Genomic DNA, 70,375 nt, shown 5'->3' with positions numbered 1-70,375 from the left:
CCAGCAGCAATCTCCGGGGGTTGCTCACCTGTGGTAAGCTGGGTCGGTGTTGTTTGCAAACCAGCAGTGACAAGTTTACAGCTCCCGAGTGTAGAAGTGAGGAATTAATGCAGGATGCAGTCCGGTCCTGGTCCTGGCCTGAACAGCAGGGGACTCAAACTGGGAGGATCCCCCCGGAGTCTCTCGTCTGCTGTTCCCAGTGAGGGAACCATATGATAGAACTGTGGGGGAATGGCAACGGCTGAAAAGATAAGAAGTATGAAATATAAATGACCTTTATTTTGAGAAAGCAGGGAGAGACATCCCTGATCCCCTGGGGCGTGGCATCTCCCCCCAGGGTCCTCGATCTCTTCGTGGGACACGTGGAGTGGAGGCATATAAGTAGCCTAGGTTTGGGGTGGAACCTAAGGGGCATTAGTGATGCAGAGATAGCGCATTGGTATTCTTTTGGCGCCATAGGTAAATTCCTAGGGGTGGGGGAGATAGGAGCTCCTTGGTTCCACCTGAGGCTTTTCCAGCTACAGTGTCCAGCCTGGGCCAAAACTCTTTCAAGCATCATATTAAGTTTCTATAAAGATAATAAATGCTGAAAAATTGATAATCAGGAAAATAGACATCAATGTAAGTTAATCTCCCTGTAGGTAGTAATCACCATCCGCAGTCTGGAGGAGCTCTGAGTGTAGGCCCCAGAGAAAGGAGAGCATTTTGCCTGGAACTGAGGGACCCAGAGGTTGTGGGAAATGCCTGAAGATCAGTCCTGAGATCACGTGAGCATGGGGAAGGAGCCAGTGTGGCAAAACTCACTGATGCTGAGAATAGGCCTCCAAACCTGAAATAACTGGGACAAGTCTCTAACTTCTTAGAAGAGACTCTTGTCTTACTAAAAATGTTCCCAGCCTTCATCACTAGATTACCAGCCAGCACAGGACTTCAGTAAGGATCAGCCTGGCCTGCAGCAGAATCGAGTAATCAATACCAAAGAACCTCGCCAAGAGCACTGCGCATTTCCAGACAGTGGAGTGGATATTCCTGCACTGGAGTTTTAACTCCATGGATAGAGGAGTTTTGTGTTCTCTTAAAAGTGATGTTCAGGGGGAAATCAAGATATGTTTGTAATTTGTTTTACAGTACCTGCAATTACAGTAACTGCTACTTTGGGCAAAGTAGCAGGTGGGCAGTGAGTCACTGAAGAGTGGGCAAGCAGTTCCTCCCGCAGAGAGAATCCCAGTCAGCCTGTTACAGGCAGCTGACTTAGAAACATTACAGGCAGACAGGGCTGGGCCTTCAAAGCAGCCAGTGCGGAAGACTGGACACCTTCTGCTGTGGGCCATATCTCAAAAGATTAAGTCAAATGCAACCTAGGTATAAACATCACGGATTGATATTCTAAATAAGTATCAATCACTTTGAGAAAGCCAAAAGGAGCCACTAATGTACAACCACTTACCAGCAAAGGCCCTATGCCTATGAAACTCGCCTCCCCATGGGACCCCGATTTAATCAATTTTACCTGTAACTATGCTTGTAATCTTACTGGCTGCCCACAGCTCTGTCCCACCTTATGCCCACCTTGTCAGTCCCCATGTTTTCCCAACCTAGGCCTTCCTCGTTTTGTGGTCTTGCTCGGTAAAAGTTGTTGGCAACCCGTTCAGGACCCCTTCTGTCTGTCTCCGGACAGAGGCTCTTTCGCTCAATGAATATATTCTGCTCTGAACCTCCCTTGTTCCTAAATTTCATCCCCCGATTTTGGAGCACAGGAACTAGTAAGGGCTAGCTAGCAGGTCGGGTGCAAGGCAGGCTGGCGAGTCCTGAGCAGGGCTCCCCAGGAGCACCCCAGCCTCGCTCCCCAAGCCCAGCACCCCCGGTGTGCTGCAGTGTGGGAGAGGCGACCTGTCGGCTGAGGAGCGTCGCACCAGCCCAGCCCGGCCGGCCGGAAGCCGGGCCTCAGGTTTATCGGGCAGAGGCGAGGCTCCCTCCCGGGATGAGGGGTGCCCACATCGGGCTTCTGCCCGACCCCGTGCCCAGGAACGGATTAGCTCTATTCTATTTAATGCGGAGTCAGACTGGCTGTCAAAACGTTGATAAAACTGGAGGTTTTCTTAAATTTTCCTTATTCTTTTAGATAAGTTTAACTTTTAAATATATAGCAAAATAAAGGTGAGGGTTATTTAGAAAGGGACTTGGACTGGGCAGGCCGCGCACGCCTGAGGATCTCACAGTTCTGATGAGCTCAGGCCGGCCTGCGCTGCACAGTGAGACCCTGCCTCAAAAAATATAAAATAAAAATGCCAAGGGAGCAGCAATAATTTCCAATAAATTAGACTTCCTTCCAGGGAAGGTAGATTTCAGAATATCTATCATTGCTAGACGACGTCTTGAAGGAACAAAGAGCCCTCCACTAAGACACAAATCCACTGTTTCCTGACCGTCCTTTAACCCAACAGGTTCTTCCCTGACTCCTCAGGACAACGGAAAAACGGCCACTGAGGGCATTTGCCCTGCATAACACGCAGAAGCTGAATGTCATTCCTGCCTGTGCCACGCGCTGTCTGCAGGCCTGGTGGGTGGCACCGACCCCGGCCGGCTGTGTCCAGGGACCTCTGCACTCCTCCGCCTCGTCCAGCCCGCCACGCCCTGCCCAGTGCACCGTCCCTCTTGCTGCCTGTGCCCCTGGTTCCGGGCCGCGCTGTTCAAGTCCCCTTCTTGTCATCTAGCTTTTCTGGGGTGGCCAGAATGCTCTTTGGATATCTTTGCTATCTTCAAAGCTCCTCCCCTCTCTCCTCACAGCGTTCCCCAGTGCCACCATTCACCCGAGGGTGTCTATTTGGAGACAACTTTCCTAATCTCCTGGTCAAAGTTAATTCTCTCCTGTGGCTTCTGTCACGCCACCTTGTGTATTTTCCATGACCTTGATGAAATATGTGAGGGTTCCCTATGGTTTTTTTTCTTTCAGTGTTTCTCTTCCCCATTCGACACTGCACAAGCGCACAGCACAGAGCCTGGGGCAGAAAAAACGTTTTAAAAATACTGTGGAGAGGATGGATACACAGATGGTGTAAGGCATTTTTTAATTAAGCACAGATCGTTTCCTGGTAGGTTTGCTTCAATTACTTATCCTTCTGAAATCATGGAATATTTTAAATTGTCTGAAAGATGGTCCACGCTTGAACCATAAATCCTCCTGACCACACAAGGAGTTAGCTGTGCTTGTGTGGGAAAGGACAGGAAAACTGAAACAAGTGGAGAGAAGACCACGTGAACGGTGTCCACGCTGCAGATGCTGGGTGTGATGGCGACGAGGTGACGGGGAAGGGGCTGAAACATTGTTGGTGCAGGGCATCCTCAGGGGGGTTTGCATTCAAGGATCTTCTGGAAATCAAATATTCTTACTGTGCAAATGGAAAGTGTAACCCAGATCTGCACTGAGAAAACTGGACTTTCTACAGTCCTGATCCCTGGAGATTAATGGGTCAAGAAATGGTGCGTGCCTGTAATCCCAGCACTCTGGAGGCTGAAGCAGGAAGACGGCCATGAGTTTGAGGCCAGCCTAGACTGTGTAATGAGTTCAAGGCCTACCTGAACTACATAGCAACCTTGTCTCAAAAAGAAACAAACCAACAACAACAACAAAAAATGAGGTCAGGAAGTTTTGGTACGAAGAATATCCAAGTGTTTACTCGGTCATGGTGAGAGGCAAATACAATCCCTGCCATACGCAGATTAAAAACCTGCCCGCTCCCCCCACACACACACACTCTCTCTCTCTCTCCTGAAATTCTGTGTGGAATCTACCTGCTTCCAGGTAAGGTCTACCACTTTGAACCTTAAGATGGAACTGCAGAAATGGCTAAGTCAGCTGGTCACTTCTTAATTTCATTTCAACGAAGTATTTCACTCTGTTGACTATTTTAAATACTTTATTTGAATTCACTTTATTTTTAAATTTTTTCTAGTTAATACTCATGTGAAAAAAAATAAAATCTTGCAAAGACAGTTATAAAGCTCCATAGCCCTATGTTAGAGATGCCTGCTGTTACTAACAGGTATGTATCTGTTAGAGTATTTTTTATGTGTGTGTCAGTCTTCCAGGAATTGCAAAATTTCATGCCATCTTCATTACTAGTGTATAAAAATTAGGAGTGCCAAGTAAAATTTGAAAATATTGAGAGGCATTGAAAATCTTTAACTCGTAAAGATATACAGAATGGTTGTGCCTACTACATATGCAGATACCTCCACAATATTCCTGTGAAGCTAACATGAAACTCTGTTTAGTACCTTTATAAAATTGATGCTAAAGCTAACGACCCACCCTCATACTAAATCTCTAAACTCTCTAAATCTGTCATCTGAAACAAATTATATATACTGTTCTGCAACCTCTTACCTTTTTTACCTTGACAGTGGAAAAACTTGCAAATTAATAAATAGACATCAGTATTATTTGTTGGTCATACACTGACATTTTGCCTATATGATGAAGTAGTCCATCTTGGAGGAGTTGGAGAGGTTCTTTGTTGCACTGCATGATATTTCACACTAGTGTTGCTGAGGATCAGTCTGACACAGTACAAAGCAGACAATAATCAATATTAATAAATTGGAACAAAACTAAATGAGAGTCTGTCCTAGGCGTACAGGACTTGTGGGGAGACCCAAGGTGGCTTAAGGACAGATTAATCTTTAAACCAACAGCCAGAGCTGATACCAGCCAACAATCTGGGAAGCTTGGGCACCTCAAAGCTGAGGACTTGAGTCCTGCAGATTCCAGTCTCGGTCAGTAGTTGCAGTTAGCAAACAATCAGGTTACTACTTAACTGTGATCTATTCCTGTGTGTGTTTCCAAAAGCACATTGTTCCTCAGGTCTTGAACCTTGACTGCATGGACTTTGACCAGCTAGGTTCCTCTTATAACTAAACTTCAAATCTGGGTTTATTCTGTCTGGCACCCCTGAGAAGGGAATTACTGGTCCTGGGCCAGAGCCCTGATACAGTGCAGATGTTTCTCTAGCACAAAGCTTCATTCTGTTTTCCTTTCTAGTTTCCAGCAGTGATGGGCATTGAACCCAGGGCCTCAGGTATGCTAGGCAATTGCTCTACCACCAAGCTACATCTCCAGCATCAAGGCTTATAAGTTTTAATAGAGCTTATACAATTTTCCATCAACTAGGCGGGGCCTATTTACTTTCATGATTTCAGAACTCTATAGTGGGACTAGGAAGAGGCAGATGATATATTAATGTGTTAAATATTGTGATGCATGTTAGGAAGTAGTTTCAAATATGTTTGCCATTTGACTCTCACCTGGGAATTGAATGTACTCGTGGCGGGTTTTTTGTTGTTCTTTCCCCCCCTACTAGGTTTTGTTTTGTTGACTAGAACTGCAGATCATTATTTGCTGGTTTATTATTTATTGTATTAGTATGATCATAGAAACTACAGTAATGTCAAATGGCTTTCACAGTGCTTACTGTTTGCTACACACATTTTCTAAGCATTTTAGTGTTATTAACTTATTTAGTATTCATCACAACTTTATGGGGTTTTATTTAAACTGTAAAAGCACGTATTTAATCCAAGGGGCTTAGTTTACGGGAATATCTTTCACCTTGCTTCTGGTGTTTTAGACGTTCTATTCGATCTCGGATGCTTTATTAATTCCCCCGACGATTTTGGCGGCGTTGTAGCCGGTGACCAAGGCCTGGGCAGCAGCGGGAGCTCGCGCCTCCCCCGGAACCGGCCCTAAAATTTGGGGTCCGAAAGCGGAGGCCCGCTCGCCTCTTCTCTCAGCGCTGGGATGCAGCTGCCCGCGGCGGCCCGGGTCTCTAGCTTTGCTCTGCGGGGTCGGTCCGTTCAGCGCCCCGGGACGGGGGGGCTGCGAGGGAGCAGGCCAGGCGAGCGCCTTCCACGCCGCTCAGCCCCGCAGCAGAGCCGGCTGGAGCAGGCCCCGCGGGACGAGGTGGCCGAGTGGTGAAGGCGATGGACTGCTAATCCATTGTGCTCTGCACGCGTGGGTTCGAATCCCACCCTCGTCGGGGCTTGGCTCTTTTATCCTGTCGGACCAACCTTATCTCCACTGCAGTTCACATCTGTTCTGTTATGCTAACTGCTCAGCTGTTTGTTTCTCAGTCAGGCTCTCCCTGGGGGGGTTGCACCCCTGAGCTCAAGGGAGCCGGGCCCACTGGTGTCCAGTTCTACGCTAACTTTTAAACCAGCCATTTCTGAGACTGTGGATCCCCATATTTGACAGGGACAAGGATGTTTGTCTTAGAAATATGGCAGGACTGAAAAGAGCAACCCAGGTAACATTCCTTCTTAGAACTGAAGATTTCCTCCTGAGAAGGCCAAGCACACTGCCAGTACTGGGTGGTTTCTACTTGTGACTTGGCTGAGCGTTAGCGAGGAAATAAGTAACACATTCCATTCGTTTATTTTATTCACGCGTGTGTGCACACATGTGTGCGTGTGCATGGGGCGGTGGTATCCGGGGTTAAGCCCAGAGACTTCTCACGAGCTGTATCTCCAGGCCCCTCCATCTTTATTTCATTTTTATTGTGGGACAAAATCTTACTAAGCAGTTAAATTGTTCAGAATGGGCTTGAACTTGCAATTTTCCTGCCTAGGTGTCCCAGAGTGCTGGGATTATAGGTATGTGCCACCATATCTCATTATTTCTATTGCTGACAAACACTGCACTTACACAATTCAAAAAGCACAACAACTGTACAACAAAAGTTCTCTCACCAGTTACCCCTTACATCCGCCGGGTACCTCATGTTTCAGGTACAAGGCATTAGAAAATTAAGCTCCTAAAGATACAGTGAGTGAAGAGGAACATGGTACAAGGCAATGTGTATAGCTAGTATCTGTGAAAGAGGGCAGCGATCTCTGTCTCTGATCTGTCTGTCTGTGTCTCTATACATGCATGAGTTTGGTAAAATATTTTGCATCTGTGTGTCCACATCAGTGGTACAATGTCTAGGCACGAACGTCCACGTCCCAGGTGCACTGCTGCACGTCCTCCTTAGGAGCTGTGTAGATCCATTCCCAACAAATGGGGAAGGCGATGGGCCACGCTGACTCATATGGACTTTAGGGCTGGGGGATCACTGTTTCCCAGGTCATCTGAATGAAGCACAGGCACGCACGGTGAGAAGGGGATGACCCGGAATCCTGGGTTCTTACACAGTTGGTGCCATTGATGATACAGATTTTCTGGGTAAAAACCAACGGTTTATAAGTTGGGGCAGCTAAATATTCAGATTTGATGTTGAGGTTCTTTTGAGGGTAGGTATCGTTTGTCTTATGAGAATGAGAATTTAAAATGTCACATCCAAGGTCTAAAACTGGACATGAGAGTCAAGGCCCTCCTGAAGCAGAAGAGTCACCCAGCCCTGTGATTCTCCAAAGTGTGCTTGCAGCCACCTGGAAGCGCCAGAAACAGCAGCACCAGGGCCAAGGATCCGCACTTTGCGCTTTAGGGAGCCCTGGGTGACCCCGATTTGTGGTGGGTTTGTTTGCTCTGGTTGTTTTCTTTTCTGTTCTTTGGAAAATGACAGTCCAGATTCTGGCTGATGGTAAGTCTCCTTCCCTCAGAAGGCCACCATGCAGCACCAGCAGGGAAGCCCACGCTGAGCCTCCCTCCAGTCGTCACAGAGCAGGCTGCGAGAGCCCTGCGAGGGCTCCCGGAGGCCAGCAGGAAGCGACCCCAGGCCTGGGACGAGCCCTTTGCGAGGCTGGTCCTGGGCCGCTCCGGGCGGCGGTGGCAGCAGCGGTGACCAGGGGTTCGCCCTGCGGGGAGGCGGTGTCTGTCCGCCAGCCACGGCGGGGCGGGCCTCCGATCCCCGCTCTTCCCGGCCAGGGCCCAGACACGTCGGGCGCGGGGAAGGACGCGGTGGGTGCGGAAACGTGTTGGTGGGGCATCTGAGATGAACACGCACTTCTCAGGTGAAATAGGAACAGCAAATAAATACATGGAAAATGTTCAGCGTCGCTAGTCATTCAAGAGATGTAAACTGAAATAATGCTGAGATTCCACTTCACCCGGGAAAGAGTGACTATTACCAAGAAATCAACACTAACAAGGGTTTTCCACTGCTGGTGGGAATGTAGACTGGTGCAGCCACTGTGGAAATCAGGGTGGAGGTTCTTCGAAACGCTAGAGCTACAGTTCCCATTCTATCCAGCTGTTCTCCTGGGTATCTTCCCGAAAGAAAAACAGCATACTACAAGGGCATATGTGATTCATGTTTACAGGAACAGAATTTGTAATAGCCAGATCTTGGAAACAACCTAAATGCCTATTGACTGAGGAATGATTTTAAAAGATATGGTATTTTTATACGACGGAGTACTACTTAGCCATAAAGAAGAATAAATGGAAAACCTTTATAGGTAAATGGATACAACTTGAGACCACACTCAGTGAAATAAGTAAGACACACGTGTAAACACTGTGCTGTTTCATTAGTATGAGAAGCTGAAACAACATATGATTACGTGTATGTATATTTATATAAAACAGTTAACATGGTGGTACACTTCTGTAATCCCAGCACTAGGAAGGCTGAGGCAGGAGAAGTTTTGCAAGTTTGAGACCAGCCTGGGCTACACACTGAGCCCAAGTTCAGCCTGAACTGCATAACAAGACCCTGTCTCAAAAAGCCAAAAATAAATAAATAAGATGGTTACACTACTGATTTCTCTGCATTCAGTGAAGAGAAAGATTTGTGCTGGTATTGTTCAGGCAGTGGAATGCAGATGTCTTGTGCTGTGGGTGAATGATTTGGGGATGATAAGCACAATGTATGTACCACTGTTGCCCCTGATCAACGTGTTTTGAAATTTTAGGGATATTTTCTTTTTCTCCTTGAAATAAAATGGATTTGGAAACATTTTTAAATGTAATTATGGAAAATACAATACACCAAGACCTCTTGGAAGAAATACAAAATTGAAGATACCAACAATTAAAGACATAGACGTTATCAATGAATTACTTCCTCAAAGCATCAAAAAACAAAAGTTTCGTGGGCGAGTTTTCATTTTAATGGGTTAAAACTGTCCCAGAACATACAGAAGGGAATATGTTTGCGACAAAATCCTAAGATTGATCTGTAAACCCACAGTGATTACCCATAAGAAAATCATACTTCTTATTTTCACTTTTACTGAATCCTAAATGTCATGGGAGCAAATCACCCAGGAGCACATTAGAATACAGTCCTCACCGTGGTAAAATACAGATGAAGGTCAAATTGTTTAAAATCAAATCTTTATTCATATTAGCACACCTACACATGTAAGAATTTAGACATAGAAAAGACATCTGAGTGCATTAGCATCCACTTAACAGTATTTTGAATTTAAAAAATAGATAATTCTTTAACACAATGAAACCTGTCTAACTTGTGTCAACACTGACCTCAGAATATGTGCTTCCTTTTAAAATATTATAGTGCTCAAAGAGAATTGAAATTATAAGTTACAAAAAAGGAATTAAAATTGTCACTTTACTAGATGTAAAGAGATATCCTATGACTTGTTTATAAATTACGTTTCTTTATTCAAATAAAGGAGAGAGAACTGTGTTTTCCTAGTCCCTGGACACACATCCACACTGTAGACAAAGATCCCACTTACTATAGCAACAAAGAAATAAAACTTCTAGAAATAAGTTTGAGAAAATTCAAAGATCAGTGTTTCGATTTTTTTTTTTTTTTGGTACTGGGGATCAAACTATATTCATATACAAAGACAAGCAATTAACACTACAATAATGCTCCTTTTCTTAGAAACTTGTCAGATTACCCAAGATCAAAAGTTTGGTATGAGTAGGAGGAGATAACACTTTCAGACCTTGCCTAGAGAGCTATAACATTTTATAACCTCTCTGGAACACAATGTAGCAGTGTATGTCAGTTTTACAAATGTACATACTCTTTGACTCAGAAAGTCTCTAAGAATTTATCCTAGAGACATACTTGCCAGGTGCCGCGGCCAGCGCAGGGAAGGAGTCAGGCGAGAGACTGAAGACACAGAGAGACCAGTTGCTCAGGAGGCAAAAGGCGATTTATTGAAGGACTCCAGAGTTCTTATAATGTTTCAAAACAAAGAGCAGTACAAGTCACTTCAGGACACTTTCTTGTGCACACAACAAAGGTAAACATGTTCTTGGGCCCGTGAGAAACTTCTATGTTGTGCAGCCCAGGAGGTAAACATGTTCTTGGGCCCATGAGAAACTTTTATTGTTTATGTTATGAAGCTATTCCCAGGTTAATATCAGCGCGATGCTTTGTCTAGAAGGCTGAGGTTACTGCAGGATGAGGAACTGGTTGAGGTCCAGCTTCAGTGTGTGGTTTCCCACACCCGTTCACTGCCGGACCCCTGGCTCCCGCTCCCAACACATACTCCCACATATGTAAGGTGATATATATTTGAAACCAGTTTAGCATTATTTATAAACAGGAAATAGACAAATTTCCCATTAATAGAGGGGCAACTAAGTAAATATGCATAATGAAAGTGTCAAAAATAAAGAGGCAGCTCTATGTATATGATAGTGAGGAAAATTCCAAGATTTATTATTGAATAAAACCAGCGAAGCCAGGCATGGTGGTACACACCTGTAAACCCAGCACTTGGCAGGAGGATCAGTCTGAGCTTGAGAACAGCCTGGGCTACAAAGTGAGCTCAAGGCTAGTAGAACTGCATAGCAAGCCACTGTCTCAAAAAGACAGACAGAGAGAGAGAGAGAGAGAGAGAGAGAGAGAGAGAGAGAGAGAGAGAGAAAACAAAGAAAGAAAGATCTAGCAAAAATAGGGAACGCTATGCATAATTTGCTATTCATGTAAAATACCAGGGACAAAGTATATATAAATATCTATTTCTAAATCATAAAATATTTCTGGAATGCTACATAAACAATAGTTTTGGTTGTTTCTAAGGAGTGAAATGGCTGCAGGCAGGAATGGGAGATTTTTTTTAATTTTTATTTTGGAAATATTCTAGTATCTGAAAGAAATTACCGACTAGCAATGACTCAATATCCTTTATCCACAGTTTTAAATTCTAAAAACTCAATTATTATTTTCCAAAAAATTGGCCATGAAAATTCATCCAAGTGCAAATTTTATAGTGAACTAAACAGAGATTTTACGCTCCCTGTTAATCCACTTAAATTGACGTCCATACATTTCACACCTCAGTGCATAAAAGTGTTTGGTGTGTGCTCTGAAATCCTGCTGGATGTTGCAACATATAACCTTCATAAAATAAAAAACACAAGACTTGTTCTTGTGTAAATAAGTAAATAATAAAATCCTGCTAAAACATAACAGTGTGTCATGCCATCTCTCTGGTTGGCACAACACTGAATAACAGCATCCACGTTATTTGTACTTATAGTATTTATTATGGATTTAGTGTTAAATCCAGACTTTTATAGCAAACTAGGAAGGAAAAACATCAAAATAACACATACGAATTCCAAACTAATGGTGACTATCTCAGGGAACACGACTAAAAAGGAGGTGGCGTTACTTATTTACTTTTAATCATAATATATTACTTTTTCAAAATGTCTTTACGACATTTTCAAAGGCTAGTGGCCTATCCTTCATCAGTTCGTTTGTTAGTTTGTTTGCTTTGAGTTTATAACCTGTACGCGGCCCACTCAGGCCTAAAATTCTAACCCTAAACTCAGGACATCCAGAGCTCGAGGTTTCCAACGGGTGGATTTCAGGTGAGTCTGCGCTGGAGGCCAGCCACCGAGACCAGGAGCCTAGACCTACCGGAAGTGCTGCGGCCGGTCCGACGGGGGGACCCTCCGGCCCGCATCTTCGCCATCGGCCGCTGTTCCCGCTCCCAAGCGAAGCAGGAGCCTGAGGCCTGAGCTTAGCGCTCGTCCAGGTCTGGTAACTCGGCCCCGGGGACACGGGCGGGGAGCCTCGCGGGGCAGGTAGGGCCAGGAGGACGTAGGTGAGGCCTCCGGGGCGGGAGAGACGCAAGGGTCAGGGTGCTGAGGGGCGCGGGAGGGACATCGAGGTACAGAAGAAGGCGCCTGCCTAAGCTAACGCACAACGCATAACGTCACACACACACCGCACACGCGTCACACATCGCACACCACATACATCGCACACTACACATCACACACCATACACGCCACATTACACACACATCACACACCAATCACGTATGCACACCACATACCACACACATTACACACATATCACACACAGTACATACACCACGCCCACTATACACATATCACACTCCCCACACTTCACACACGTCATGCACACACGTGTCACATCACACACCCACAGGTTTCCCTGGTCTTAGGCACTGCTCAAGCTGTGCAGAAGGGTGCTCTCCTGGAGGGCTGTGCATTCTCAGGACTTCCTTACAAGGCACTTAACCTTAGGTGACCTACTGAACTGCTCTCGGACTAGTACTAGGTGAAACGATGATTACAATAAAATCTCAGTAGGTACCTGTCAGGATTAAGTGTTGCTTTGAAAATGTGAGACCGTGTTGAGATTTTTGTGTATATTCACAGTTACTCAGGTAGCAACCAGGCAATGGGGAAAGCTCACAGTACTTGAAATCTACCTAACCTTTGTTTCTATAAGGTTAGCGAAAATATTCTTAAATGGTTGTTTAAAGTTAAAAAAATTTAATAACTGTTGGTTTTTTCATTTAGTCAAGAACATTATTCCCATTGTTCATTTTTCTAGTTTGATTTTTATGCAGGGAGTTTAAACTTTCTGAATCATTTGTGTGTTCCCTAGTTCGTGGACTTCTTCTTCCATGAGTTCTTTTAGGTGAAGGGATTATTTTTTGTTTTCTGACAACATGGGATTGAACCTGGGATCTTATATGTGCTAGACAAGCTCTCTACTGCAGAGGTATACCCCAGCCCCTCCATGAATTCTGCAAGGTGTTTTTGCTATTTCTTTTTCATATAGAGAACCTAAGAATGAAAGAACATAAGCAACAGACACAAAATCACACAACTGGTGTTAGAACCAGAGTCAAACCCAGGTCAGAGTAACTTGGAAGTCTCTGCTCTTTGAACATTATAGCATATATTTCTGTTATATCCATCCTTTGCTCACCCATGTAACCACTTGCAGTGAAAAACTTTCTAGTGTATGATAATTGCTGATAATATCAATTTCCCATCAGTCATTGCTATTTTCCTCTAAACAATTATTTTTGCTGCTTAGGAGAAGCCTCCAACGGTGTGTTTTGAAGGGTGCCTTCTTAGCTGCTCAAGGTCAGGATGAATACACAAGTTGTATCCCTGGATTTTCAAGCCCCTGAAGTTTTGGAAGAGCTCATGATGGTGAAAGTTGAGACAGAAAGTCAGCTTCAAAAGCAGCAATCCAGACCGAAGCACAGTAATCCTCTAGCAAGGGAAATTTTCCGAAGGCACTTTCGGCAGCTCTGCTACCAAGAGACCCCAGGACCAAGGGAGGCTCTTACTCGACTGCAGCATCTTTGCTACCAGTGGCTGAGGCCACACGTGAGCACAAAGGAGCAGATCCTAGAGCTACTGGTGCTGGAGCAGTTCCTGGCCATCCTACCCAAGGAGCTGCAGGGCTGGGTGAGGGAGCACTGTCCAGAGAGTGGGGAGGAAGCTGTGATTTTGCTGGAGGAGCTGGAGAGAGAACTTGATGAACCACAACATGAGGTAGGAAGGGAGGTTTGGCAGGGAACAATATGTGTGTGGGACACCAACGCCCTTGTATCCTCTGCACTGTATTCCCCAGACTTTGGCAACAGGACCCAGCTTCTGAACCCTTCTTTCTGGAAAGTTTAAGATCAGATCTTGTCTCTTTGTCCCCAGATGGTAACTCACATACACAGACAGGACCTCTCCAGAGAGAAAGTGCCTCTAGGAGAGCAGTCATCACTGAGCCTTCAATGCCAGCCTGCGGAGCCCCAGCTCACGTGTGACCCTGCCCAGGAGTCCCATCCTAGTGGAGACACAGGTGAGGGCAGAAGCTATCTGCTGTTGCACATCTCTTTCCTGCTCAAGCAAAAGCGAACAGCGCAGTGCTGAGGAAGGGTGGGATTGAAAGCCTCCTCCTACGTGGCCATAGCGCCTTTCCCTGAGGACCACCTGGAAGCGCTCTGGACTCTGGCACGTGGTACATAAGGAAGCTTTCAGGAGTCACTGAGTGGGGCTTGAGAGAACTGGCTTCCAGGTTTGAAGATGTTACATTTCATGATTTTGCCTCATAGAAGTTGTATTACTGAATGGGTTATCTAACCAATACACCCTAGTTTTCTTAGCTACAAATTGGGATTGATAACTGTCTTATACTGTATCTTACTATATTCCTTTATATAGGCTTCTGTAACAATAGCACAGAGTGGGTGCCCTAGACGACAGAAATTTGTTTTGTTTTGATTCTAAAGGCCTGAAGCCCAAGATCTAGGTGCTGCTGGGTATAGTTTCGGTTGAGGCCTCTCTTCCTGGCTTGTGTGTGGCCATCTTCTTAATGTGTCCTCTCGTGGCCTCCTCTGTGCCGTGTAGAGAAGACAGCTCTGGTGTCTATTCCTCTTCTTATAATGGCTCTACCTTACAACCTCACTTAACCTAGATTATCTCCTTAATGGCCCTGTCTCCTTATAGTCACATCAAAAAGTAGGAAGCCAACGTATGAATTAGCAGGGTACACAGTGTGGTTGCTAATATGCATGTCCTTTAGCAGATTGTCATGAACATTAAATAGTTTATAAACATCCCTTGACATGCATTACTGTACATTCATGGTGGCTGTTCTCACTAGAAACTGCAGTGCCACCTTTGCCAGTTTGGTTCCACTCGGCGGCAGCAGAGATCCACACGCTGGTACTCAGGAGGCAGAGGCAGGACTGTGAGTTTGAGCTAGCCTGGGCTACCTACTGACTTAAAGCCAGCCTGGACGGCTCAAAACTAAGTAAGTAACCCAAATAAGGAAGTTTCTATGGCAGAGACTACACATGTGCTCAGCAGGCAGCAGCTGTGTGGGAGAGCCTTGTCTGTAACCTTGGTAGCGGTCATGGCCACCCTCATGCATACGCTGCTGGGCTCTCAGGCTTAGCTCACACCTTCCCTTCTAGTTCTTGCCTCAAGAACTGGCTGCAGCTTCTGTCTGTTGTGCACAGTGATGACCGCCCGCTGACTTCCTGCTACCCTTCTGACAGTCCACAGCCAGCCCCCGCTGTTTTCATTTACCCCCAGAGGTCTCAGAGTCACACCTTCCTTCTCTGTGCTCTAGCCTCTATTAATTTCATCTACCCTACAAATCATACAGTTACTGTGGATTTCAGTTTCACAGAAACATGGCTGTGACTTAAAGTGTATTTGTTGATTAAATTCTGTACACACTATGGCCTTCTTTTGGCTTCCATGACTTATTAGATTAGAATCACTTCTGGTTTTATTTTTTTTATGAACATCTTTCCCGTCTGTTTGTTTGTTTCTTTCTTCCTTTTCCCATGAACTGGGACTTGCCATTTTCTAGCTCACTTTTCCTATTTCCTACGTTCTGAACTGCATTTAGAACTCTGTGAGAACCTCTTTTCCAGGAAACACATCTGGGTAAATTCATCAACTCATCCATTTATCTTTGAAGGCATTCATGTCTTCCACAGATATTTATATAAGTACCTATTAAGTCTACAGTAGAGTATCCCAAGTCATCTACAATTTGGACTGTGCTGCAGGGTATCAATGCTAGTGTTGTGTTACAAATTCTGGAAAAGCCAATATAGCAAGACCCTGTTTCAAATATAAATACCTAAATAAATAAGTAAATAATCCAAATACACAAGCTTATATAACAACCAAAGTTCTACAAATACTATTACCTAGGAATAACCTGTCTTGTCAGTGTATTGTATATTTTTTATGTTTTTTCCTCTTTCTATGTATAAAAGAATTTTTTTCTGTCTATCTTTTCTATCTGACCATATATGTGTTCTCTACCCTGCTGCCGCAGTTCTTTAAAGAGGTGGAAGGATGGTAAGCAGAGGTTTGATGGTCAGTCACTTCATAGTACAAATGAAGTCATTCCTGTCGTAAATGATTGTGTCAGTGGTAATTAGTGAAGGTGAGAAATGTCTTAGTTTTTATTTTCCCCCAGTTACCTTGAGTACCTCAGATGTGGTTATGATGATTGAGTAAAAGGGCCTACTGGGCAAAGACATGTTCCTGTGTCACAAATCTACTGTGACCTCCCTACGCCCACCCAGCCAAAAGGAGGAGGAAAATCCTTGGCAAATCGCAGAGGAGACCTAAGAAGGCCCTGTGCAGCTATGTGTAGGATAGGAGAGTCAGAGGTGGGGAGGGAGCCAGGTATCCTGGCCAGTGGAGGAGGTCGAAGGCTCTTTGCCTTGGGCTTCATGGGCTGCTAGATAGAATCACACCAGGCAGCTGAGGCAGCCTGGGGATTCTGCAGGGCCTGCTCTCCAGGGTTCAAACAATCTGGCAGATAGACTGGCAGGTTGGCCGGATGTCTAAGATGAGCCAGACCAGTTTCACAGCCTTTTCCACAGGTGCCAATGAGATGAGGCCTTAATAGTAGGATAGGTTTCAATTCTTTTACTTTAATTCTTTCATTTAATTCATTCAGCAAACATTTTTTGAGCCAGTATGTGCCAGGTGTGATTCTCAGAATATATATTAAGGTCTTGTTTTCAAGGAGATTAGATTTTAGGAAGAAAAAGATAATATTAACATAAAAAATATGGTGGCATTTTGTTAGAAGACAATACATGCTGTGGAGTAAAGAAAAAAGAGAAGATACGGGTACATAAGAGTACAGTGGGGCCAGGAACAGTGGCACATGCACATGCCTATAGTCCCAGGTACTCAAGAAGCTGAAGCAAGGAGGTCTTGCTTGCACCCAGGAGTTTGAGACCAACCCAGGCAACACTGGCCCTAACCAATAAGAACAACAGTGCAGTGGATGAGGCTCACAGATTGTAGTGTTACATAGAAGAATAAAGATGGACCTCATTGAGCAAAGACTTCAAGGGTGGGCAAGAGGGAGCTTTGCTCTTATCTGAGATGAGGGCTCCCTGGAAGGGAGAAGCCAGAGCACAGGGTTGGGGGATTTGGAAGTCCTGAAGTTCTGCCAGAAGCACCTGGAGCAGTAGAAGCTTAGCATGTGTTCTGCAAGTGAGTGAGCAGAGCACATTTCCTTGGAAGTCCCTTTGATGCTCCCTACCTTAGAAGGGTGGCATAGAAGGAAGCCACCTTAATCTTGATCTGTCCTTATCTATGAAGTATTTCTGGCTAAGCTCCATTTACCTAGGAGGGCAGATTGGGTAGGTGCTAACACCTTCCTGTGTCTGGGCTCCTCTTCATTCTGTGAAAAGTCATCCTGTCACGGGTTTGGAACCAAATACACTTACTTCGTTTTTTTGTTTGTTTGTTTGTTCCAGATAAAGTGACCGAGATTAAAAACAGGGAGTTGCTGCTAGAGAAAGACTGTCCACAGGTGGTCGAACAACATGGGAAAGTATTTCATGATCAGACCTGGGAGGTATCACAGCGGGACCCTGGACATGAAGTTGGAGAGTGTAAGGACAGGGCCGAGAGGCAGTGGAGAAGCCGCTCAGCAGATAGGCAGCACCGATGTGGGGAATGTGGGAAGAGCTTTGCTCAGAGCTCAGGGCTCACTCGACACCAGAGAACTCACACTGGAGAAAGACCCTACGAATGTAATGAGTGTGGGAAAGCCTTCAGTCGCAGTTCTGGGCTCTTTAATCACCAAGGAATCCACAATATACAGAAGCGGTACCACTGTAAAGAGTGTGGAAAGGCCTTCAGCCAGAGCGCAGGTCTGATCCAGCATCAGAGAATCCACAAAGGGGAAAAGCCCTATCGGTGCAGCCAGTGTGATAAAAGCTACAGTCGCCGTTCATTTCTCATTGAGCATCAGAGAAGCCACACAGGAGAGCGACCTCACCAGTGCCTAGAATGTGGGAAAAGCTTTAATCGCCACTGCAACCTCATCCGACATCAGAAGATCCACATGGTGGCTGACCCGAGCCAGGCATTTGCCGTGGATGAGTTTTCCAAGTCTCTGGCCAAGTTCTAGCGGTAGGGTAAGACCAGGAAATGCCTTTTTCTTCCTGTCTCCACTAAACATGTTCGAACAGGTACTGCCAGGGCCCAGGAACTTCCAGCAAAGGGATTTGGTATTTTTGAAGGTGCTGCTTTTCCTTTGTTTGCCACTTTCCTGTTCTCATGACTCTTGTCCTCTTATTCTCAACTGTTGATCCTTATTAATAGTAAGAAACGACACTGATAAAGTCAGTGTCCTTAAAAAACCTGGTCTCTGTGTTTAATTTCTAAAGACAGGGTTCCACTGGTGCTTTATAACTGGTCTTTGGTGTTCTCATGACCACTGCTTGCATCAGGGACACCTTTGGACACTACTGTTTCTCTTGGACACCTGCAAGATTCTCTTGTAATAGTGACCAATGCTGCTGTGTACCTCACTACAGAGTATGTCTTGTCCTCACTGCAACCACGCAGGTAAACAAGTGCTGTCACTGTCACACATTACAGACAAGTAACCTAAACCCCAGAGAATCCAAGCGTCAGGGCCAAAGCTTGAAACTTAAGATTTTCAGTAGCCTTTATATTTTGAAATAATTTTAGACTTATAAAAAAGATGCAAAGATAAGAGTTCTTGTACACCCTTCACCCAGTTTCTAATGTTCTTGTCTCATATGTCTTTTTAAACATTTGGCTTTTGACCCCAATCTCTTTTAAGGTGTCAGGCCTCATACTGGTATAAATCATCTTCCTCATTTAAGTTTAATCACCTGAAAATCTCTTAGTGTTTTTATATCACACCTTTAGTGTTACGTAAAATCAGCAGTATCCCAAATAATAGAATATCCAAGAATTGAATCACTGTTTCAGATTATTATGCCATATAAGCTGCTGTTAGAAATCTAAATCTTGGGGCTGGAGATTTAGCTCAGTGGCGTAAGTACCTGCCTTGTAAGCAGGCTGTCATGAGTTCGATCCCCAGTACCGATAAAAATGAAAAAGACAAAAAAAAAAAAAAAAAAGAAATCTAAATCTTAGGGCTGGGGATTTAGCTCAGCAGCATAAGCACCTGCCTTGCAAGCAGGCAGTCGGTCATGAGTTTGATCCCTGGTACCAATAAAAAAAAAAGAAAAGAAATCTAAATCTTTCTCTTTTTTCCTTGGTTTAGGTCTGGAGAAAAACATTTCCTCTCTGATCTTTAAGAAAATCAAAGAAGTGTTCTGTAGCCTTAGTCTTCTCAAACCTCTCAAAAGAGGCTCTTCTCCCTATATATGGGAAGAAGGAATCTCATCTCCTTAAGACTCAAATAACACTTGGGGCGTGAGGTTCCCACAGACTGTCTTTTGGGAGGAGGCATCTCACTATGTAGATCAGGCTCCCTTGAGCTCACTAGGTAGCCCAGGCTGGCCTCAAAATTTGCAGTGACCCTTCTGCCTCAGCCTCCTAAGTGCTGGGATACAGGCATGTGCCACCATGCCCAGCCCATGGGCTCTCTTTGCCTCCTGTACCTTAATCCCTTTTATGATTTCTCTACCAAAGCTGTAGTCCCATCTTTTTTCTTTATTTGACTATTTGGAAGGTTTCCAAGAGATGGGAGTGAAAAGGCATGGAACATCTCTGTGCATATCACTTGATTTTGCACTGTTTTCCGTAACTCCTGAGTGTATTGCACTGAGAACTCAACTCTTTTGGAACTGGGGATTATGTGTTTTGGATTTTTTTTTTTTTTTTTTAATCGGTACTGGGGATTGAACTCACGACCGCCTGCTTGCAAGGCAGGTGCTTATGCCGCTGAGCTAAACCCCCAGCCCCTGTTTTAAATCTTTTATTGAAAATGTAGACAAAAGTAGAATAGCATAGTAAACCCCCATGTACTCCTCACTCAGCTTGAACAGTTACTAATTTATGGCCCATTTAGTTTTAGTTATAAATCCTCTTCCTCTGAATAATTCTGAAACATACTTACAATACCAGTGTTGACTCAGGTTCAAAGTACTGAGCAGTCTTAGTAACTAAAGCTCATCTTAGATGCCATCAATAGGTTCCAAGGAACCTGGATTTATCTTTATAACACAAAAGAACAAGTTGATTCAGTCAACTTCCAATTAAACAATTTATCAGGAAGATCCTAAAGATACCACAGGGAGATAGGTGTACCTCTTACGTCAGCTTTGTATGTCCTGTCTGCATACAAGTGTGTCTAGACGGCCTGCAAACCCCATTACCAGGCTCTCAGAGCTACCCAACTCTCACTACTGAGTTCAATTGCGAGAAAAGAAAGGGAGAAAATGCTTAAAGGTTTTGATCTGGAAGTTAACACCTGAAACGAGTTATTTTGGAAATTGTGCAGTACATTAGCATTCACTCAGGAGAGGACAAACCATAATATTACTCATAAATAAGTTACATTTAGATTACTTTTCTAGATCCTGAAAAACCTTGATGTACCAATCTAGAAACTAAAGTAAAAACAGGGATTTGGAAGGTATATAGATTTTGATTAATGATTCCATGCCTAATAAAATATGTGGAGCAGGCAGGGCTATGTCAGTGTTCAACTATTGGGATAAGGGATGAGCATTGGCTATCTTCAGGTTCCAGGGTCTTAGATAAGTATTGCACTGGGAGAGATTGTTGTACCAGAAACCAAGTAAGAAATATGAGTAGATATAAACAAAATTGTTTTTCTATTATAAAGGACAGAGATACATTAACAGGCTCAAAGAAGTCATTTTGAAAATGTTCTGTACTAGGTGCTCCATTTGAAATGTATAATGCAGATAACACCTTGTTTGTATGCTTTTTTGAGGCAAGGTTTTGCTGTGTCCTTCAGGCAGGCCTCAAACTTGTAGTTATCTTCCTACCTCAGGCTCCCAAGTGTTGGGATAACAGGTATGACCATACCCAGCCCGAAAACATATAACACTTAAAGCTGAGTGAAAAAAAAGTTTCCTCATTTGAATCTGTTACTTAGTTTTTAACTTTGATGAGGGAAAAATAAAGATGGACTAAAAAGGGAGTTTATTCAGTTGTTAAAAGATCATATCCTGGGTAAGTGAGCAGATGGTACCACTGAAATGGGGCATCACTGCATCTGTCCTGTCATGGAGCTCCTGGGTACTTTTTAAGATATAGTCTTTATTATTAAACAATTGTAATTTCAATATATGAGAGTTCAGTTAGCATGGTGTTTAATATCCGTTTAAGAAGTATCAACATTTCCACAGTATTAATGTAGCATTTGTATATGCAAGAATTCCAACCTTATGACTTGTTGCTATTTTTTTTTTTTTTTTGTCCACTAAAGGAAGAGAGAAAAAGTAATTTGCAGGAAACATATATATCAAAATTAAGAACAAGTCTAAGCAACATATTCATCAAAAGCTTTTTTCATTATAAGCATTTCACTCATGTAGGAAAAATATGCTACAAGCAGTTACTTATTCAAACAAAGTGAGGAAAAAGAAAGTGGGAAGCTTCTCACTTCAGTTGGGGAAATGCTGCTCTCTTGGTCATGTTGCAGTGCTAAGAATCAAAATTAGGGCCTAGGCAAGCACTGTACCACAGAGCTATATTTTCATGTCGGGAGAAATTGTACTAAAATGCCTAGAAACTTAAGAAAGCACAAAAAGTGGCACTATTTATTATTTAATTAAGCAGTATACTGGGTCTAATTTTACTTGAAATGTTTTTGACTATCCCTTTAAATAGGTTAGAAATAAATCCATTTTATAGGTCACTTAAAAGATTATATTTTTTTATATAAAAGGTATCTAAAGATTTCAGAAAAATAATTTTTATTTGAAATTATACAATACCGCCAAATAGTTTGCTAGGTAATGTTTTGATCATAAAATGTCAGTGACTTTTCAGTATACAATAGTTTGATGTCCTTGCTCAGTCACTGAAAGCCCCTGTGATGTTCCTGTTTCTTCAAATTGGCCTTACTGAATGTGACAAAGTCTTTGTGATCATTTCAGTTCTCTAACACGTCATCCTGTCCATGCAGTGATAGCTCATGTAGCTGGAAGTCATGTTTTCTTCTTCTGAAGTTATATATCCCAAAGTGTTAGTTTACAACTCCCAAGGCATTTATGACACTGTTCTCTGTGAAAGTCTCACCAAGCTTGTACTAAAAGCCTAAGTCCAAATATGTAGGAATGTATGCCTACACATATACCACAGGGGTGCTTGGAGACGTTGTGTCTTGCACCATCTGGCAGAATAGGAAGACAGGCACTGAAAATACTTCTTTATATTTGTCTTCTACAGAAAGATTTTAGGCATAGAAGGAGCAGAAAGATTGAAAGGCACAGGGCTTGTTTGTTAGTAAGTTATACTTTTATGATGATTTGTAGTTTGTAAAACACTTTCACATCTCTTCATGTGATAGCAAAAACAGTAACAAAAACAAACAGTTTTTGTTGTACAGTGAGTTTGAGCACATATGATCAGGGAGATTAGCTAATATTAAGAAAAAGTAAAAATTTAAAGGAGAGAAAAGGAAATGGTGGACCAGGGATTTGGCTCAGGGGCATAAGCACCTGCCTGGCAAACACAAGTCGTGAGTTTGAGTCTGGGTACCAAAAAAAGAAAACAAAAACCAAGGAAATGGCTAACTGCAGAGATATAAAAAGTAAGGTTAATGTAAAAGAAATAAAGGCTAGAAAAGACTGAGTGGAGAAGGTCTGAGGAACTTACTTTGGGAGACGGCAATGGAGCGACAGGGAGCTATGACAGGGAGAGCCCTTGGGTTGCGAGAGCCTGCGCCAGCCTGTGATACAGAACCCAAACCCAGAATGGGCACTAGAGAAGAGCAACGAGCACTGGCTGCTGATGGAGTAAAGCGTGGTCATGGGTTTCTTCAGAAGCAGAACCCACTCAGCACACAGTTGGGCAACACTGGAGCTGGGTATGTGTACTCAAACACCTAGGAAGAGCATCTTCAAAACACAGGGGACTGCAGTGCACAAAGGGCACTATCATCAAAGTTTCATTTCTTACCATGAGCCCAGCAATGACTCTTGACATCAGATGTTAACCTTTTTGGTACTAGGGAGTCTTTTTCTTCAGAAACTTGGGATTTGCAACGTGCTTCTAAACAGGTAACTTTCTTCTGCCACCCTCAGTTGTGTTCCTGTTCACACCAGCGGCTGCTTACCTGTCTTCATATTCTGAACCCACAGGGCTGTCTTGAAGCCATGGTAATAACCATATGTGGTGTGCATCCTCTGCCCTGGAGGCAAGTTAGGCTCAGCTGGACAAGCCTGATGTAGCGTGCTGAAAACTGGGGCAACAGACACAGACGGTGGTCTTAGAACACACCAGGCCCAAGACAGGTGCAAAGCGAGAGGCTAATGAGTATTACAGGAGTTACAGCAAAACTCATAATCACTTTGACCTGACTTCGTTGACTGTTACTTACCAGAATGTGAAAGACTTCCCTTTAAAAAACAGCAAACTTCATGTGTACTAACAGAGTCCTATGGTAGGAACTATTTCGAAGGCTTCAGTGATATATGATCTAAGATTATGCCTAAAGGCCTTGCCTGCTACAGTGTTCTTACTGTAAGTTCTCCCCTCATGGAGAAATACAGATTCCCACCCCAACTCTGGAAGCACTACAGATCTGGCTGAGATGGACTCAGAATCTAGAATCTCAGAATTAGATAAAACACATTTGGCCATTAGAAATTCCTCAGAAATTTAGAAGACAGCTTTTCAGAACTTTCAAGGTCATTTTATATGTTTAGTAAATGTTTATTAGCACCTGTATGCAAGGCACAATGACAAGTAAAATTCATTCTTGGTGTGATGAACTCATGAAGAATCATTACTGCCAATGGAGTATAAGAGCAGCAGCCCCACAAGTCAAAAGCCATCCGTCCAGGAGAGAAAGTGCTGCCTAAAGGGCGCTAGCCTTTCTGAAAGGCCAATTAAATGTGATGTAAGAGCAAAACACCTCAGGTCACACCTGTTCCAGGCAATATTCGGATGTCTTCTTTTTAAATACTGTTCCAATCACCTTCTAAAATGTGGACAATAATTTATCTCAGGCAGAGAATATTTGCTGATACCTGATGATGTGTATTAGTAAAACCACACCCACAACTTCTGTAGCCTCCGTTCAGTGACAAATGAGCACCAACTTTGCTATGTACAAAATAGGTCACTGTACCAGAAATTTTTTGCCCACGTGACATATTTTGCTACCATTTGATTTAATTTCTTATTATTGTTTAGAGCTCTAGCACCATTAAAGCGGCATTCGTAAGTTTTGACTTCATTGATCTTTCACTTTCAAAGTCTCAGCTGAGCAGGTCAGTTTTGCTAAAGAGGACAAAAGTGATAGTAATTACTGTGTACACTTAAGATTGGGGAAATGATCTTGCATAAAATGTTTGCCATTATAGGAAGTGAGATCTAAAGTGCGTTCAGAGAGTGATTTCAAACTTTGAAGTTTCTAAATAAATGTCCCTCAATCGGGAGACACTTATCTGTGTAATGTTTCTGTTTCTGGAATGGAAACATCCATGAATTTAAGACTTAAAATACTGTCTGATCCTTATTTCACTCTGAAGCTGAACAACACTTTGATTCCCAAAGAAATTCTGCTTGCTTCCAGTAGGCACAAGCAGGGTTAGAAAGTCACTAATTAAACGTATTTCCATTGTGAAATGGCCACAAGTTTCAAAGGAGAAAAATGCAGGAGCGAAGATAACAGGGATCCTTCACCAAGAAAAGATAAGGCGGCAGTGAGAATGGGGGACGCAGCGTTAGTGTAAACAAAGGAAGGCAGAAATGCAAGAAGGAGGTCAGTGTTGCGGCAGCATTGAACTCTGGTGGCAAACTCCTTGGATTCTCCTTGGATTCTCAGGCTGTGGATCCTGAAAACAGGCTCGTCATTGTCACTCCGCCCACCTCCGAGTAGAAGCCACCACCAGCCTAGCCGAAGGGGCGCCCCCTGCTGCGCGCCCTGGGTCTTATTGGGCAACGTGAGGGAAGCGGAATTTGGAAGCGGACGGCGGGAGCGGAAGCCGCGCGTGCGCGTGCGCGTGCACGCTCGCGTTCCCAGTGCGCCTGCGCGCGGCAGGGTGGGCCCGGTGTAACCGCAGCCTGACTTGGCTACCGAAGCGTGGCCCATGGGCCGGGTGTCCGGTTGCCGTTCTCCTGAGGGCACCCTTGGCGCCCGGCGACGGTGGCACAGCTCCTCGGGGACCGCGCCACCCCCGTGGGCTGAGTGTCCCCCCACCAGCGGCGTTTCGGGACCTCCCTCTCCCGGCCCAAGACTTCTATGGAGTGGAGCAGACCACAGCCCTTGCCACCCAGGTAGGCGCTCGGTGTCCGGAGTGCGGGACCCAGGGCAGCGCAGGTACGGGCCCTCATCCTGCTCTGTCTACTGTGGCGGATACCGCTTTGCGAGCGACTGGCAGTGGACGCAAGACTACGAGAAAGAGGAGGACAGCTGTTGGCAGAGGAGGCTGAAGAAGAGGGAGAGGATTGGGGAGCTGGGCGCCCCTGAGGTGTGGGGGCTGTCACCAGAGCCTCCTGAGCCGGATTCCGATGAACAGACTCCATTTGAAGATGAAGTAAAACATCAGAAAAGCAGTGACTCAGAATCCAATCCCGAAGAAAAGAGGAAGAGGACCAGTTCGAAAAAGAAAAAGAAAAAGCCCTCTAAAAGAAAGCATAGAAAATATTCCGATAATGACAATTATTCAGAGACTGACACTAATTCCAGCTCTGATGATGATAAAAAGAGAGTTAGAAAAAGGAAAAACAAAAGGAGAAAAAAACATGAAACAAAATCCAAGAGAAAGAGTAAGAGGATGAAAAATATCAATGACACAAGTTGTAGAATTTCAGGAGGGAAGTTTCGAAAAAATATCTGGATTGAGCAATCAAAGACTGCAGATACCACGAGTTTATTAATTGGTCCAGAAGCCCCCATAGTGTGTACCTCGCAAGATGAGAAGCCTCTAAGTTATGGCCATGCTCTGCTTCCCGGAGAAGGTGCTGCTATGGCAGAATATGTAAAAGCTGGAAAGCGAATCCCACGAAGAGGTGAAATTGGATTGACAAGTGAAGAGATTGCCTCGTTTGAATGCTCAGGTTATGTCATGAGTGGTAGCAGACATCGAAGAATGGAAGCTGTCCGTCTGCGGAAAGAGAACCAGATTTATAGTGCTGATGAGAAGAGAGCCCTCGCATCCTTTAACCAAGAAGAGAGACGCAACAGAGAGAATAAGATTCTAGCCAGCTTTCGAGAGATGGTGTACAGAAAGACGAAAGGGAAAGATGACAAGTAAAGATATGTTTATTACACAGCACGACTTTTTACAACAGAAGTTTTATAAGATCACTTTATGCTTGGTATTATAATTCTTTACAGTGCTTTTTGTATTTTGTTGGCAGGTTCCTCAGGAAAAAGCTACTTTTTGAGATATTTAGCAATTTGGGGGCACATTGGTTTTTTTCTAAAGTAATATGTGCACATTTTTTAAAAGATGCAAACATTACAGGACTAGAGTTACTAAAAAGTGACCCTGTCATCACAATCCCTGAATACCTTCCCCAGAGAAACTTCATTTTGGTATTGTTCCTAATTTTGTGTGTATGCAAAGACATTTTGTAGAATAAAGCTGGCTTTGACTATTCAAACCCAACTGCTGATTAAAGAAGACAGGCTTTATCAATAAAATAAGATTTTTTAAAACTTAAGTATGGAGTACTAGCATCTTCTAAAGAATAAATTGGGGTCATTTAGATTATCAACAGAAAAATATGAGAAGGTACAAAGGAAGAGATAGCTGCAGAGATGATCAATATTGATCACATCAGCAGAAACTACATGGACAAGAGAGCATGGAGAGACTGGTTCACTGGTTCTAGGGATAGTTAAAGCGAGTGCTATGAAAAGTCTGTGTAAGGCTTTTGTTTTCATTTATTAATATTTTTCTGATAACAGACCTTAGACCTTAGTTTACCACTAAACCACACCCTACATCATCTCATTCGATAATCTGCTGTTCAAACCTCTGTGGTAAGATTCTCAGAGTTAAAATTGAGAAGTGGGTTTCTAGAATGAATCTGGTAGGACAGGGTAATGTAGAAGGACACCTTTGCCCCAGTGTGTCACATGGTTAACATGGGACCTTATCATCTTGAAGTTTTCCCCAATAGATGTTGGAGAACACTGAAGAAAACCACACTGTGACATCTGCATGTTTCCATTATAGTAAACTGCTACAGTATGCACAAGGATTGACGCTTTGTTCACTTAACAGTACATCTTGGAAATGTTTTTGGATTAGGACATAGAAATGTCTCATTTTTCTAACGATTTTATAGTACTACATTGTATGGAAGAACCATATTTCACTGAATGTTTATGATGTGTCCTATATTTGTCTGACACACAGTCTGGTTTTTAAAACCTTTGTGGGTATTAACCTGAAATACAATTATTGAATCAAAAAGAATTCTTCAAGTCATCTAGAAATGCTCACTTTGAAGAAGAATTACTGAGCCAAGGGGATAAAATTTACTTGTTGTTTTCTATGGTTTAGGCCCTGTGGAAGATATTGGAAATAAAGAACAAGTTAGTCTTGATCCCTGCCATTACAGAATTGTAATTCTGCTAGGGGAGATAGACTATAAAAAGTAATTATAACTTACAAAATGCAATGAGGAAAATATAATAAAAATGTAAGTGGAGTGCAATGAGGAAAATATAATAAAAATGTAAGTGGAGTTTTTATATGATTGTCTAATAAAATGAGATGCATCATGCATAGAGCAACAGGATCACCACACTGTTATTTTAAAATGCTTTTTCTTCTTGTTAACATGGTAGGTGAAAAGGCATTTCATTATTTTCATTTCTTTAAGGTAGAGTGTCCTTTGTGTAATTACTAGTAATTTTTACTATCCTTTTTTTTTAATTTTGAGCTGCTCATGTTATAACTTTGTCTTTTTGAGACAGGGTCTCACTATACAATTCAGGTTGGCCTTGAGCTCACTTTGTAGCCCAGGCTGGTTTTGAAATCACAGTGATCCTCCTGCTCAGCCTCCAAAGTGCTGGTATTACAGGCGTGCACTACCATACCCAGCTAACATAATTTTTATCTATTGTCTTAGTTGTTTTTCTCATGGCTGAGACAAAATATCCAATGGCCAAGGTTAAGGGAGGAAAGGGTTTATTTAGCTCACACTTTGTAAAGATTTCAGTCCACAATTTGCTGGCTCCAAAGCAGGGTGGTATCACAGTGGAGAGAAAGTTCATGGCAGGCAGAAGGTAGCAAAGCAACAAGGGATGATCACAGTTCTATCTATCCTTTATAGCTTATCCAGGCTACTTAGGATGGTGGCACTCACACTCTGAATTCTAGTGTCTTGATCCTAGCATTGCACCATGAATCAATCCCAGTATCACACACACTAGATCCAGCCACCTCTGCAAAAGCCCCACCTATGACTGCATGGGGCTTTGATGGGCATCTAAACATAAGCCATAACACTGATTCTTTTATAAGGTTTTCTTCATATTTATCATAAAAACTTTAGGGAATAAAAAGTTAGGTCTATATTACAATCTTGCAAACATTTTTTACTACTATTTGTCTTTTGAATTGGTTTTCTGATTATATTGCCCCATAAAGCCTAAAATTGTTCTTCACTATTAACCAAACAAATGTCTTTGTCTTTCTTGGAAGAAATGTGCAGTTGAGAAACTATGAATTTTAAGTGGTAAGCTAAGGTAAGATTGGTGAGTTTTTTCCCAAAAGGAAAAAGTACACATAATGAAACAAATACTGTCTGTAATACTGCTCCATAGCTCTTCTGTGGTACTTATACTTAAGTTGAAGAGGGACCTGGCCAGTAAATCTGTCTAAAAGAAATTTTGAAAATTGTCATTTGTGTTTTATCTTTGTCTTAGGGGACTTAATCAAAGGATTAAAACTTTTCCTTTCAAGTGTTTTTGCCCAGAATATGTCATTATGCATTGTAGAATGGAAGAAAAGCAGCATAAAATTCTAGCCCTGGCAGTGAATGAACGGCCAAGGAGTCTGCTCACCCCATGACTATAAAGCAAAAGGCCCTAGCTCCTAAAAGTTTCAACAGATCCTAGTGGTGTGGGTAGGTTGGCAATGAAATTTTGGCATGTGTGGGGCATTTAAGATCCAAACCAGAATACAGCATGAGTTTCAGAAGATGTGTAGGGAATTTAGGTTTACTACTGAAAATAAGGGAAGGTTTAGGGTTGAGATGTATTTATTTTTTGCTTTATAAAGCAAGTACCAGTTACTCATTTTATTGGGATTTTCCCCTTTCAGTGAGAAATATGTAGTGAAATTTTTGTTTGTATATTTTCTTGCTTTGTTTTTGAGAGTTTCATTGTGCAATTCAGGCTGACTTTGAATTCCCTATGTAGCTGATGCTATCTTTGAACTCAATGTGATCTTCCTGCTTCAGCCTCTCAAGGGCTGAGATTACAGGAGTGGGCCACCACACCTGGCCATATTAAGTTTATTAGATTACTTTTATGTTGGGAGCCATTGAAGCTGACCACATGTGCAGGACTGTAGCATGGCCAGGACACGACTGTCCCAAAAACAAAGAGCGTTGAGTCAGCCATGTGAAGAAGTTGCTACAGCCCAAAAAACAACCAGGCTTCTAGACAATCCCAGCAATGGGTTGCTAGGGAGTGGGGCTAAAATTGACATCATCCTTCCTAGTATAAAAATAATCATGCTACATTGGTTAAGCAGTACCTTTCCTCCCATTTGGAGAGTAAGGGCTCCATCTGATCCCAGCTTTGTCTCTTCATTTTCTCATCCTCTCCAGGTCCTTCATGCCAAGAACAAGGGCCACTTGGGTCGCGGCACTTTTATACATTTGTGAAAATCATGATTTATTAGCCCATTAACATGATGACTTAGTTACATATTTTCTAATATTTAACTGGGTTAAGTTTATTGAATTCACGTGTGTGTTTTTGGTTTAGAATACTGGCCGTATGATTTTCTGTTTCAAAGTTGATAGTAGTAAATGAGACCTGGCTGTAAGGGTAGAAGTGCTCAGAAAGCATCGTTATAAAAATGTAAGATGTATAACGCTTATGCCTGATTGCATGACTTACACTGCAACAGTGCATATACAGATGATATGAAAAGGAAGTTCTTATTTTAAATATCCCATAAATGGACCTGATGAAAACGTATAGATTACTGGAATTTATATTATTAAAGATAAAAAGTTTGGTAAGAAAAAAAAAGTCTGGTAATAGTAGGAGGAAAAGTCGGCCACGGTGGCACACTCGGGAGAATGAAGCAGGTTCAAGGCCAGCCTAGGATACACAGAGTCCAAGGCAGTCTAAATTACATAGTGATATCCTGCTTCAAAAATCAAAACACCAAAAGACACATAGGTAGTGCAGAAATACAGGTATTTTAATTTGATTTAAGTATAGGGAGTTAATGTCTTAAAGTCAGACACCCCTTTTTGTCCTTCAGGCCTGCTACTAACTACCCGTGAAACATACCTGCCTTGGATAAAATAAACGTTGGTTTAACGTGAAAAGAGCAATAGCAACAAGACTCCCGCAAACCAGGTGCTCCTGCCCTTTCTAAGTGGGCGGGGCTTCCAGCCCCCCCCCCCCGCCCCCCCATGGAGCGGAAGCAGGCACCATAGAGTCGTGGTTTTTTTCTAGCGTCCTAGAGGGGAGCGGAAAGCGCGCCGGGCTGCGACGTGGGGAGCGCTTGGCGCTCGGGTCCCAGGTGGGCTTGTGGGTGAGTTGGATCCGAGAGGCAGCCAGTGGGCCTTGGGAGTGGCCCGTTCTGGAGTGCGGAGAAGCTTTACCCGTGGAGCTGCCAGTAGGCACGGGCGCCGACGGGCCCAGCCGAGCGCCGCCGCTGTTAGAGCGGGTCTCACCGAGACACTGGGGGGAGGGGCAAAGCCCCGGGCGCCCTCGCGGGGATGGGCTTGGCGGGTGGAGGGCGGCGGGCGCGGAGCGCTGGAGGCCGGGAATTGGTCGAGGGGAGGCAGGTGGTACTGGGGACCGAAGCGTGGCGTTGCAGGGATGATTCCGAGCGATTCGGCGTAAGGGAGGCGGATAGGAAAAGACGTTATGTAGTGTAAGAAATTGGGGCTTTTCTTGGTTTTGGAGGACTTTAAGCATTGGAAAAGCGTGATCTGCCGTACGTTTACAACAGAGTATCTTTAAGTGGGAAGCCCTCACGGGAACAGACTGGGAAATAAAAGAGTGTGTTGGGTCTGTCACGTGATAAAAGGGGTCGTTTGGTAAAATCATGGTGCTGCTTTGCTTCTGGTTCAGTTGCCGAGTGCATAAGTAAAAGAAGGCGAAGATAAACCCAAGAAGGCTTACGGATAGAAGAGAAGAGTTGAGAGGTCTGAAGGGCAATGTGAAGATTAAGCCAGTGAATACAGGTAAAACGGCGGTGCCACCTTTTTTATTATTCTGAGAAACGAAGTGTTAGTGGGCATTAACAAGAAAGAGAACAGGTGTTTTTGGCAGAGGGGATAGGATGTGTAAGCACCCAGGAGCAAGCAAGAGTACTTTAAGTTTGAGGAACTAAAAGTTGACTAGATCATATGAAAAATTTAAAGCATATTAAATGTTTTGAATTTGTACTTAAGGCAGTGATGAGCCATTATGTATAATAGGCACAGCAGAGACTTAATGTCTCCTTTTCTGTTTAGAAAGACCACTGATTGCAATGTGCAACACAATTTGCTGTAACCGAAAGACTAGTGGCAGTAGAGAATAGAAAATGGTGGCAGAAGGGATGGGGATGGATGAATTTGAGGAAATCAGTGGAACTTGGGATTGATGAGGTGCATGAGATATGAAAGGTAGAGGCTCAGACAACTAAGAGGAAGGAGGTCTCACAGAAGACAGGTTATTAAGTTATTATACATTGTGTTGATATTTAATGGCATAGAAATCAGCCACCACTAATTCAGCATCATACTGTATATATTTACTTGTATTAGTCAAGGTTCTCTGGAGACAGAACCAGTATCTATATTGGACAATTGAGTGACTAATAGATATCTGGAAAAACTTTGTAATAAGAATTGTCTTATGTCATTATGGAAGATGGCAAGTCTCAAGATCTTCAGGGTGAGGTATTAAACTTGAGACCCAAGAGAGCAAATACATTAGTTTTCATTGAAGCCAAAAACCTGAGAACTTTGAATTTGGATGATGTTATTGTGAAGGCCAGAAGACCTAATACCATGGTCAAGTTTGAAGGCAGGACCATAAAGCGATTACTTCAACTCATAGGCCTTCAGACAGGAGGTCTTTGTCTTACTTGCGATAGAGTCAAGCATTATTCTAATTAAACCTTCAAATGAGTACACAAGGCCCATGGCACGATACAGGGCAACAGTCTACAGTCTATTGACTTAAATGTCAGTGTCATCCAAAAATGTGCAAACATCCAAAACAATGTTTGACCAGATATGTTGTATCTGTTGTCTAGATACACCTGTCCAGGCACCTGTTGTCCAGAGTTGAAAGATGAAATTATTACAATACTAAATTTCTATTTTTTAGCTAATAATCATCAATTTCTTAGACTTTTTCATCACTTTTAAGATTATTAGTATAAACTCGGGCATGACAGTGTGAAAATAAAGATATTAGCACTTTAAAAAATTTAAGTCTTTTAGATGGGGTTAGACAGGGTCTCGTGATATATTCCAGGCTGGCCTCAAACTACCTATAGTCTTGCCTCAGCTTTCTAAGTTCTGTGATTACAAGTGTACCCCACTACACCTGGCTTATTTCCTTTTTTAACAAAAATATAAGGACTCACCTGTAATCCCTGCAGCCTCAGGAGGCTGAGGCAGGAGAATCACAAGTTTGAGGCCAGCCTGGGCAACATACCAAGTCACTATACCAAAATTAAGAAACAATGCTTGGGATGAAGCGTAATGTGAAGGCCCTAGGTTCAGTCTGCAGTACCACAAGAAAAACAACAGCTGGGATTGTCAGTATGTGCACATCCAGAAGTGTATAACGGCAAGATGTTTGGTCCTAGCCAGGCACAGCCACTAAGAGAGTGAGCCTTCCATCTCATCGCCACCCCATGCACATTGTTTCAGTGACATTTGTCAGCCCATGGCAGATACTATGTCACTTCTTTGGAGACAAAATCCAGAGCACCAAAGACCTAGTGCAAGGGATGATGGTCAGTTACGTGAGTTCTGCCACAACAGCGCAGCTCTCAGAGTTGTGGGGTGAGGGGAGGACAATGAGGATGATGAAGATTGAGAAGTAAAGAGATGGAAAGCTGAGGTCAGGTGGAGCCCTCTCTGGATGGGAGGAAAGATGCTGCTCAACACAGTGGGTGTAGGCAGGTTGGTGCCATGTGACACCCCTTTGCCCTGCAACCCAATGCTTGGATTGCTTTGGGGCTTGGTATTCTTTGTGCTGAATCAGTTTGCCTGGGGCGCTGTTTGTTCTCACAAGGGTCTTGCTTACCCCGACACTTGTGATCAATTTCCAGCTTCAGCTGCTCCCTACAGAATTCTTCTTTTACATGTAGGGTAAAAGGAATAGGCAGAAGGAATTATAAGTCTTGCCACTTGAGCTATCTGGTCTCAAACGTAAGTCATTAGCATAAAGATAGTCACAAATATATTTATCTTCTACATTACCCTTTGTAATTTGTTCCCTTTTTGTCTTTCCATTCAGTATTTTTAGGAAAGAAGTATTTCTTTGTCTTTGTGTTTGTTTTTTCATTTTTTTTCCTATTTCCTATGGTGAACGGGCTAGTCCCCAATTCTGCTACTAACATGGTCTCTGCAGAGATCCAATGGTGTCTCTGTTGTTTTTTTTTTTTTTTTTTTTAATGCCCTGCCCCTCCTGACTGGTATCTCTGTTCTTAATTGAGTTTGTCAAATTTAGGTCATCCCACTTTCTTGGAGCATTGTATTCTTGACCACTGCCTCCTTATTCTACTGAAAAAATTAGTGATTTTTTTCCTATCCTCTACACTTACTCATTTACTCAAAATCTCTGTGACTTGAGTATGATCTTCATTTTACAAATGAGTGAACTAAGTCTATGGGAGCATAAGGTCATGTGGCTTTTAAGTGACAGGGCTGGTTTGGAACCCAGGCTTGCTCAAGGCCTAGAGCCTTTTGAGCCACCACACACTTAGAAAAATAGAGCTCACTGGTCTTCTGGATACTATCTTTGTTCTTCTCTCTAGTTCCTTTTCAGTTCTCTTCCTTACATACAAATGTTTCCCAGGTTTCCAACCTTGTGTAACATTTTCCCAGCATAATAACAACTATGCTGAAGGCCTAGCATTTCTGTTAGACTTCTAAAAATTCCTTTTCTGTTTCCCTTCTCAACTGAGATTCCTGTGGCCTGCCCCAGAGAAGTAGGCGCTTCACCGCACTCTGCCAGCATCGTGTGCCGCACTTCACAGTGGCACTTAGTTCACTGGACCATGTGGGTTACATGCTGTTGGCCTGCTCAGGGGGCCCAAGGGAGATATCGTAAGTGAGGGCCCAACATTAAAAAACACACGTGTGCAAGGCATCAGCAACAACAGCAGGCAGCATGGAGCAGAGAGAGGGCCAGAGCACAAGAGTGCTGTGCCTGTGTCTTTATTGTATGGCTTGTAATCTCATGTTTGGATTGTTATCTCATGTTTATGTTGTTACATAGTGCCATAACCAGCACATGAGTGTTTACCTGGCTACGTCTTGGTTATATAACCGTATGCCATGGTGCGCCTGAGCTAGACGCTGGGAGTATGTCCTCAGGTGACCTTAGATGCCCTTGAGCTTTGAAGCACTCTGAATGGTTCCCCACACTTATAATAAGCAATTACTATGGTATTTATAGCAAGCAATTATTTATAGGTAATTTATTATACCGAAGATTTCTTGAGCCAGGTGTGGTGCCACACACCTGTAATCCCAGCATTTGGGAGGCTGAGGCAGAAAGGTCACTAGGAATTTGAGGCCAATCTGAAGTATGTAGTAAGTAAAACCCTGTCTCAAAACAAAACAAAAGAATCTCCCACCAAAAAAAAGATTTCTTAAGAATCAGGAGAGACCAAGGAGTTGGCCTTTATTCTCAGCAACTCAGGGACTTTAGTCCACAGTAAATAGTAGATGAGTTATTAACATTCTTGTTCTGACACCAGCTTTAATGAACACATAAGCAGGTATACTTACTTCATATATCCGCCTACATGGATATACACATTTTGAGTTTTCAAATCATTGTAAGACTAGTCTGATCAGTACTTTCATGTATTAGCAGTTGTCAGTCTTTTGCTATATATGTTTTCTCTCACTTTACAAACTTATTCCTCCTTAGACATTTGGAAGTAAGTTTCGGCATGCATCTTCTGAGAAAAAGGCTATTTTTTTCCTGACCACAAGCTATTTGTGCACTTGAGAAAATTCTGTTTTGGGGTTGTTAGCCATTTTCTGTGAACAGCCAGATAGTAAACATTTTCAGCTTGCAAGTTGTGTGATCCCTGTGGAAACTAGTGCGTTCTGCCACGGTAGTGCAGCAGCAGATGTAATCACTATTTAAAGAGATTAGTGCGGCTGTATTATGTGAAGGAAACATAAAACCAAGATTCAGGTCCTGTATGGTTTTTTGTGCTGTAGTTTCCCTAAGGTATTCTGGCCCATCATTCACCTTCAGATTTCTGAATTCTTCAAAAAATATTAGTGGGCTTTTAAAACAAATTCACAGGTGGTATTCTGTTGTCTCTTGTAAATGAATTGCATTTGCATTTATCTTAGAACTTCCTCTTTACTGGATTCATGGTAAACGTTTTTTGTAGATGACAAGGCACATAATGTCAGTTGTCTACTGGTGTTTCTCCTTTTGGTATTTGGTTAAGTGTTTGACTATCAGGGAGCTCTCTTTCCCCTGTGTAATTAGCACCCAGTCAGTTGGTGGTTTTGGAGACGGAGAAAGTCCTGTGTTCTCACTCTCTTTACTCAGTGGTTTAGCAGTCATTTGTGGTCTTCACTGAGTCATTTATTTTGAGGGTTGTTGTAGATTAACTAAAGGTCAACTTGTAAAACCCAGCTGAACTGAGTCAGTCAGCATGGTGCAGGGTGTGGAAGGCCCCACCTGAGGATTGTTGCTAGCAGCATATAAAGAGAACCGAAGGGGCAGATGGAGAGTTGTTTGTCTTCCTGGAGAAGCTTGTTGCACTGGTTTTCCTGATATGAACTTGGCTATTCTCACCTTGTTATCGCAGAGGATGGCGATGGTTCTTTTTAGTGGAGCTCTGGTTCTTACCATGAGCATTCCTGGCTCCAGTACAGATCCCTCATTCTTCTGGCAGACTTTCTTCCACCACTGACCTGTGGGGCTTTCCAGAACAGGTTCTTGATACAGACTTCCACAAGACATTGTAGGCTCTAGGCCTCCGGTTGGACTTGTGGGAGGCATTGGTATGGGCTCCAAGTCTTCAGCGGGACTTATGCACGACATTGCCATGGGATCCAGGTCCTCAGCTTGATTCTTAAAGTCGCTAGTATATGAATAGATCTCCTACACTCTTTTACATTTGATTCTTTGGGTGAATATTATAAAACAATCCTATAAATTATGTATCCTGTAATCCTTTCCCTTGTAAACCTTGACTACAATAAGAGTTGAAAATGTTTGTTTTTAAAAACTGTTACACGAACTATGGTAGCTGGTAGTCTGCAGTAATAGTTTTCTAATTTTATGTGCTTAGAAAAAAGGCTGTTTTGGAGATAAGTGATTGGATAATGTAAATTTATAAACCTAAGAAGGGGTTGCTGCTATTGTTATTGTATGATTCTTGTTACTGTATTTTTAGGAGCAGCCTTCAGGAGACAGCCAAAAGAAAGTTATCCAAAGCAGAAAAACCAGCCTGGAGCCTAAGGATGGCTACCATGGTGAGTGTCCATTCCCTGGCTCCCTGAATCAGAGAGGGGAGCCTCTGGTCATGAAGGAAGATCAGTGCATTATTGGGGTCCTAGGCCAGAGGCCTGACCCTTGGGGTCCCAACAGGCTGGATTTGGGTGCCCACCACCTTGAGAGACAAGGCACCGTCAGGGAAAGACAGGTGAAACAGGTCAGGAATTTTTTGTTCAGAGTGGGCACAGAAGAAACACAGAAACCACTGTCTTAAGCCTTGCCTCATCAAAGCTTCAGCATTTTCAGGGGCAAGGACAAACATTGGGGGGCAAGAAGTATGCACACCCCAGCTGTTGGTCAGACTTGTCTGCTCACTTACGAACTCGGTTCTGGTTCTGTGGCAACATTTGCTGGCTTCGGATAAATCATTGCGGAGGTTGTTGGTCCTTGAGAGATGACTGCTTCTCCTTGGGGTGGGGGGCAGCCTTCATTCCCATCGTGGAGCACCCCTCCCACTTCGGGGAAAGGCTAGGTTCCCGTCATGGGGTGATCACTCCTGGCCTGGGGAGCGGGGTAGATCATCCTGGGATGATCTACCTTTAATACAGTCGTCTTGGAATCATACCTTGGTGTTTTTAGCCTTGAAGGGAGCCCAGAGGGGCTGGATAAATTCAGGGCTGATACTCCTTGAATGATTCAACATCTGTGTGTAGAGTCGAGCAGGAATCAGACTCACAGTTTAAAGTAGCAAAGGAAACAGTGGCAGGCCCAAGTAAAGATCCATTGCTTTTAGCAAAAGCAACCTGTAAGTTCCTGTTACAACTACTCTGCTTAGGAACAGGGACTCCAGCTGCAAGGAAGCGGCACAGGCATTGGACAGGCACCATTGTGCAAGCAGTTCAGGCAGTTGCGTTATGAAGAAACTGCAGGACCCCGGGAGGCGCTGTGCCGGCTCCGAGAGCTCTGCCACCAGTGGCTGCGGCCTGAGACCCACAGCAAGGAACAGATCCTGGAGCTGCTGGTGCTGGAGCAGTTCCTGGCCATCCTGCCTGCGGAGCTGCAGGCCCACGTGCAGGAGAAGCATCCTGAGAGTGGGGAGGAACTGGTGGTCGTGCTAGAGGACTTGCAGCTGGAACGTGGAGGAAAAGAACAGCAAGAGGTAAAGGGCAGATGTGTTCTTCTGCAGGAGAGCAGCATCGAGGCTTCTGTCCAGACACGTGAAGTTAAGCACAGAGTGGGTGGAGAATTGCTCAGCTTTGGTTCTGTTTCCTTTAACCTTACCTAACCTGTTCTGGGAGAAGATGAATGTGCTCCAGGTTCCCTGTTTCCCCCTTTCCCTTTTGAGATTTCTCTTTGATCCCTTTCTGATGCTGAGCTGTTTATCTGAAGGATGATGTCCTGAACCCATGTGTCCACGTACCTCATTGTCTCTAGGACCCAGACCAGGAAAAGCAGCAGTCACTGCTTGTGGAAGCGCCAGAGCCTCTGGGAGCAGAGCAGGTGAAGCAAAGCCTGCCTGGGTATGAAGGTCCGAAGCCTAAAGAAGAGCACGGTAAGACGCGGGCTGCCTCCGAATGTGAGGCCCTCTGAGGCTCTGCCCAGCATATGTGCAGTTTCGTGTTTTGCTTTGGGTTTAGGTTTTTTGAAGTGTAACTTATGTCAGCAAAAATGTGCTCTTTGAATTAGCCAGTGAGTTTTCACACATGTATAAGGAGAACGGTCCTCTAATCAGCGCCACAATCAAAATATGAAAGAAATCCATCACTCAAGCCTTTTAGTTCAACAAACACCAAGGAAAGGTGAAGCTAGATCCTCACTGTAATGGTCTTCCCTTTACTGTAGGATAAATTTTTAAAGTAAAAGAGATGGATATAAGTATGTAATGTCTATGTATAGAAAGGCCACAATGAAGCCCAATATTCTACAATTAATGCACTAATAAAGAGGAAGAAAGGCCTGTTGGGCCAGGAATATAGCTCAGCAGCGTAAGAGCCTGTCTATCAAGTGGAAGGTCCTGAGTTTAATTCTCAGTACCAAAAGAAGGCTTTCTCCCCAAAAGCAAAGAATTTCAGCCCACATTTTATTACTCGTTTTTTTTCATTACTTATTTTTTCTTATCTCTTTCAAGTTACTATAAATCACTTTTTTACTTCTAAATGTCACTTGGTTTTTAAAATTTATTCATTTATTTTTGTTCTGTCATTTATTTGTCACCGAAAGCTATCTTTTCACGTTCTGTTCCTTACATGTTTCTTTTTTTCTTTATGGTCTGGTACAATACCCGTTTCTTGCTCACTCTCTTTCTCTTTCCTGTCATCTTGGTACTTCCACAGAAGTTCATTTACCTCCTGTTCTTTCTCTATCATTTAAAAACAAATTCATTGCCAGGCGTGGTAGTGCACACCTGTAATCCTTGCACTGGGAAGGCTGAGGCAGGAGGATTGCTGTTGAGTTTGAGGTTAGCCTAAACTACATAGTGAGTTCAAGGATAGCCTGGACTATGTAGTGAGGAGACCGTGTCTCAACAAACAAACAAACAAACAAATTCATGAATGTTTCTTTAACCTTTAACTGAGCTTATTGTTACCCTTTCTACTTTTTTTTTTTTTTTTTCTTTTTTGGGAAAGGGACTCACTATGTGATCTAGGCCAGCCTTGATCTCTATGTAGTCCATGCTGGCCTTGAATTTTTGATATTCCTGCCTCAGTCTCTCAAGTGCTAGGATTACATGCATATATCACTGCACCCAGTTTGGCTCTTCTGATGTTTGAAAACTTCCATCATTAAACTAAGAAACAAAAATAAGAAAAAAAGTCATTATACATAGCAGCTCCCAGTCCCCATCACCAAAGACCTCACCCAGCTTTCTCTGACACATCCTTTCCCTCAGCCTTGTGTTCACCGGCATGGACAGTTGGTCCCAGGCTTTCAAGCCTTTTAACAGAGATGGTTGCACTACTGTCCCAGATTGGGACAATTCCTTGTCCTGTGTCTCGCTGTCTCACACTGGGTGTTCCTATAGAATGCTGAGCTACATTTCATTTGCTTTGTGCCATTTTGCTGTTGTGAGCCTCCTGCCTTTTTGCCCTTACCTGTAACTGATTCCCCTACTTCTTGACCAATTCCTACTCAGCATTCAAGACCTGTCTTAACTTTTATTTCCTTTAGCCTTCCCTGGGTTTGTTTTCCTGCCTATGCTCCTAGAGCTCTAGGGTTTCTCATACTGTGTAAATGTTCACATTACATGTCATGCTGTACTTCTTTTTTTCAGATCAAGCTGAAAAGGCAGGGCTTTGTTCTGTTTCCTGAGGCTGCTGAATGTCTATGATGAATGACTGATTTTATTTGTAAATCTATCTGTATTGCTCTCAAAAGTCCAAATTCAAGGTCTCCTGTGAGACTCAAAGCAAATTCTTAGCTGAATGAGATGTGGTGGGGATGGGGATGGAAAATGTAGTGACATGAGGACAAGCACTACTTCGCAGCTCTGTCTGAACAGTCCCTGATGTTCTCTTCTCAAAGTAAAATCTTCCTAAGGAGTGTACATTTTTATACCTATCCTCCTTACGAGTGCGATACAGCCAATTTTTGAGATGTTGTCAAATCTTTTCTATTGCCCTGCTGCAGTGTGCTTGACCTGGTTTTAAAGGTATTCATCTCCATAGCAACCCCACACTCCTTTGTTCCAGTTTTACATGTTCTAGTCAAACTGCAAGTTTTTCCCACTGTTTTTTTTTTTTTTTTTTCCTGTCTTTTTCATTTTTATCGGTACTGGGGATCCAACTCACGAATGCCTGCTTGCAAGGCAGGTACTTATGCCGCTGAGCTAAATCCTCAGGCTCCCCACCCCACTTTTCTAATTGCTTTTTTACTCCTGTTTCTCACTATAAATCTGGCTAAAAACACAACAGTATTGCATTGTCTTGAAATTTTCGCCCCCAAATAGATTATTCTGTCACCTTTAAATTTAGCTTCCCATGAATTCTCAGAGCATAGCTAAACTGTAGACAAGTTCTTTGCCAGAGGTAACACATAGGACCTCTAGTGCAGTTCCCAATAGAGTCCTTATTACATGTACACTTTTCCGTCTGCATTTCTTCAGCATTTTGGTCTTCAGAGCTCATACCAGAATTTACCCATTAGGCAGCACTTTAGCACTTTCTAGGGTGCTTATTCAAATATTTCCAAATTCCTGTCACAAGACGGTTCCAAAGACTTTTGAACCACTATGTCATATGTAGTCACAGTAACAACCTGACCTCTTGGTACTGATTCTGTGTGTTAGCTTCTGGTGCTGTGACAAAATACCTGAGATAAACAATTAGAGGAGGAAAGTCTTTAATTCATGGTTTTACAGTTTTCAGTCCATGATCCTCTGGTGTCTTTGTTTCTGGGCCTGTGGGGAGGAGAATCTGGTGGTGGAGAGTGTGCTTACCTGTTGGAGGAGAGGACACAGGGGGAACCAGATGTGCCTCTCAAGGCATTCCCCCAGTGACTTCCAACCAGGCTCGCCTCTTCATTTCCAACACCTCCCAGTAGCCCCTTAAGCCAGCAACCAAGCTTTCAACACAGGAGGTTTTTTGGATTTTTACAGTCCAAACCATAACACCATCCTTTACCTTCTGCCTACTTTCTTATGCCTTAGAGTCTATTTCAAAGGTCTGCTGCTTTGGGGAGCCTTTGAGTCAAGTGGCTGGGAAAAAAGGGGCTGACCTTTTCTGAAACTTTGTAGAGTGAATGTAATACTTGCTATAATTCTTTGTGCAAGTGTTCTTTGTCCCATGAATCTGGTGAAAATGTTATTTTACATGAAGTTCAGTTATTTTTGGGTTTCCAATGCTCCTCCTCCTCGTTAGTTATATGTCAGTACCACAAAAGGACTTTTTACTTCTTTCCCTGGGTTCTTCACTTCCGCTAGTGTAGACCACTCCTTTCCGAGGCCGAGGTTGTTATCCAGGGTACATGTTGGTGTGCCTGAGCTCGCTTTCCTCACATGTGACTGGACTCTCTGATGTCTCCTTATCAGTCTTTCACTCTATGGCTGTCATCGACTCCTTATTATCTGCTACCTCTATCTTGCTCATAGTGATGATTAGTTTATTAGTACTACTTAGCGTCTCCTCTTCTGATTGTTCTCCCCTCTACCCATATTCCTGTCTCATTCTTACACCACGTCCTGGTTACACCTTAAAATTGGGCCTTAAAATGCAAAGCCCAGAAGCCCATTCTTCTCACCTTCTGCCTGTGTGTCTTGAGTACGTTTTTCTTCATTGTCAAGTAATTTCACTCTTCAAACGTAAGTCATGTGGTCATCAAACAGTTGTTTAGTGTCTCCATTTGTTTATGTATCAGGAACTGTGCTGGAGAGAATAAAGTATGCTCTGTTTGTGCTTACAGTCTCCTGAGGTGTACTAGGGTTGTGATTAAAGGAGTCAGACATCAGAAAAAACTATTACAGCCTTGAAAGGGGAAAGATTTCTTGATCCACCTCGGAAATATCAGGAAAAACGCCAAGGTATTTTTGTGAACATGTTACCCTCAAGATTTTTTCGTCTCATATTTTTAGATATATTGAAGAAAACACTAAGTCCAGAGATTTGTTACTTTTCTAAGATCACATACATACCAGTAGTCAATAAAATTGCTACAGTGTCAACATTTTTTCATTCTTAAAAGTCCAAGGGTCCCAGGGTCCTGGACCCAGCTTTTTATTTTCCATGTGACAAGTTAGTTTCAAAACTTATAGTCATGCCCTTCAAAATAGTTGGTTTATTTGCCTAGAGTTCCTCTATAGGTGGTGTGTATCACATGGTAAAACTTAAACACTGAAAATAAGTCAGAGCTGGACATGGTGCACGTGCCTGTAATCCCTGCACAAGGAGGCTGTCATGAGTTCAAGGCAAAACCTTGGCAACATAGAGAGTTCAAGGCCAATTTGGTCTACATAGCGAGACTGTCTCCAAAAAAAGAAAGTCACTTCCAAGCATAACCCCCCAACTTCCCCCAAAGTAGTTACTGTTAACAGTGTCTTGTATATAATTCTGTATGTGGAATACAAGCAACTGTAGTAGTTTTACTTTACATGACTGGCTTTATTTATCATTTTTCCACCTAGTTGCAGATTCCTTCCTCAGGCACCAAAACCCCAAGTAACTAGTGATACACATTTAATGTTTCAGACGAAGAGATACAGATTGAGAATGTAAAGCTTGTAATAACAGACTCTTGTGGAACAGAGGAGTCATCCACAAAGGAAGATGAACCCAGAGAGGCTCATTATGAGGGTTCTAACTTGGAAAGGCAGCAGGGGGCCAAGCCCCAGCACTCAGACTTGATTGAATACAGAAGCACACCGTCAGGCGGAAAACTGTGTGATTCAGAAGTGTGTCAAAGTTCTACACTTAGTGGACATCAGAAACCCCTCTCCAGAGAGAAAGGCCACCAGTGCCAGGAGTGTGGGAAAGTTTTTCAGAGGAGTTCACACCTTGTCAGACATCAGAAAATACACCTTGGTGAGAAGCCTTATCAATGCAAAGAGTGTGGGAAAGTCTTCAGCCAGAATGCAGGCCTTTTGGAGCATCTTAGGATCCATACTGGAGAGAAACCTTTTCTGTGTATCCATTGTGGAAAGAACTTCAGGCGCAGCTCTCACCTTAATCGACACCATAGAATTCACAGTCAGGAGGAACCCTGTGAGTGCAAAGAGTGTGGGAAAACCTTTAGTCAGGCCCTGCTTCTCACACACCATCAGAGAATCCACAGTCATTCCAAAAGCCATCGGTGTAACGAGTGTGGCAAAGCCTTCAGCTTGACCTCGGACCTCATTCGGCATCACAGGATTCACACTGGGGAAAAGCCATTCAAATGTAAAGTATGCCAGAAAGCCTTCCGATTAAACTCACACCTCGATCAGCACATCAGAATCCATAATGAAGAAAAGCCCTACAAGTGTAGCGAGTGTGGAGATGCCTTCCGGCAGAAGTCAGGTCTGTTTCAGCATCAGAGACATCACCACAGGGGCAGACTGGCTTGATGAGTGTTCTCTGCATATACAGAATCAGAAGGAACAGAGAAGCAAACAGCATGCTAGCAAGTCTCTGGCCAGCTGGAAAATGCTCCAGGGCCAAGTTGGAAGCCTTCTGCCTCCCCTCTTTGCTCTTTGTGTTCCTTGAAGCTGGCCTTGGCCCACAATAGACAGCCCTGTACAACCAAAGCCCAACAGCAGTGCTCACTACAGGACTTCGCAGAGGTGTTAATGTGATCATTGGTGGGCTGTGTATCTCCACATAACCTGTACTCTTTGAGAACAGCAGCCAGTCAAGAATCCACAAAGACTGATGCAAAACAAGGGAAGGGTGATACTTTAGATACTCATTTTCCCTGCTGGCTTCACCCTCCTCCCTTCTGCTGGCTCTACCTCCACACTCCCTGTGCACAACCAATGGAAGCATTTTGGAAAGCAAAGTTGAACTTTTCTGGTTAACTGTAGTACTTGTCCTCATGTCACTACATTTTCCATCCCCATCCCTACCACATCTCATTGTTTCACGTTACAAATCAGAATGTTACTTAGATTATGGAAGCGATTTCGTGAGTGATTTTGAGTGAATTCTGCTAAATTAATCCAAGTAGCAACTAACTTGATAACTCCAGTGCTGACATAGTGACTGTTGCATAGACACTGTTCAGGAAATGTCAGTGGAAGAAGTCTGACTTCTTTTAATATTAGGGATGCAATTTTTGAATGTTGCTTGATTTGGAATTTATTGAAAGTCACAATAAAGTCAGCTGGGAAAGAAGGTCGTTATTTCTATCAGTAACAGCATGTTAATGATTAAGCAAATTAAGTCAGCTCCCAAGCACATGTGGACAGTGAACACTGCTTAAGGGTTGGCAGTAGTTGTGTAGGGTACTGTGCCTTGAAGACAACTTCTTAGTCTACTAATGTGGGAAGATCCTCATAGTGATTAGAAGTTCAGCTGCATGTATCTTAAAAGTAAGAAAATAAGAGAGACTTCATAGAATTTTTCCTTGCTAATAGGGTTGGAAACAATCAGGGCAATAGTGATGAGATGGTTCCATGGTATCACTAGGGTCTGAGTCTTTTGCTGCCCTGCTCTACCATTCTGGTCCATGCCAGCAGTTTTGAAGACCCTCGCATCCTTGATGGCTGCTGAAGCTCCAGCCATCACATGCAACATGTGGAAAAGCAGCAGGACAAAAAATAGACTTGTCCCAGTTCTGTCAGCTCTCTGAGCTGCCTTCTCAAAAATCATGTGTCTCTAGCCAAAACTTTGGGAAAGAAGGCAGGAATTTTGACAGTTAGGACATTTATACCATCCATAGTCATAATTGCCAAAACTTAGAAGAAAGCTAGATGCCCTTCTGTCGGTGAATGTATAATTAAACAGAACCAATTTTTTTTTGCCAGAATAGTGTCACACGTATAATCTCAGCTGCTTGGGAGGTTCAGGCAGGAAGATCGTTAATTCAAGCCCAGCATAGGCAATTTGGTGAGACCCTATCTCAACAAGTAATTACTTCCCCAGTACCCCAATAAACAAAACCACCTGAGCCTATTTTCTAGAGTGTTTTCTATTTTTACTAATGAATTGAACATATTTTTACATGTTAATTGATCATTTACAGAGGGGATTTTGTGGGTTGCATCCTTTACTGGCTTTGTTTCCTCTTAAGCAGCAATGCCTTTAAAAATACTGTAAATGGGGAGCCATCAAATTTTAAATACATGTTTTTTGGCAGTTCCAGTATGTAATATCAAATATATATATAAAGAATGTAGATACTGAATGATGTTCCCTATCGTATTACTTATAAAGAAAAAGTACAGCTGTGCATAGTGACATGTACTGTGACCTCCACACTCTGGGACGCTGAAGCAGAATCCCAGGTTTACCAACTTCAGCTAGCTCTGACCTCAAAAAGGAGGGGGCTGGGGGTGTGTAGAGGATAGAGGAGATATCACAAATTCTCTTCAGTAGGGATAGTTAAGCATTGTAATACACCAGTATACAGTACACTTCACCTCTTTAGAGCAAGTTGGTATGTGGAAAAAAAACATTATAGACAGCTAAGTTAGGAAATACCGACAGTCAGAGCCAGGCCCTCCACAGTCAGGCAAGAATGAGAACACGTCACAACTGTGACTGGGGGGCCTAGCCTCAAAGACAATGACCCGGCCTGAGGTAGGTGGTAGCACCTTGTCTAATTCAGTCTAGGTAGATGTCACTCTGGTGGGTGACCCAGACCCTCAGACTCATCCGTCCCTGTAAAGTTTTTGTGCTTTACATGTGTACTTGCTATGTGTCTGGCCTTCCCCATTAGATCAGTGTTACTTGTATGGGTTAACTGTAGCTGTACCCTGCATTGTGTTCTGGTTGTGCTTTATAAAACATGGAAGAGGGCCGGACTTTCCCTGAGAAATGGGATCCTCAGCAAACCACCCTGAGCTCTTGTCTCTCTGGAGCTGTATCTCTTCAATAAACATTTCCTAGTCTTAACGTCCGTTGTTTATAGAATTCATCGTTCGATTTTGGGGAGCACGAACTGGGTATCCACTAGGTAGTTACAGTTCGCTTATATGTGGAGGTCCTATGTAATTTCTTGTATCTATCATGATCCTGAGTTGGCCTAAGATATATAGGTACCCATATTTATTAACAGAAATGTTTATTGAATACTATTATGTGGTACTACCCTGGGGGGATTCTGAAAGTACTATTAACAGTGATTACCTACGGGAAGACACATTTTGTCTTCATGAAACCTGAATTATCCTTGTGAGTAAAATTTGTGTAATTTACTCCATTTCAGTATTGCTTTAGCTCTTCCCCCAGCCCGTGAGAACCCTAGCAGATTCAACTTTGTCTTCTCATCCCACTCGTTTTTATCTGAAACAATTTGCAGAAACGAGGGTGTGCGAGGCCCCGCAGGAAGGGCCCATCCAGAGCTACTGGGCAAAGGCCCCTCTCCCAGCGTATCACAGAGGCGAGGGCCAGGCTGCTAGAGAGGCAGAAGGCCACCGGAAGCCGCCGCAGTGCTAGAGACCAGGCGACAGGAAATATCTTTGCGTTCCACATATACACGCCCCTCCACCGTCGCTGCCGCCGCCGGAAGTGCCCCTCTGCGCCCAGACTGGCTATGGAAGTGTCTCTATGGCCTCACCTAGGAGAGATGCCACTCACGGCCCCGCAGCAGGACGTGCCCTCAGGTTTGAGTGTTGCCCCTGGCATCTCGGCACAGCTACCAGAGCTCAGCGAGAAGTCTAGCAGTGTTTGCCGAGAATCAGGTACGCGCTGGTGGGAGTCCCAGAAAACCCCAGTCAGCAAGGTACTGGGATGGGGCGCAGTGGTCAGTATTGCGGTGCGGGGACGGCGAGAGAGGTGAACGGTACATTTTCCCCTTGTACAATAGGCTAGAGGAGGTCAGCGGCGATTATCCACGTCCAGAGCAGTTAGGTTTGCCCTGGGATTTAGAAATTTGCATTAGGGGCGCTGGGGATGTAGCTCAGCGGCCTGCCTGGCAAGTGTGAGGTCGTGAGTTCGAGTCCCAATACCAAAAAAAATTGCGTTAGAAGTATGATCCGGCCGTGAAACAAGTAGGTGGGAAAAAATTGAGTAACGTCAAAACAAGGCAATGACAGAAATTTCCTAATACTGTGATTTTCTTAAAGCAGAGGACCATATCTTTTGTTGCAGGTCTAGCTTTAGTCCTGGAAAATGAAGTGCACAGTAAATTGAGTGACAGACCAGGACAATCACATAAAGAGCAGATTTCGAGGAGTTTGAATTAAATCCAATGAGTATTTGAAACTTTTGGGGGGGAAGTTTCTGTGGGAGTGCACAAGAGTCAACATTTAAGACTTTACTGTCCTCAATAGGTGCAGTGATTTCCCCCGTCCCCCAAACAAGAAATTAATGGGTTGTGGCAGGGAAAAAACTCCCACTATGTTACATGTCAGATGTGCTGGGTTCGTGGTCGCACAACATCCAGGAATTATCAGTCGTCATGGGCTGGGTCTCAGGGTCCCTGAGGTGGAAATAGAGTTTAGCCCGCCCCTTTAAAACACATAATCAGGTTTGGTGATTCTTGTCACGGAAAAAGGATTTTCAGGACATGGTTGTGAGAAGGATAGCACTACTCCAGGGTGATCAGCAAGGCACCTCAGTTGGGAACTGAGGATTTTTTATGTTTTAGGAGGTGGCGATCTATGGAATTTGATGATCTATAGTCTTGGGCTTAGTTTTAGTCTTAGTGGATCTGATAGGGTGGCCCACCCCTAGTGAGATCATTGTTTCTATGGAAAGTGCTGAAAGGGCCATCTATTCCTAGGTGAAAGCGGACTGTTTGCAGGTAAAAATGAATAGGCAGATCCCTTTGTAGCTGAAAGGGACTTGCCCAGGTTTGCTGTTCTGGGAGAAGAAAAAAACAGTAAATAAAATGGGGCTTATGTTCCAAGGCTGCAGTTTTTCTTTAAAGTACAAGTTTTTAAACCTCGATTTCCTTGTTTACTTTCTACCCACCTTATTTCTTCTGTGCTACATCACAGTAAGGTCGAGAACCAGAGGAGGTTAGGAAAGTTTTTCTGGAAGTAAGAATAGCTTCTGGATTTCCAGGAGGGGTCTCAAGTGGGTGGATGCATGGCCTCTCAATCCAAAGCTAATTATAGGTAAGCAGAGCACAGGAATTGCTCAGTTGTTTAGTGGCCACCTAATCACAGGTGGCCCAATGGACTTAAAATTACCAGTTGGAACTTGGGCTTCTAACCCAGTTCCTAGCATACAGGATTTAAAGGAAACTGGGATTTTAGAGAAAAAACTCTATATTTTGCATTTTAAAGCCCTCAAAACTCAGGAGTTTAACCAAGTGGCTGCATCTCCCTTTAGGTAGTGGGGGTGGACTGCATTCCAAGTTGCCTCAGGAAGTTCATCCTTGGACAAAATTCAAGATCACTGTCTATTCTTACTTTTAATTTTTATCAATATGACTGGCCACCCACTATCTCAGTCGACTCCAGCTGGCTTCCTTATTCATAAGCTAACTAAATGAGTGCAGATTCAGAGCAAAGAAAAATAGATAATACTTTTTCATCCTGATGAAAGAGTGGCACAGTATCGCGGTAAAAATCACACTGAAAAGAATTTGAGGATAGACTTTGGAAATAGTCTACCACACCTACATTAAAGGCAGGCACCCTTCTCTCTGTGTAAAATTATTCCTTTTTTTTTTTTTTTTTTTCTTGAGACAGAGACTATGTTGCTCAAACTGGCCTTGAACTCACTATGTATCCTAGGCTGACCTCAAACTTATGACCATCCTGGTGCTTTGGCCTCCCAAGTGGGGAATAGGGGTGCTGGGGAATTGTAGGCATGTGCTTCTGTGCATTCTTCTTGTTAACTCTTCTTCCACTGTCCCCTACCTCCCTTACCTCTGGGTTTGGCCTCTTCACATTCATGATCCACTCCTGATTGGTTGCATTTATAATAGGGGCAAGCCAGTCAGCTTTTGAGTGTGACCTGTAACTGCAGACAAACATACCACATAGGGCTTTGGAGCTCTGATTTATATATTGTGAATCAATTGTTAGAGATACATTTGGCAAAATGTTTCTGAAGTATAAACCTCAGCCAAGTGACTTTTTCTCTGGCTTCTAAGCTCAACATGTGTGAAAATGAAGACAGCCTCCTGAAAGTCAAAGTAGAAGATGATGCCTGGGAGCGGGCATGTGACTCACAGCACAGCTCCCATTTGCAAGAACTCTGCCGCCTGCAGTTCCGGCAGTTCTGCTACCAACAGGCTCTTGGGCCCCGGGAGGCTTTGGCTCAACTCCGAGAGCTCTGCCACCAGTGGCTGCAGCCTGAGACCCACAGCAAGGAGCAGATCCTGGAGCTGCTGGTGCTGGAGCAATTCCTGGCCGTCCTGCCCACGGAGCTGCAGGCCTGGGTGCAGATGTATCCTCTGCAGAGCGGGGAGGAGGCCGTGACAGTGCTAGAGAATCTAGCAGCTGGACATGGAGACACAGGATGGCAGGTGATGACTGGGGTGGTGGGGAAAGAAATGAAGGATGTGCACCTCTTAATTTTTAACTTTTTATTTTGAAATAATTTATGACTTATGGATGTGTTAGGAGAATAGAACTCCTGTGTACACGTCAGCCAGATTTGCCAGGTGTTAACACCTGTGATGTGTCACACCCTGTGCTCTTGTGAAAGCAGATTCTTTCTGTGTGCAGTGTGTATGAACCTTTCAAAATTAAGTGCATTCATTCTGTCCCTTTATCTTTAAACACTTTGTGTTTATGTCTGAAGAGAAAAAGCTTTCCTTTATAAAACCAAAATGCAGTTAAGATAGTTATGCTACTGATTTCTCCGAGTTGACTAAAGAGAAAGATGTGTGCTGATATCGTTCAGACAGTTGAATGCAGATGTCTTGTCCGCTGGGCGAATGATCTGGGGATGACAGTGTGCAATGCAGTGTGCATTGTTGCCCTGATTGACATGTTTTGAAATTTTGTTGTAGTCTTCTTCTTTTTCTTTCTTTTTATCCTTGAATAAAATGGATGTGAAAAAAAAAAAATAAAGTCATAACCAAAAAACAATTATCTAGTTTAAGGAAATTAAGTAAAATTATCACAATTCTGTCATATAACCCTAATCCTGGTCACATTTTGCTATATTGCCTCATTGCTGTTCTCTGTAACAGTATTTCCCTTCTGGAAATAAGTCAGCGTTACATTTAGTTGCTGTTTCTCATGGCTAGGTCCAGATTGAACATCACGAGAATATCTACCATAGAGGTAACATCATGTTCTCGGGATGAACATTCCTGATGAGGTCCTGGAAGTGTCTGTCAGATTGCCTCAGTGACAGTTCTCATTTCCCCTTCTTACCATGTGCAACTCGTGGGAGACACGTTGAGACAGTGCACATGTCCGGTCCTCACTAAGCCTTTCCCCACTGCTTCAGGCATCCTGGCTTTTTGTGTGTTCTGGGCAGGGACCTTTGCCTTTTTTGTCTGCCTTGCTGTAGCGTGGTAGCCAGCTGCTTATCAGACACTCAGTCCTTAGTGCCAAATGAGTGAATCAATGAATGTGTGCACTTGTTCCTGCCTTATAGGACTGAACAGAGCTTGTTCTGTGCTCCCCTGGGGAAGTCCCTAACTGTTGTTTGCTCTGGTTCCCACCAGGATGCCTTTTCAAGGTGAATCTTTTTGTCTCCAGGCCTCTTTCTACATTCAGGGACAGGATATGCACCTAGTGGTGACAGACTTTGGAGGAGCCTCTCTAGAGAGTCAGAACCTCCAGCTCCTGCCTGGGGTAACCACCCTGCCAAGCGAACCTCCACAGCTCCCCCAAGAAGTGAGTGGTGAGTGCTACAGGGTGTGTTAATGAGGACCAGGAGCAGGCCAGTGAGAGACACCACTTCTTAGTAGAAAGTTGGTTATCTGTGTCCCGCAAGTTGTGTTTCTTATTTTTGTGTACACTGTCAGATGATTCTGCCAGCTGCTGAACATGTCTCTCACCTCATAGTCACATGTGTACTAAGCATACTTGACATCTACTCTCTGCAAGAGCGAAGTGTGAAGCTGGGCATAGTGACACGCACCACTTTCAGAAAGGCTAAGGGAGGAGGGTGGACTGCTTGCCCAGAAGTTCAGTACCTGTGTAATCCTCAGAGAGATTATCTCATTTAAGTTTAAAAAATGTCAGGTACACAGTATAGGGGCTGGGGATTTAGCTCAGCGGCATAAGCACCTGCCTTGCAAGCAGGCAGTCGTGAGTTCAATCCTTGGTACCGATAAAAACGAAAAAGACAAAAAAAAAAAAAAAAGTACACAGTATATCAGTATGTTAACTTGCTCTCTCTTTTGCGGGGGTGGGGAGACAAAGTCTTGCTGTGTCAAAACAAAGTCAGGCTGGCCTTGAATGCACTAGGAAACGTAGCCTGGCCTCAAACTTGCAGTGGTCCTCTTGCCTCAGCCTTCTTAGTGCTGTGATTACAGGCCTGCGCCACCATTCCTGGCTTACAGTATATTAACTGTAGTCTCTATGTCATATATTTGGTCTCCACAACTTATTTTATAGAACTTCAAGTTATGTCTTTCTCCACAACATCTGTAAGATCAGAATGATTCAAAAGTAGACCATCGTGGATTTTGTGCTGCACAGCCCAAAGCAAAGCACTCATTACCAGCTTCTTCCTCCTCTCTTTTTATTTACACGTATGATTTTTATTTTGCTTTGTATGTGTAAAAAGGCATCATTAAGCAACTTGTAAGTTTGTAAATGCCACTCAGTTTTATGAGTGGGAGACCCTAAAATTTTAGAATCTTTGCATTCTTGATAGAATGAAGAGTCACAGTGCTCTTACCTCAGACAATAAGGTCTGCTTTGGACATTTGGACAATGAGGTCTAGTTTGGACATTTAACAAATGCAAGGTTTAGGGTGCTGGGTCCCAAAAAGGATACTTCCAGAGTCTCCCATGTCTCACATAGGATTCTTGACTCCTCTGTCCAGGGTTTGCTCCCCAGGGACCCGCCTGTCTCCAGGAAGAACACTCGAGAGAGAAGGCAGAAGTGGCTGAGTGTAGCCCGCCCCAGACCCAGGTGAGCAGACGACAGTATGGGAACATCAGTGCCGTCCCGCCTTCACCTGTCCACACTCCTCAGCTGAGAGCCTTTCCGATGCACTGGTCCTCCGTGTGCACACTGTCACAGAACGCTGCAGGCAGCTCCTGTTGGTCTCCTCTTCCCTCCTCTTCCCGTTATCTGCGAGGCACCCCCCCCCCCCAGGTATGAGAGCGAGGGCTGGGGTTTGGGCTTCGGGCTTCAGTTCCAGGAAGTGCCTTCCCTCATTTGATACAGAATGATTGATGATTTCTCTTTTGGGGTCTTCAGTTTCTCTCTCTAGCCTGAGGACCTAGTCCTATTGTCATATTCCTTTATATTCTGTGTTTAGTACATATCCACCTAACATTTGGGGAAATTCTCTACATCCAAAACAGACTTCATATGTTCTTCAAAAATTGACATATTCTCTTAATGGTTCATTAATTTTTCTGGTTAGTTTTTTTTTTTTAATTGGGGTTCAGAAGTGAGCGCTTCCTTGCCTTTCATGAGGGCCTGGTTTCTATCCATAGCACTACAAAGAATAAATACATTCTTTCCCATTTAAGTTTTGGTGCACATTGCTGCTATATCAGTTTGCTCAAGATACGATTCTCATGACAACTCCTCAGTCCCTTTGTGCCGCTATATTGTCTTAATCCCATCAGACCTAATGACTCCTGTTCTTAATCAGTACTTTTCCTTCTGAAAAGAAACATAGAAAATGAAATCTACCTATATATATTTTAAATGTCAAACTCATTGCCTTGAATATAATGCAACATAAAAGCAAAGAAAGGATGACTTATATTTTTAACAGTATGAATTTCATAAGGCTTGGACATGAATATACTCATGGAAATAACAGATGCTCGCACTCATTTGTAGTTAGTGAGTTTGAATTAAGAATAAGATCAGAAGTCCAGGAAGATCAAAGGGTAGAGGTGTAAGAGGGCAATGGATGAAACCTAGTACTAAGTCAAATTACAGAAAACCAGGCAGAAAGAAGGAAATGAACTTAATGGAAGTAAGGCTAAGATGTAAATTGAACTCTGTGCCCTCAGAGTCCTGACCTTAGGTCGTTGTGCGTGCAACCTGATCAGGAGCTGGGCTCTGTGGATGGAATAATTTGAAATGAGTACTGCATGAGGGTGGCCCGCAGTCCAGTGACTGATGGGGTTATGTGATGGCCAAGTCAGGAGACAGGGAGAAGGTGATGGGACAGCTGGACCAGAGGTCTGCGTGCTGCTTCCACGGGCCTGAGCCTCTGGTGTTGACAGCACCAGAAGCCAAGCAAGGCCAGAGGAGCCTGGCCTAGAGGCTTCAAAGAGCAGCATCCTGCAGGTACCTTGGCAGAGGGTGCACTTATGCTGCTTTAGACTCTCACGTCTGTGCCTATTACAGGAGCCGTAGAAAACCAATGCAGACCTCAAGGCAAGTCACAAATTGATGAAGAGGCCGTAAGGAGGGATGATAGTATTTGCAGGAGGTGGGCTTTTTAGTACCAAAGTAATTTTTACAGTTCTAAATAGAGTAGTGATGAGGTAAAGAGAAAACATCATCTGCCTTGAAAACCTCTTCCTTGTCATAACAGGTATCATGTCTGAAAAACTGGATGCTTTTTAGTTGGTGGAAAAAAAGGGCAGATTGAAAAATGAAAAAAAATCAAGAGGTTAATAAGCACCTATGTGGTAGACCTTCCAGAGCAATGCCAGATAACACTAAAAATAAGAAGCTCTAGCTAGACAACTCCTAAAATAAATAATTATAGTGTACAGGTTTCCTAACTTAGGTATCATTGTTGGCTTTGAAGTATTTTCCAATAGTCTGTTAGTGAAATTCATGAGATCTCTGAATTTGTATTAAGTTCTAAGTCTGTTAAAGAGCAATCTCCAGACTGTTACATTCTATATTTCTAGACAGTTTAGTTGCATCTGCTGTGAGATACTGTCTTGAAGTATTCTTGAACCATAGTAGGAAGTGCTATTAAAACAGTGAGAAGGACAGTTTGAGTGAGTCAGCCCTTGTGACAGCTTTACTTCTAAGCTTTTTTTTTTTTTGGTCTTTTTCGTTTTTATTGGTACCAGGGATCGAACTCATAACTGCCTGCTTGCAAGGCAGGTGCTTATGCCACTGAGCTAAATCCCCAGCCCCTACTTCTAAGCTTTCATCTCTGAAAAACTCTTAAATTACTGTTTTTCAGTGTCATTCCATAAAACACTTCAGGATTGTTACCCTTCATTGCAGCTGATTTATGCTGACTGTAGGTTTGGTTCAAGAGGCCATTTCAAGTCATGTAGAATGTTGGATGATTTGTTGTAGTGTGGGCATTGAATGTGGTGTTGTCCTGTGGTAACATTGTCATGAGCTGGTCCTGGACATCATTGTTACACTAAAGAGTCCACAGATCCACAAAATGCCACACGTGGCTGGTAGTATCTGGATGTTCACAGTGCTATACTCCATACCCTTCACAGCTAGACCTGCATCCTTGCCACAGTGAAACCAAGAAGCCATGTTTTCCTTTTAGATGTTGGTAAAGACTGGGGAAGAGCCCACCCAGGTTTCTGCACCAAGGGAGTGGCCACATCCAAGACTGGCTCAGAGGACACTCTGTGAGAACTTGGCTCAGGAGATGGCTACAGGCCTGATAAGTAAGCACAGTCCCCTTCATTGACCGTAGCTGGGCTCCTGGGAGCCCATGCATCCTATGGCTGCTCCCACCCTTTCCCTTCTGTGTGCTCTGTCTGCAGACTTCTCTCAGCCGCTACCATTTTGTACCCTTCCAAGTAATGTCTTCTGCCACTGATCACTGAAGTCACTGATTCTTGTGATCTTAGGTGAATGTCCCTCCCTTGACTCCTTTTCTTTCTTGGCCGTCAAGAGTTCCAGCTTTGCCATTTTCTGCTATCCCTTTTTTCTTGGGAGCCGTGTGACTACCTCTGCCTGGCTCCTGTGTCCCTCAGAGGAGGTGCTCCTGTCTTGTGCTCTGCCTCTCTGAGCCCTCTGCCCAGCTGGTTCTTGGTGCCCCAGGAGACCCTTCCTATAGGACTCCTGGGATTGCATCCTACACAGCTGTCATTTCTCTACCTCGGAGGTTGTTTTTCCTAAATTTATGGACCAAATGTTATTTAAATAATTTTTGTTTTAGGAAAAGTAATGAAAAGTGGTTTGTTTAATGTAGACCAAGATACCTGTGAAGAAATAGGACAAGGCATCAAGACTTCATGAGTTCCCCACAGGTGAGTGCCTGTGCTCAAAAGTGGCCCATTCCTGTAGAGAGAAGAAATGGGACAGAAACCAGCCTGTCGTAGTCCAGTTCCCTGGAAAAAATAATGAGAGTGCCATTCCCGCTCGTGTCATCGTGGAGGCCTGTGCCAAGGCAGTCTGTCAGTTCTTAACAGTTACACAAAACCTAGAGCTGGCACACGGCTTCCTCCAGAAATCTCCCCTTGCTCCGTTAGTGTGCCTTGTGTTTCCTTACGTTTTCATGGAGGCATAAATGGAGAAGCCAGAAAGCAAAACATTTTGACGACAGCAAAGGCTGCCAAGAAGGCTGCTGTGACAGTTAAGAAAGAAACAGCACAGGAAGAGGGGTTAGGGAACACGAAAGCAGGTATTTTCAAGCTCCACCAGGAGACTCAAGCAGGGAAAAGATAAAAAAGAAAATAGCTGATAAGAAATGGTGGAGTAGATAATTTGTAGTGTTGGTTGGGGAGGAAGCTGAGTGTAGCATAGACCCCCTACAGCAGAGAGGCAGGGAATAAGTCTCAGACAGAGCTGGCTTCTTGTGAGGCCATCAGCTTCTCGGACTTGAGAAGTCGGGAGAAATAAAATAAAGAGTGTAATCAGCTTGAAAGGCAGGCAGGAGTGGGGTGAGGAAATGAATGTTCCTTTTTACTGAGTTGGGGTTTTTTTTTTTGTCTTTTTCATTTTTATCAGTACCGGGGATCGAACTCACGACTACCTGCTTGCAAGACAGGCGCTTATGCCGCTGAGCTAAATCCCCAGCCCCGAATGTTCCTTTTTGACATTTGTTCATCTTAGGGAAGCGGGAAGCTAAATCATTTATTCGTTCATTCATTTTGGTTTGGGTAATTGAACCCAGGCCTCACCATGCACCAAGCTGCACCACTAGTCCCTAGAATGGAAATCTCTTTGAAGCTTAGCAAGAGAATTAAAGTTCTCATTACAGTAGTGAGCACAGAATCACATCTCACCAAGGGAAGAGGCATGGTGTTTAACTGATTACAGGGCCATAACTGGAGACTCACCCTGGATCTGAAACTGTGACTCAGTGCTGTAAAATAAAAATGTCACACTGGGCATAGCTGCACACTCAGGAGGCTGAGGCAATAAGATTGCAAGTTTTAGCTTGATTTAGAGACTCAGCAAGACCTTGTCTCGAAGGCTGGCCATGTACGGTGGCTTAGGCTATATAGTGACTTCAAGACCAGACTGGAGTACAGAGGGAGACCCTGTCTTTAAAAACAAAAAAGGGTGCATAAGTACCTCAGCACCACAATAAATACAAATAAAATTTTAGAGGGGCTAGAAATATAGCTCACTACTGCAGTGCTTACCTAGCACATTTGAGGCTTGGGTTAAGATTTCTCTACAGCTAAACATAATAAAATAGCTTGCTATTTCACATCAAAAATGCTTCAAGGTTGGCCACAAGGGTGTAGCAGCTCTGCCACACTGTCAGCAATACAGCCACTTGTAGTTCCACTCCTCCTCTAGCCCCTTCCTTGGCCACTTACCTCACTTTTTCCTATATCAGGCTTAACCCAATTCTACTCACCTCACAATGTCCAGCAGTGGCCCTTGGGGCTGGGAGGAGACTCGTGGGCTACAGGTTTAACCCTACCCCCAAAGTTTGCTCCCTGATACCTTGCTTTTTTATTATTTTTGCATCACTTTAATGTACAGATAGTCTTTGGGAACAAAAGACATTATTTATAGCATTCTGATTTTAGTAGTGATAGCTCTATTTAGAAAATTTACTAATTCTTGATTGCTAAAAATGTCAGATCCTAGAAAATGTAACACTTGTACATGCACTATTAACATTTGTCTTAATTCTTTGCTGAAGATTGATTTGATGAATCTGATTTTTCTAAAATAAATGATTTTAAAATTTTTATTTTATTTTAAAGAAAATAAAACCAGACAAAACAGAATAAAGCCAATCAGAACAAAACAGTGAAAGTGATACAGAACTTCAAAATAGGAAATCAACAACGGCTACCATAATGCCTCTCCTTATCTTCAGAATTGCTGCCCATACCATCAAACATAATAAAATTAAACAGAACAGAACGGAATAAAACCAATCAAAACAGAACATTGAATAAAACCAATAAAATGGAACAAATCAAAACAGAACAATAATGGATTTCAAAGGCAAAACGTAAGGAAGTCCCCCATATTTGCTGTATTGCATATTGTTATCCTTTCAGTAGATGCCCAGACTACTGGCTCCGAGCCTCTGAAGTCAAGCAGTATAAGCATTAACTTGTTTTTTTACCTCAGTTGCTAACAACTCCAAATCAGCCATTTGCTTATTCTTACCTCCCAGCCCTAGAGCAGTTGGCTCACGACAAGGGCGTACTAGCTTCTTGTTGCTCCCGGCACCTGCATGGCTCCCTCCAGCTTACAGGAAGGGAGAACTGGCTTCTCATTTCTTCTCCTGAGGCCCCTGCATGGCTTCTGCCTGCTCATGGGAAGCCAGAATAGATGATTCTGATGAATTTTTTGGATAGTGCTTCAGAAGATGATATGGTCAGGCCCCTCTCCAATTTAATGTCTGATGGAAATAGCCCGCATTAGCTGACTGGGGTTACACTCTGAAACAGCTCATGTTACAATTCCACGTCAAACATCACTGTCAGCACACCTGGCAGAAAAATTGATGTCACACATCTCTGATCCACTGCAGTATTTTGAATTGTTCTTTACTGCAGTTAGTTTAAAAAATTACCAGTAAAGCAAATGCCATTTTGGGGGCTGGGGATTTAGCTCAGCAGCATAAATGCCTGCCTTGCAAGTGTGCGGTCGTGAGTTCGATCCCTGGTACCGATAAAAACGAAAAAGACCAAAAAAAAAGGCAAATTCCATTTTGCCTCAATGGCTTCAAAGCCACCTGGCCCAAAAGGATTTCTGCAATAGATAAAGAGGAAGACACTGACAATGACAAATTTAGTGGTCTTTATTTTTAAACAATGTTACTACAAGTTGTTGTGTATAAACCTGAGCAGGAAATGATTTGGTCAACAAGACCTCTTTTGGATACAGCTTGGCTCAAATTATGACTGGTAAGAGAGTTTTACATTTGCTTCAGTTCCTGAATTTTGTCAGCAATTTTTCTGTATCTGCTGGTCAGTCAAAGGCTCAGACTTCATGAAGTTCAAATTTGTGTTCTACTTTTGGTAAACAAGTTTTCAGCTATATATACTGAAGACAGAAAGACTGTAGTTGATCAATTGGTGCTTTTCAAGAAGCTGTTAGCTATGAAGCAGTTTAGCCTGAAGAAGTGAACAGGATTTGATGTTGAGCTATATATACTTTATGAAAGTTCTTCCTCATTCAGAAACTCTGTGATAGCTATGAGGAGGCCTTATACATAACAACCACCTACTTCTACGAACCAGTTGGCAGGGCCACTGGAGTAAAACAGAAGGTTCTGGAAGTTCACCTTCCTGTTGACACTAGCCAGCTTGACTACAGTGCAGGGGCAGGGGCAGCCAGATGGGCTCACACTGGCAGAGGAGTGCAGTTGCTGTCCCGGCAGGCTCACCCACTGCCCTGCTGGGGAGGAGGAGCAGCCTACTCCAGAGGAGGACAGAGGGCAGGTCTGTGCCTGAGAGGCCTGACAAATTCAGCCGGAGGCATCCCCCACCCTGCTTCACGTCTGCCCCGGGTAGAGGAGTGAGTTTTGGAATTTCTGTAGCATGTTCTTTTTCTTTCCCAGAGATGGTGTGCCCCACAACCCTTGTAGCACCGCTGTCCTTCCTGAAAAGACAGGCTTGAATTCGAACACCCCTGCAGATCGTCACCAACCGCGTGACTTGTGGGCCCGGATGCACATCACATCCTTGCAGTACGCAGCAGGAGACATTACTCGAAAAGGGAGAAAAAAAGACAAAGCTCGAGTGAGCGAGCTCCTCCAAGGCCTTGCATTTTCTGATGAGTCAGGTGTGGAGGAAGATAATGAGCCTGACACACAGCCTGCTCAGAAAAAGCTGAAGGTGGCAGGCATCCCAAAGAAGAGATGGACTAAAAGAGACCTTAGTCCTAGCTTTCCACACTGGTCAGCTTTGGATTCTGGACTTCTGAACCTCAAGAGTGAAAAGTTGAGCCCAGTAGAGCTCTTTGAATTATTTTTTGATGATGAAACATTCAACTTGATTGTTAATGAAACAAATAATTATGCTTCTCAAAAAAATGTCAGTTTGGAAGTCACAGTTCAGGAAATAAGATGTATGTTTGGTATCCTGCTTTGGAGTGGAGTTGTACAGTGTCCCAGCAGAGAAATGTATTGGGAGATCTCTGGTGCTGATCAGAACCTGGTGAGGGATGCAATTAGAAGAGACAGATTTGAATTGATTCTCTCATACCTGCATTTTGCAGATAATAATCACCTAGATCAAAAAGATAAGTTTTCAAAATTGAGACCTCTCATAAGGCAAATGAATAAAAATTTCCTCTTGTATGCTCCCCTAGAAGAATGTTATTGCTTTGGTAAATCAATGTGTGAATGTTTTGATACCGACCAGTTTCTAAATGGAAAGCCTCTTAGAATTGGCTATAAAATTTGGTGTGGTACAACCATACAAGGTTATCTGGTTTGGTTTGAGCCCTATCAAGAAGAATCCACTTTGGAGGCACATGAGGATCTTGACCTTGGGTTAGGTGGCAGTCTAGTGATGAACTTTGCTGATGTTCTTTTAGAAAAAGGCCAGTATCCCTACCATCTGTGTTTCGATAGCTTCTTTACAAGTGTGAAATTGATGTCAGCTTTGAAGAAGAAAGGGGTAAGGGCGACTGGATCAATTCGTGAGAACAGGACTGGAAAATGTCCACTTATGAATGCAGAACATATGAAAAAAATGAAGAGGGGGTATTTTGATTTCCGAGTGGAAGAAAATGATGAGATAATTTTGTGTCGTTGGCATGGCGATGGCATTATCAGTGTGTGCTCCAATGCTGTAGGAATAGAACCGGTAAGTGAAATAAGTGGTTTTGCTGATGATGATGAGATTTTTCAGCTAAGTCAACCAGCCATTGTGAAATTATATGAGGAATGCAGGAAAGGAATATCTAAAATGGATCAAATTATTTCCAAATATAGAGTGAAGTTAAGAAGCAAGAAATGGTGCTCCATTTTGGTGAGCTACATGATTGACATAGCCATGAACAACGCCTGGCATCTGCACAGAATCTGTAACCCGGGTGCCGCTTTAGACCTCCTGGATTTCCGAAAATGTGTCGCACATTTCTACTTGGGACACGGTGCCCATCTGTCACATTAAGGCAGATGAACAAAATTCGACAGTGTCCAGCCAGAAGAATTAGCAAGTAACCCTACCAAAGCAGATCTGATGTATATGGTATAATTATTTTGTGCTATTTTTTAAACCAGATACTTATAATTTCAAGAAATTCTGAAAAAGTTCAATTCCAGTGGAACCTTACTATGCGTCTTAATTTTGTGACAGATACAGGAAATCCTTTGTTGAATTGTTTCTGTGCGTTAAGAGAATGAAATCCCACCCTCCCCTTTTCTCTCACAAGTGCTGTTGTAAGATGTAGACAGTTGTAAAGTGCAACCAGAGAACGGCATTGAGTCCACAGACCAAAGCAGAGACAGTGCCTGTGAGCTGAAACCAAGGCAGTAAGCCGCACGTGCTAGTGCAGCCCTGAAGTCCAAAAAACAGAGATTCAGTGACATCAGGCTCTGCTAGCAGTAGAAGACCAGTTAGGAGTAAACACAGTGTTCACTGCAGTAGATGTGCTCCTGGCTGACACAGGATCCCTGTGTGTGTGAGGTCAGCCTGGGCTGTCTCAAGATAGGGGTATGGGTGGCTGGGGATTTAGCTCAGCGGCATAAGCGCCTGCCTTGCAAGTAGGCGGTCTTGAGTTCGATCCCTGGTACCGATAAAAAACAAACCAAAAAAAAGGAGTATGGGAGCCGGGCTCACACCTGTAATCCCAGCACTCGGGAGGCTGAGGCAGTAGGATCGTTGTGAGTTCGAGACCAGCCTAGGCTACAAAGTGAGCTCAAGGCCAGCCTGAACTGCACAGCAAGACCCTGTCTCAAAAAGACAAAAAAAAAAAAAGGTATGGGAGGCTAAAGAACTCTACTTTAAAACTGGGTCAGATTGTGTGTGAGCAGGGCTAAGCGCGAGTGTTGTAAAGGAAAAACCAGATGTGAAGCAGTGCTTTTAAATACTGAGGTGAAACCGTGTTCTACTGTGACTGTGAATTCGAAGCCGAAGAAAATACGAAGCAAGTGATCATGAGTCAAAGAAAAGGATAATGGTTGACTTGGTACCCCTGTCCAAATCACCTAAGGTCATGGTCTAGGGTTACAGCACTGTCTTGCTTTGTAAAGCAAGACGCCAATCACTTTGCTTACCGTGTTCCAACCTGAGCTAAACACCTGTGATCCTTCATTCAGTGTTGCTCAAACACTGCTTTACATGGTAGGTATTTTTGTTTAGGGTTATGTCTATTACTAGATGAACTTCCAAGGAACCTCTTGTAACGAAGATGAGAGCTGAAATTATTTGCTACGTACATACGATTTAGCATACATAGAGTACATTGCAGCTTGATGGGACATTTTAGCTATCCAAATAAATAGCTGTATCTTTCAAGTGCACTTTTATGATAACCTTTTTTATAATCTAGTAACCGTGAGGGGGAAAACGAAGGGTAATTTGTGGCAAAAGATGTAAAGACAACTGGCAGTGTCTAAAACTACTGGGACAGCTCTGGAGGTGTAGGTAGGTGGCAGAAGGCTCTCCATGTGCAAGGCCCTATTCCCAGTATCAGGCAAAATACACAAATTCAGTGACATCTGACTGCTGCTAGCAGTGAAATACCAGTTTGGAATAAAGACATTTTCCACTGTAATAGATCCACTCCCAGTGTAAGAATGAAGTTCTTCGTTTTTCTTTCATCAGTTCACACTGCCAAGTAGTATTTATTTATTATTTTCTGGCTTTCTGCTTTTTGGGTAGATTCTTACTGTTAGGAAACACTGGGCTGTGGCCAAAGTGTTGCTGAAGGAGACAGATAATCTCATAGGACTCCAGCGTGCCCGACCATGCAGGGCCAGCCTGAGGAAGGCCTGCCAGTCTCCTCATGCGTTGGCCCTGATGAGTGGTGCCTGGATGCTGGAGAGTGTACTTGGGCCCCAGGGTTGCACAGGTACTGGTCAGAACAGGGATGAAGCCTGTCCCACACTCTCCATGTACAGGCCTCTTGTTCTTTTGTGAGTTGCCTGTTGACTGCTTCTGTCACACTTCAAGCTCTGAAAATGGTTTGAGGTCTGGGTGGGACTGATTAAAGAATTTCACTTCTAGTGTTTTCTGTTCGAAGGCTTTCTCCTTTTTCTTGCTGTTAGTCTCCACAGTTTCAAACTTGATTCTTTGTCCAAAGTACTGAAAGAATCTGTCAACCTTTTCCTATACAGGAGGAGGACAGCATAAATCAAATGAGGTAGTAAACAGTTTGGTAATTGGTCTCTGTTATAGGTGAAACAGTGCAGCAGCGGCAGTGGGGTAGGTCTAGAATAGATGTTTTGGCATTGTCAGGGTCAGACAGAACTACCCCCAGGGACTGGAGGTCAGTTATGATGAGAAGAGGGTTCTAGTATGGCCCTAGGAGTTGGTAACCATGGAAAAGGGCACTCAGAGAGAACCTAAAGAACATGGTCGTGTAAGACCTGGACTATGAACAGGGACGACCAATGTCTGATATGGCAGGTAGACAAGGATGAAGAACACAGAGCCTGAGGCATAAGGGAAGACGTCCAGGAAGAATGGGGCAGGTCAGTCGTAGAGACTAGCCAAAGTGGGGAACCACAGTAGCTGCAACCCGCAGCTCTTGAGGTTCCTGGGGTGAAGGACCAATAAAGGATGAGAAAATAAAGACACAAAGCTGGGGTCAGGTGGCGCCCTCACCCTCCTAATGGGAAGAAGCAACTGTTCCACCACTGCAACAGCATATATGCTCAGGAGGGGGATGTCATTTTCAACCCTGCTGCCTAACAACCCATTGCTAGGATTGTCTGAGGGCTTGATGTTCTTCTGGGCGAATCAACTGCAGGTGGCTTGCTGCAGGTGCTCTGTTTTGGGGCTGGCCATGCTGCCGCTCTGTCTGTGGTCAATTTCCAGCTTCAAGGGCTCCCAACACACAACCAAGGGCAGGAGATGAAGCAGCCAGGAATCCTGACTCAAAGCTGCAAGAGGGCTGGGGGTTTTGCTTAGTGGCATAAGCACCTGCTCTGGCAAGTGTGAGGTCGTGAGTTTGATTCCCCAGTACAAAAAAAAAAAACCCTGCAAGAGGACGGTGTAACTTACCTGCTGAGCAAGCCATATAGCACCACCAAGGAACCATTGATATATCTGAGAAACTGGCCAAGACTGTAGTGCAAAGCGCTGGGCAGGAAGGACCAGGGATGTGACCTGCTGTACACAGTGTCATCTTTTCTAGTGACTGGTGGCAGGCAGTGAGCAGGGAGTGATTGAGAGGAAATGACAGGAAATACTCTGGAAGCAGAACAGTGACTTGGGGAGCCATTCGGGATCCTGGCTTTATATCTTTGTCTAAGGGTCTGGAGTTAATAAAGCTGACTCTGATTCCTTAACACTGAAATCTAAATTTTTAGAATTTGGAAATCATTCCCAGCTGTAATGTTGACTGCTACCTGGATTTCCATGCTTAAATTAGTAATTTCCTGTGACACAGATGCCACAACATACAGTTAGTGAACTGGAACCAGAAAACAACAGATTGCTTCAACCTGATAAAAGCTGTTGAGCCTATGGCAATGCCCCCTACCAGGGCAATTTTTAAAAATATGAAAATTGCTGGTGAATCTTTTCTCTATACCTCTTGCTTAAAGAAGAGGGAAGCCAGTTGGTTAGGAAGGAAATAAAATGGTACATAATTATCTCAGGGTAAAGGAGAGGTATTAAAGGCTGATCCAATGGGGATGTTTATAGTTTTTGAGATTCAGAACAGCATGCTTGGAACTAATGCAAGTTTGCTAGGGGCGAAAGGGGGGTTTATATACAGGTGAGATCTAGGATTTGTCAGCCCAGGAATGAAGGTTAAGGATGAGAGGTCAGGCAGCATGCACTCTCCCCTCCATGCCAGAAGATTGGCAGTCAGTAAAAGGTTATGGGTTAGAGGCCTAGGGATTTAAAAAATTAAATGGCTAGGAAAAAGTGTACTGGGATGGATATATAAAGCATAAGTAGATACAGGAAAATACTAGAGAAGAAAGTTCAAGTGGGCAAGGAGAAGTGGTACAAGAGCCAGTACTTGCAATGTGATAAAGATACAGGTTTCAGGTCAGAGCTGGAGAAGGTGAATTGGTCATAATGTGGAAAGACCTTCAGGGATTCTGGTAACGTGGGAAGATGGCTGGCGGGAAGAGTGATGGAGAACAGCAGGCAGAAGCCACTACCTCGTGTCTGGAGGAGGTCCTGAGGCCTGCAGGCAGCTACTTGCTCTAGCAGCAAGGAGGGCCACTAACACTAGAAGAGCTGGCAGCCGCTTGCATTCAAAGCCAATTCATGATTTCTGTGTGAATTGATCCAAGAACCCTCAGCTGCTGGGTAGCATCTTGTGCTGCGACCCACATGGCCCTTGAGGTTCTTAGGGTGAAGGACAGTGAGAAGATGAGAAAACAAGAGACAAAGCTGGGGTCAGGTGGAGTCCTTACTCTCCTGATGGGAGGAAAGGTGCTGCTCAACCAATGCAGCATGTTTATACACCAGGAAAGATGATGTCAGTTTCAGCCCCTCTTCCCAGCAACCCATTGCTTGAATTGTCTAGGGGGCTGGTGTTTTTCTAGGCTGTATCAGCTTCATGTGCCTTGCCCTAAGTGATCTTTGTTTTCAGGATGATCATGTCTGGTAATGCTGCAGCCCTGCACGTGTAGTCAATTCCCAGCTTCCACAGCTCCCAGCAATCTTGGAATCACCTACAGGGACCTGTGCTCCTACAAATCCCTGAAGATAATAGTGAACAATGTTGACTTTTGTCAGAAGGTTCAAGAATTAGCCCATGTCTGATTTCCGTCTTCTATGCATCATAGATATAGATATATAGATCTTGCCAGGAAGAGTCTTTCGTGTTATTTTCTTCCTTTGATGGTTGTATTCAGTTCTTCGCTCCTTCCTTGGGGAGATAGCTTAATAGAGAATCCTAAGGCAAGAAGGGTGGTGATGCCTTGGTAGCTGCCCACCTGTGAGGCCATGTTGTGTCTAGAACTGTGCAGAGTAACCATGCCGTGGTCTATGTGATAGAAAGGTAACATAAGCTACAGCTCAGACACACTTTAAAAGCCATGTCCACATTTATCATGGTTAGGGGTGTGATCAGTTTTCTCCTGCCTACTGATTGGCCAGACCACTCAAGTGACAACACAGAGAGGCCACACAGGAGAATGTATTCTTCATCTCCTGAAGGAAAAGACAGATATTTTGCCCATGTGCCTTAGCTCATTTAACTAATGTCATTTGCGTCAACTGAGTGTTGAAGATGGGCAGAGCAAAATTTGGGTGAAAGAGGAAAAGAATAAATAAAATGGGCCCAAAGATTATCTGTCTCAAGCTAGCAGTACTCATGTCCAAAGAGATTCTGCTTCTGGTGATTGCATGGAGTGGGCACATTGTTGTGGAGATTCTCCTGGACCTCTGCCTGCTGCAGCTGGGTGACAAAGGATGCTTGTAATCATCTCAAGTAATTTTCACTTCAAGGTTATATCACTTTATGGAGATGAGCTAGACACTGACCTAGCAGGCTTTTTTAGATATTATAAGAACTAGAACTAAATCCTGAGAAGAAAATTAGGTATGAGGTGGAAGGAAAAAAATCAGTATTCCATTCAGGGACTGCAAGGATGATATTAGAAAGCTGAAAATGAAAATATTAATAACTCAGCTTAGTGAGTGAGTGAGTGAAAATATGAATAACTGACTTCACAGAACATGAAGTTTCTCAGAAGTACTCCTTCTGCTCCAGCAACTTTTCATGGCCTCTCAGTTTGGTTTTGCACATGTAAGACTTCTACTTGTTAAGCTGATAGCTTAATCCATCAGTTTTTACTCTCTGAAGAAGGTTAGGGTTAGGGTTAGGGTTAACCCTAACCCTAACCCTAACCCTAACCCTAACCCTAACCCTAACCCTAACCCTAATTAAGAGCTCACTTCTGCTGAACACAGTGTATAACTTTGGTGTCATAAAAAGCACTGTGGCTTTTTCCCCCTTATCTTCTCTGGAAGAAGCCAGGTGATATGTTATAAAGACACTTAAGCAGTTCCCAGAAGAGACCAAAATGGTGAAGAAGTAACCCTCCTGCCAACAGCTGGCGAGCACCCCAAGCCACTGACAACCTTGCTGGGGAGCCATCTTTGAATGCCTCCGCCAGCTTCAGACATCATTAGATGATGACAGTCTTAGCTGACATCCTTACTGCAACCTCACGTCTGGTCCTCCTAAGTACCTCCAGAATTGCCAATTCACAAAAACCATGGCATAATGTTGTTTTAAAGACATTGAGGTTTAGGGGTTGTTTAGATGGTAAGATAGAATTAGATGCCTACTTCCTCCTTTCAGCCAAATCCCAGGCTCGCTAAGCTCATGTTTCAGGTCCTCCACCACAGTGACTGCCTCCTCCATACTCCCTGGGTGATGCTCCTGCACCCAGGCCTGCAACTCCCTGGGCAGGACAGCCGGGAACTGCTCCAACACCAGCAGCTCCAGGATCTGCTCCTTCCTATGGATCTCTGACTTTAATCACTGATGACAGAGCTCGAGTAGCTGGCTCAGAGCTTCTCAGGGACCGGGAGTCTGCTGCTGAGCTAAAGCCATGGCGGCAAGTCACTTGAATGGCTTTAAGTCCTCGCCTTCTCTCTGTAGCTGGAAACTTGTAGTTGTTTCCTGTTGTGACTCTGGGATCAACTTTTACTGACTTAGCCAATATGAGGTTAGCAAAAGGTGATGCAGCGGATTCAAAGCTGCTTTGTGTGACTTGGCTTGTTTACCCTTGCCCTATGAAAGTGCCAGAAAAAGAATGTGCCCAGACAAGTCTTCAGGTAGTAATGAGACACACAGGACAGTGTCAAGTCACCCAATGCACACACATGATTACCCTAGATCAGCTAGCAGCCAGGGGCCTCACAGACAACTGAGTCCACCTGCCTGTGATCAGTGGCGTTGTGTGAATACCCTGCTGCTGACTGCACGGGTACAGGTGGGCTCTGCCTGCCCCCAGGTGAGCTCTCACCACAGACTCAAGTGCTGTTTATTGTATCACATTATTATTGCAGCACATAACTAACACACAGGGGTAGGGAAAGCACATAACTGTGTAATGAGGGAAATGTCTTTTTAACTGAATACCCTTTGTACTATTTCCTGATTATTGTACCACTTCATATAAAATAGTGACTTGCGGGAATAAGGCTTAGCAGTACAATGCTTGCCCTGGGTTTGATCCACAGCACCACAAAACAACAAACCTGATAAAGTCAGTACGTGCTAGGTAAATGTGTAGAACATGATACATAAAATTAGCTAGTATATCAGGTGATAGAGGCCTGAAATAAATGTAACAATTTAAAAAGGTAAAAAACACTGACTGGTGATAGCCATTGAAGCAATGTGGCTTAATAGCACATTTAGAAAATATATGGCCAATATTAACTGTCATGACTACTATGTATTTACTCTTCATGGCACCAGGGATTGAGTCCAGGGCCTCATGTGCTAGGCAAGCACTGTAACACTGAGTTACATCCCTAGACCTACTATACATTTATCATATAGGTCAAATTTCGGTTCTTCCTACATTTGACCCAAAATATCCTTAGATCTTTCCTATCAGAGACCTGGCCAAGATCCCCAACCTCCCAAATGAGTGTAAGGTAAAGGCCTAAAGAAACGAGACAAATGGTATGATTTTTAGGGATCCAGGAAGATCAAAACCCTCTAACAGAATTTGAGATTCTCTTGGGGCTTTGACAAGGAGTTCTCTGGGTGGCCCATATTTATTTGGTTCTCAAACAAGGAGGAGATTAGAGTAGAAAACTGGAAACTGAGCAGAACCTTGGAAGTGGTTCAAGGATTTTTCCAAGTAACAGACTATGTTAATTTAGGATCAGTATCATATGCTAATTTAGGAGAATTATCTTGGGAGAAAGACTCCAGGTTGGGTTTCACTCCTGCAGCTAACAGTCTTTATGTATTCAATTGGGGTGAAAGTCAGGCATCCTCAGCTGTCACCGTATCCCATCCTTTTAAGCATCACAGGCCACAACAGGCCTCAGCTGGGACCAGTGATTCACAGAGTTTCACTTACTATGGATCTGCTGTCCATCTCCAGACAGATGACTTAGGCCATGGACTCATGCACAGGTAAACATAGTTTACTTAACTATGGTTAATTTTATTTTAATTAATTAATTATTGTCTTTTGAGGCAGGGCCTCACTTTGCAGTTCAGACTAACCGTGAGCTCACTCTGTAGCCTAGGCTGGTCTCGAACTCACAACAATCCTCCTGCCTCAGCCTCCGGAGTGCTGGGATTACAAGCATGAGCCACCACATCCGGCCTAACTATGGTTAATTTTAAATCCTGCTTAGAGCCTCTTTGTAGTGGTCTCCATCACTTCCCTTTTTCATGTGTTATATAAATTTAGCATTGACCACTTAAGTTCCATAAAGCATACTCAGGATTTTGCTTAGCTTTCCACTGAATTTAATTTTAATTTAGGAAGAAATGACATCTTCATGATACCAAGTTCTCATCTATACAAACATTGTATATATGTCATTTATCTTTAGTAAATAGGCTTTATAATCTTTTTATTAAGGCAGCACTTGTATTTCTTTGCTCCTGAAATGATCGTTTTTTTAAAAAGTGCATTTTCATTTTCAGTTTTTGAGACAGGGTCTCACTGTGTAGTTCAGGCTGGTCTTGTACTCACTGAGTAACTCATGCTGGCCTCGAACTTTCGGTGATTCTCGGCTCCAGCCTCCCAAGTGCTGGCATCACAGAAGTGCACAACCACGCCCACGCCTAGAGAATATATTTTCTTTTTTGTGCTGCTGGTGTGCTTGTCATTTTTTTAAAACTCAGCAATGTTGCTGAGGTATAATTTGGGTGGTGGATTGATTTGGACTTTCTAGGTACGCCATCAGCATTTTCGAGTTACGCGTTTTAAACTGTTTTAATTAGGTAATGTAATCAGCTCTAAAAGTAAAAGTACGGCGATACCCACCATCCCCTACTTTTGAACCACACGCACGCCTCACAACTAACAACAATCATTAATTGTCTTATGTAGGAAACTCTTTCCCAGGGTTCCTTAGTGCTTACCCAAGCAAATAAAATTTACATTTCTTCACTTCCATGAGTAAAACACAAGAGTGGAGCGCTAAGCGTTCCTTCCCCGTTACTCCAGAAAAGCTGCTTGGGGGCGGGCCCAGGGGCGGGCCCAGGGGCGGGGCGGGCCCAGGGGCGGGGCGGGCG

General features: G+C 43.5%; 4 protein-coding genes, 1 long non-coding RNA gene and 1 other non-coding gene across 10 annotated transcripts in view; all 6 read left to right on the top strand.

Moving 5' to 3' along the window:
• Window positions 1-5,953: 5,953 nt before the first annotated feature.
• Trnas-gcu (transfer RNA serine (anticodon GCU)) lies at window positions 5,954-6,035 on the top strand. Its single transcript has one exon. It is a non-coding gene; the product is annotated as a tRNA-Ser (tRNA).
• A 5,739-nt stretch (window positions 6,036-11,774) lies between these two features.
• On the top strand, window positions 11,775-24,341 carry Zscan9 (zinc finger and SCAN domain containing 9). 2 transcript variants are annotated; one of them, XM_005000622.4, is made up of 4 exons: window positions 11,775-11,910; window positions 13,233-13,699; window positions 13,856-14,000; window positions 17,446-24,341. In XM_005000622.4, exons 2-4 carry the CDS (start codon window positions 13,289-13,291, stop codon window positions 18,102-18,104), a joined length of 1,215 nt encoding a protein of 404 aa, XP_005000679.1. In that variant the 5' UTR covers window positions 11,775-11,910; window positions 13,233-13,288; the 3' UTR covers window positions 18,105-24,341. The 2 variants fall into 2 exon arrangements, with proteins under 2 accessions (XP_005000679.1, XP_013000526.1); XM_013145072.3 differs by having other exon boundaries at window positions 11,817-11,959.
• Window positions 24,342-24,708: 367 nt separating this feature from the next.
• LOC101787654 (NKAP-like protein) lies at window positions 24,709-26,788 on the top strand. The gene has a single exon (XM_005000621.4). The coding sequence runs from the start codon at window positions 25,210-25,212 to the stop codon at window positions 26,374-26,376; it is 1,167 nt and encodes a 388-aa protein (XP_005000678.1). The 5' UTR covers window positions 24,709-25,209; the 3' UTR covers window positions 26,377-26,788.
• A 3,934-nt stretch (window positions 26,789-30,722) lies between these two features.
• Window positions 30,723-46,495, top strand: Zscan26 (zinc finger and SCAN domain containing 26). 4 transcript variants are annotated; one of them, XM_023562133.2, is made up of 6 exons: window positions 30,723-30,858; window positions 31,404-31,516; window positions 36,934-37,012; window positions 37,810-38,133; window positions 38,409-38,526; window positions 43,154-46,495. In XM_023562133.2, exons 3-6 carry the CDS (start codon window positions 37,001-37,003, stop codon window positions 44,005-44,007), a joined length of 1,308 nt encoding a protein of 435 aa, XP_023417901.2. In that variant the 5' UTR covers window positions 30,723-30,858; window positions 31,404-31,516; window positions 36,934-37,000; the 3' UTR covers window positions 44,008-46,495. The 4 variants fall into 4 exon arrangements, with proteins under 4 accessions (XP_023417901.2, XP_063115836.1, XP_063115837.1 ...); XM_063259766.1 differs by having other exon boundaries at window positions 30,740-30,846; XM_063259767.1 differs by having other exon boundaries at window positions 30,836-30,942.
• LOC101787510 (piggyBac transposable element-derived protein 1) lies at window positions 38,407-60,642 on the top strand. The gene is given in 6 exon segments (XM_063259754.1): window positions 38,407-38,526; window positions 49,650-50,024; window positions 51,214-51,351; window positions 52,512-52,600; window positions 59,574-60,430; window positions 60,433-60,642. Coding segments are annotated over 6 exon segments (1,515 nt in total). The 5' UTR covers window positions 38,407-38,496; the 3' UTR covers window positions 60,459-60,642.
• A 9,716-nt stretch (window positions 60,643-70,358) lies between these two features.
• LOC101787498 (uncharacterized) overlaps window positions 70,359-70,375 on the top strand; it is a 6,511-nt gene continuing 6,494 nt past the window's right edge. The window contains exon 1 of the long non-coding RNA XR_010051069.1: window positions 70,359-70,375. This exon is cut by the window's right edge and continues 73 nt beyond it. This is a non-coding gene — a long non-coding RNA (uncharacterized LOC101787498).

The sequence above is a fragment of the Cavia porcellus genome, unplaced genomic scaffold, assembly GCF_034190915.1.
Source record: "Cavia porcellus strain 051 isolate PalLab524CR breed Dunkin Hartley unplaced genomic scaffold, mCavPor4.1 scaffold_13, whole genome shotgun sequence".
Classification (NCBI taxonomy): domain Eukaryota; kingdom Metazoa; phylum Chordata; class Mammalia; order Rodentia; family Caviidae; genus Cavia; species Cavia porcellus.
This window is presented reverse-complemented; position numbering and strand designations above follow the sequence as displayed.

Coding starts and splice junctions, on each gene's coding strand:
- Zscan26 (XM_023562133.2), top strand. Junction 38,134..38,408: donor GAGGAAAAGAACAGCAAGAG/GTAAAGGGCAGA, acceptor CATTGTCTCTAG/GACCCAGACCAGGAAAAGCA. Junction 38,527..43,153: donor GAAGCCTAAAGAAGAGCACG/GTAAGACGCGGG, acceptor TTAATGTTTCAG/ACGAAGAGATACAGATTGAG.
- LOC101787654 (XM_005000621.4), top strand. CDS start 25,210: ATGGGCCGGGTGTCCGGTTGCCGTTCTCCTGAGGGCACCCTTGGCGCC.
- Zscan9 (XM_005000622.4), top strand. CDS start 13,289: ATGAATACACAAGTTGTATCCCTGGATTTTCAAGCCCCTGAAGTTTTG. Junction 13,700..13,855: donor TTGATGAACCACAACATGAG/GTAGGAAGGGAG, acceptor CTTTGTCCCCAG/ATGGTAACTCACATACACAG. Junction 14,001..17,445: donor CCATCCTAGTGGAGACACAG/GTGAGGGCAGAA, acceptor TGTTTGTTCCAG/ATAAAGTGACCGAGATTAAA.